Source organism: Quercus robur, chromosome 4, assembly GCF_932294415.1.
Source record: "Quercus robur chromosome 4, dhQueRobu3.1, whole genome shotgun sequence".
NCBI lineage: Eukaryota > Viridiplantae > Streptophyta > Magnoliopsida > Fagales > Fagaceae > Quercus > Quercus robur.
Genome location: NC_065537.1, coordinates 26,456,095 through 26,528,183, shown reverse-complemented (window position 1 = coordinate 26,528,183; position 72,089 = coordinate 26,456,095). Strand labels below are relative to the sequence as shown.

Sequence of the window (72,089 nt, the reverse complement as noted above, 5' to 3'; positions counted from 1 at the left end):
ACCAAATTTGAGTCCTTAGCCCAAAAGATGGATTGACCTAGGCCTAAAAAGTCCAAAACAATGAATTTGTAGAGAGTGAGTTGGAAAACTGGGTTAAAATGAGTTGGACAACAAATAAAGTGGGCTCAAATGACAAGAACAAGAAGATAGATTGATTTAAACTAAGAAAAATTATCATCGGCACAATCCGAGGAGATCAGTTCTTATATATTTCTTACAAGTTTGATTACAAGTTTGGTTCTTGATTGCTACAATGTTTCCCTCTTCTTTTCTCGATTCCCCTATCTCATTGCTTCCTTCTCCTTTTATACTCTCTTCCCCTTTTATCTTTACCCTCCACATGCAGACCAGATGGTTGGTGTTTGATACTTGTCCCATCAGCACCTTCCTGAAGTCTTTACGTAATAGGTGTAAGGCTGAAAACCAATGTTCAGATATCACCTCCACATTAATGCGGTCAAAGAGTTAGCTACAAAGCATTTAATGCGGTGGTAGCAACTTTCTCCTTAGATATTTTAGGACTCCCCTTTGTCCTTTGTTTCTTCAATGCTTACCCGTACCAACAGAACTTCCTGAAACATTCCCCTGGACAGCAGACCACCTCTACGAACCTCAGCTTTGGTTAGCCAATGAGGCATTCATCCTCGGCCCAACCTCCTGGGCCATTATGATCAAAACTAACTTCTTTATTTACTAATACAGGCTCCCTTGACAATGTTTACTCCTCCTCGGACGACTCCTCGTCCTTGTCTTGAGCCTCAGGCCCAATATATACATAGATAATGAGCTCCTGGGCCCAATACCCCTATAGTAAATATTAGCAAATTTGACTAAAATATCTTTAAAAATTGAAACAAACTTTCAAATAAAAGATTATTACTTATTCTTATTATACCTAAATGATATAAATTAATTAATTACCTATAACGTTCTAAAAAATTCAAATAAGAATAGAGATGATGAGATTTAAAAATAAAAATAAAAAGAAGGAAAAAAAGAGTAAAAACTCAAGACTTTTAGTAAATTAAGTAGTACTACTAGTGTACTAGTACAATGGGGTAATTGACATTCATCAAAAAATCCATGGGGTATTTGACTATTTGCATTTTGCAAAACCTGAGAAGAGGGTCCATTTTCAATTTTAATCTCACTATTACATTTTGACTCCCACCTACCCACCCACCCACCCACCCACGTCATTTCAGATTTATCCCTTCACATTATTACTTTCCTTTTGTGATGCTTTACTTCCTTTACACAGTTTCCCAGCACCAGCTCCTAATCCCCTCTCCTTCTTCCTCCTCATGTGTACGACTCATCTCATCTTCTTCTTTTTTTCTTTTTTCTTTTCTTTTTTCTTCTTTTTTAAATCTCACCCTACCATCAATGCTTCTTATATTTTTTGCTTCATTTTCAGATCTTCTTCATCATTTTCTCTTTTTATTTTTTTTTTCTCACTTCAAATCCATAGAATTTTAGATCGAAAAGCAAATTTCTTCACAGACTTATGGTTAAACCGACTTACGGTTTGAACGGTTTTCCAAGTTAGACCTCAATTCAAGCGGTTCTCTCATATTATTTACATACCCGGTTCTTGTATATAAAAAACTATTTTCATGAACGGTTCACGGTTAACTCGGTCGGACCGTATGGTCCAGTCCGGGTTTCCAATTCATAGGAAGCAATGGTGGAATACTTTTTTTTTTTTTTTGAGAGGAATACTTTGATTCAGGGGGCAACATCAAATTAGTATGTGATATAATTAATTTAAAACAAGAGTAATTAATTCTAAAAAGACAACATTTTCAAAAAAATTAAAATTAAAAGACAATGTATATAAAAAAAAAATTAAATTAAATATATTGCTTAGTATTTGTTGTTCCTTTGAACAATAATTGATAAATAAATTGAATTTCATTACATTCAACATATCATATAAATGATTAAAATTCACATAAATTAGATTTTAAAATTAGAGAATAGTGGAGAGATGTTCCCTTGATGATACTTTACAGTAATCTCATAACAAGAAGTAATTTACCATTAATTCATATACATTTTTAGATGGCGGGGATGAGGTGTGGACCAAGTCACTATCTTGAGATGATACACGTGTTTACAGGGTTTCTGGTATAGTAGACTAACATTGTGCATGCTGCCCCGGGATACAATAGCTCAGCCACCTTCGCTAATTATCCTTCAAGCTTACACCACTTATAGGATAGAAAATTCTCAATAGTACTTTTCTTTTACCCCAGAAATATATTGTATAGAAAGTATGGTTGTATACATTTAAAAAAAAAAAAAAAAAAGTGTTGATCATTACATTTATGTAATATATATTAGGCAAGCTCTCAAATAAAGTTGGCTGACCAAGTGAGATGGCTAGAGAGAAATTTCTTTTTCTTTTTCTTTTTTTTTGGTTTAGAGGGATATGCATTAAACTAGGAAGCCATAAAAAGCGAAGTTGTGGTAGTGAGCCTTAAGGAATTCAAACCAGCAACGTCAAAGCTTAAAATATTACATAAAACATCATTAGGTGGCTAGAGAGAAATTTATATATTTATATTTCGGATTCAGATCTTCTAGATTTCCTAGAGTACTCTACCAATAGATTTCCTTAAATCTTAACTACTTTTTACTGATTTAATGGTCTAAATTTTGCCATATCAACATTTCATTAATAATATTCTTAAAATAATAAAATAATTTTGGAAACAAAACAATTAAGATTATTGTTAGTGGAATGCTAACATGGCAAAATCTAGACCAATAAATCATTAAAGAATGGTTAGGATTTAAGGAAATCTATTGGTAGAATACCCTAGGAAATCTAGAGGATCTGAATCCTTATATTTCACCTCGGTTGACCACGACCCAAAAAAAAAAAAAAATTTAGTTAAGTTGGAAACTTTATAGCATTGCGTGGTCCGAATAAGTTCAATGACATTAATGCCATAGCTTCTTTTCATATATCATAATCATATGACTAAACGTATATGGCAAATTGACATTTGAAAGGAAACGTACGTTTTAATGTATTTGGTAAAGAAATATTGCCATATACATTAAGCCACTAACACTCATTTAGTCAATAGTATTTATATCAGCCAACTCATAATAGAAGGTTTTTATTTTCAAAAATAAAGTTTATCATAAAGAGAATGAAACTGACAATTATTTGAATTTATTAGCATTATATTTAAATTTCAATTGTGTAACAAAGAAACTCATGATATAGCCATCAACGAAACAGTTATGGTAAAAGAAAATTTAATAAAATTTAATATTTTTATCAAAATAATCCAACAGTATTTGTTTTTGATTGTTTAGGCTAAATTGCAAATTACACCCCAAAAATTTGGGGGTGACTGGATTTTACCCCCTGAAGTTTGGATGTTTTGATTTTACACCCAAACGTTTCAGAAATTAGATTTTACCCCCTAAAGTTTAGGGGTGTTGGGATTTTACACCCCCAATTTCTGAAACTTTAGAATATAAAATTCAAACCCTCCAAGACTTTAGGAAGTAAAATCCAAACACTCCTAAACAATAGGGGGTAAAATCCAAATTTTAAAACGTCAGGATGTAAAATCCAAACATCACCAAACTTGAGGGAGTAAAATCCAAATTTTGAAACTTCAGGTTGTAAAATCCAATCACTCCCAAACTTTAAGGGCGTAATTTGCAATTTATCCGATTGTTTATATCAACCATTCAATGTTTGGTTTCAAAATCAGAAAAAGTTGAAGAACTGCAAAATCGCAGTTTTGCAAATATTCATTCACTTTGAATTTGATTCAATACATACTTATTTTTTGGTAAGAAGCTAGAACTAAATAAACAATGCTTTCTTAATGATTTTTTTTAAGACATTGTTTTAAACATATCAGAACTGTATTGGAAGTTGACCTAATTAAAGAATTGGTTCATTGTTTGAATTGTTGTAGGTTTAGTAATTAATTAAATTATAAATTATATTATAAAAAGAAACTAAAATAAAATAAAATACTCCATTTAGGTAAATTAATAAATTATAACAAAAAAAATTACATCATATGACATAAAGTTAGAGAATATAAAAAAATAAACACATCATTCACATAAATCATCCAATAATCAAGTTATATAGTCCAAAAGTCTTAAAAGAACATGTCTCTGAGAAATTCATAATAAATTTTGATAATGGGTCATCACAACAAAATGGGTTCAGAGATCGGTGGCATGGGGAGAGGAAGAGAGACCAGCGGCATGTGGAGAGGCAGAGAGATCGATTGTTTGCTGAAAATTTTTAGCAATAGTAACCTGGGTAAACCAAGTTTTTTATGCTTTCAGATCTAAAATTTAATGCTCTAATACTACACAAAATGGCATTGTCCAAACCTTGTGATGAAATAACTACCATCTCCTTTTAGCTTTTTCCATCAAGCGGCTTCTAAATAGTAAATACCAAAAGTTCGTTGCGAAATATATGTTCCATGGGGATAACTTGAAAGTTGAAACTTCATTGGCATTCCAAACTAGATATCCAAATTGACAAAGTTCTTTATTTTATGAGAGAAAATTTACAAAGTTTAACCATAAGGATTTAAAAGAGGAACACTAAATGCATTATACCACTATTTAATTTGGATTTCAAGGTGTTACAATCAAAAGGAAACCATTAATTTTATGAATTGTGCAAAGCCTATTGATATCTTCAGGTATGGTTGATATACAACTTTTTTTTTTAATTCAATAATTCGGGGAGGAATTCGAACCTTGGATGTCTCCATTGCAATTGGAAAATACATAAACTCTTTGTCAGTGTTTTCTCTTCTCTTGACTCCTAAGGAGAAACACAAGCAACAAAAAAAGAAAAAAACAACTGTCTTGACTCTTGAGGAGGAAAAAAAAGGTTATCAGTTATGGGCTTGGACACCAAGCTCATCACCCTAATACAAATGTAGCCTGCTTCCCAAGCTCATCACCAAGAAATGGGCTTAGACACCAAAAATGGCCTTTTAAGTCGTGCCACTACACCATACACGTAGTCACGTACAGCACGATTTCACTGTGCGCCGCTACCTTAGGTCACTTTCAAGTAACCGTTAACCTTTATATGCTCACTTTCTTTCAGCTCTCACCAACCCTAACCTCTATACTCTCACCGCTCTACAGTCACTTCCAGTGATGTCTAATCTTCCTTTAGATATAATCACCGATATACTCTCCCGATTACCTGTGAAAGCCTCCATCGCTCTATTGAGTTCAACACAGATCGCACTCTCATTGTCCAGGAACAAAACGCTTGTATTCCCTTTGATTACTTCTCTGTCAGTTTCCATGACGAGAATCGCTTCAGCAAGCCTTTGGAAATTTACCAGCCACTACACTGTTCAAATATGTCCACCGACATCTTGAGTTGTTGCAATGGTTTGGCTTGCATTTATAATCAATGGGGCGAAGAGATCGCGATTTGGAATCCATTGATAAGGAAGTATAGAAAATTGCCTAGCGAGCCAATTGAGAAACCTTCTGGTTTTTCAAATTCTTGGCCTATTAGTTTAGCATTCGGGTATGATAAGCATAATGATGACTATAAGGTTTTGAGGGTTGTAAGATTTTTTAATATGGACAAGCCTGGAAAGGAGTTTGAAGTTAAGGTATGTAGTCTTAGGTTACAGTGTTGGAAAAAAATTGAAGATCAATGGCCAAACAAGGAATGGTCGATATGTTCTGACTCGGTGTTCTCGAATGGAGCTTTGCATTGACTAGTGGCTGAGGAAGGGCAGAGTCCGGAGAATATTGTTTCTTTCGATCTTGCAACGGAGAAATTCCGGGTCATTAGAACGCCACTTAAAGCACCCACTTCTTGTGTGACATGCTTGGAAGTATTAGGACAGCTCTGTTTTATTGTGATCGTTGATGAGATGTATAATGATGTTTGGTTGATGAAAGAATATGGGGAAGAGAGTTCTTGGACTTGGATTTATAAAATTGAGCAAGGTGTTGTGGGTTCAACTTTTGAGTATTGCAAGCCTCTAATGTGTTCCAAGAATAATAGGAAGAAGATTCTGATGGAGGAGTCCCATAGGTATCGCACATATCTTATTTGGTATGACATAGAAAAGAAAATACGCAAGAGGGTTAAGATTTCTAAGCTTCCCGAGGTGTTTCAGACGGTGACTTGTGTTGGGAGTCTACTTTTGCTTGATGGTGATAATGTGATTGATCCACGCTTGATGGTCATAATGTGATTGATCCGGCACAGAAGAACAATAGGTAAAACAATGACAGTATAATGAAATTTTTTTTGTTTGCTTAATTGTCTTAGTCATGGTGTCATCATTTTTAGTTGCATAATTCTCTTTTAGTTAAGTGGTGTCTGTGAATGATAGGGGAGAATTCTGTGAAATTTTGTGTAGGACCTGAGATCGTTTGGATTTTATTGGCTCCTTCTCTTCCAATATAATTTTTTGATCATTTAATTTGTTAGGATAATTTTTTTTTAACTCATGAAAAAATTTCATGTAGCAGATGCGACTTTGTCTATGCCAGGAATGAAAGCCCATCAGAACATTTTAATCCATTGGTGAAAGGAGTGATTTATTGATATATGGAAAGCAAGAAGGATAAATAGATGATTGTGGCCTCTACTGTATCTCTCAAAGGTAATAAATACTGCTCTTTGATTTTGATTTGTCGTGTTAAATAGTCAAGTATGATCATTTCTACCTACATATAAGAGAAGCTAGATCATTCTTCATGTCGTCTAGAAAATTTAGTTGTTTTATCATCTTGCCAATGTTGTTATGAAACTTATGCAGTTAAATCTCCTAGTAGTGTTGCATATCTAATATGGCAATTTTTTTTTGGTGGAGGAATATGAGTGGGTCTTATTGTGCCTAGATGCTTAGTGATCGAATATAGTTACTTATTAATTGTGGTAGTTATTCATGACTGCACGCATACTAGAGTTTTCAAATTTAATGCTGATAGTTTCTTTTGATTAAGGGTGTAAGTACTAATTATAATCAGGAAACAACTATCAGCCTTCAGGCTACCATCTTTTTGGAAATGAGTTTGTAGTTGATGCCTTGAGATTTATGATTGGTTTGCTTTCTTAAAATCCTACTGTATCTGTTTTCTAAATTGGGGAAGTGAATGGCTTTTATTCAAAGAGAAACATCTCAAGTCTCAATCCTGTACACAGGGAGTGTACTTAGGTTGCTTTAAATATTGAGAATTGAACTTTCAAAGACCTGTGGAAGATTGGGAGTTGGATTCTTTGTTGTCTTTTATGGAATTAATTTATTCTAACCCAAGAATGGGAGTGGTGGGTGATGTCATTGGTTTGAGTCCATATGCGTATGAGTTGCTTACCAAATAAAATCAATTAAAGGTGGCATCTTACAGAATTTCTTCCTAGTTTGTCTTTCTCCTTTAAAGGTGGTGTCTTATTTCAACTTTGATTTTTTGTCTCTAAGTTGATAAGAACACAGTTGTGGTTTGCTGTTCTTAAAGGGATTTCAAGTTATTATTATTATTATTATTTTGGGGATAAGTAGGATTTCAAGTTAGTCTTGATAAGGAAAGATGGGAAAATTAAGCTTTTGAGATCAATTCAATGCATCAAAATTTTTTATTAATTCTTTTGTACATTTATTGTCAGAGTTATTAGCTTGTACATATGCTCTGTTCTTTTCTGACAATTTGATTATATATTTTTCTGTATGCATATGAGGACCCTAGCAATGAATGATAAAAATTGTATCCACACTTTCATAAAATTTTCAGGCTAAACAAGTAAGAGGAGCTATTAATGTGTTTTGTTGCATTTTTTCACCATTGTTCTTGTAGTGCCTTCTTATTACGGCATGGTTCTTATGCTTCTATGGGTGGATGTTCATTAATTTGCTTCTTTTCTTTTCTTTTTTTTGGTATTTCATTCTCATACTCTCTCTTATAATTTTTACAACATGCTGGATAAAAGCTTTGGTTTTATATTTATAAAGAACTTGCCAGAGAGTATGCTGGTGGAGGAATGAGAATGGCTATCAATTGTATTCCTATATTATGGCATGTATCTACAAGTCTTTACTCTTTATTGTCTTTTTTTCTGTTTGATGGAGTTTTTTGTTCCCTGTCACCAAATCTGACTCTTAAACATCTAGTGGAGTTCTTAGTGTACATGAGATTAATTCCCAATTATCCGGTGACTTCACGGCATGGGAGATTCATACAGCCTTCAAGCAAATGGCACCGATGAAAGCCCCAAGCCTTGATGGTAGCTTGAAACAACCCAAAGCAAATGTTGGTATTGCCTAAATCACCGCTTTGATTAAAACCTCCCTACCCGCTTGGGAACAAAGTTTGTCTTCCCACCCTTGCAACTTCCTCCATACCCTTTCTTTGATGTGGTTAAAGCTTGCTTTTTTACCCCTACCAACCAAAGTTAGAAGCCCCAAGTATTTCTCATAAAACTTTATTTCTTGAACCCCCAAGACCCTCTTTATTTCCTGCCTAGCATCCTCTTGTGTGGATTTGCTGAATAAGAGTGTTACTTTGCTCTATTAATCTTTTGGCCAAAAGAAGCTTCATACTCCGAAAGAAGTTTGAGAAAATTTCCAAACTCTTGTGAATTAGCCCTACAAAAAAGAAGGCTATCGTTTGCAAAAAACAAATGGGTTAACTTGGACCCTCTTTTGCAAAGAGAAAAATCATTTATCTCCTTTGACCTTGCTGCTTTTTTAATTAATCTATGTAAACATTCTATACATAGTAAGAAAAGGAAGGGGGATAGGGGATTCCCTTGGCTTATTCCTCTAGATGGATTAATCCTACCCTTCAACTCCCCATTCACAAGAATTGAATATGAAATTGTGCACACACATTCCATGATTAAACCAATCCACCTGGAACAAAACCCTATTCTCTCCATAAGCTTCTCTAAGGAAACCCACTCCACCATATTGTAAGCTTTACTCATGTCCAACTTAAGTGCCATAAACCCAATTTTTCTTGAATTGTGATTCTTCATAAAATGTAAAGTCTCAAAAGCTACTAAAATATTATCTATAATAAGACGGTTTTTTGCAAAAGCAGATTGGTGCTCAGTTATAAGGTTTAGCAAAATCTTTTTTTAATCCGTTTGCTAAAACCATAGAAAAAATCTTATACTAGACATTACATCGGCTTATACTAGACATTACATCGGCTAATTGATCGATATTCAAAAACAAGTTTAGTGTTCTTTACTTTCGGGATAAGAGTGATGAATGTATGATTTATAGGGTGAGGCAATTTACTTATATTTAACCAAGAAAGGATGGTTGTTACATCCTAATCCACCATCCCCCAAATGTGTTGTTAAAATAGTGGGGGCATACCATCAAGGCCTAGGGCTTTCGTCGGCGCCATTTGCTTGAGGGCTGTATAAATCTCCCATGCCATGAAGTCACCTGCTAACTAGGAGTTAATCTCATTAGAAACCAACTGAGGATATGGGATAGTGACTCGGGTTGCAAGTCTAGCCTACAAGTAGTAGATAAATCCTCATAAAAATCAATCAAAGTGCCATTGGCCAAATTTATCTCAGACACTTCCATTGGGGCTTTGCCATGATATAGAAGCAATGATCAAAAAAACAATTTGGGGGCAACGAGGTGACAAAAGAAAGATCCATTGGATTAAGTGGGCAAATTTGACTAAGTCTAAATTGGTTGGTGGGATGGGTTTTAGAGACCTTACATTGTTTAATGATTCTCTTTTTACCAAACAAGCTTGGCGTCTCATGCGTAGTACAAACTCACTTCTCCATTGAATCTTTAAGGCCCTTTTTTTTCCAAATTACTCTTTAATGGAAGCCAAAGACTCAACATCAAGATTGTATGCTTGGAAGAGTATACTTAAAGGCAGAAAGGTTATCCAAAGAGGTTCTTGCTTCCACATTGGCAATGGAAAAAAAGATTAAAATCTGGCAGCAACATTGCCCTACTAAACATTCAACTTTGGTTACTGTTAAGGACAAAATTTTCACGCTACATGGCTTTATTTTATTGGCAACCCACACCACATCAATATTATCATGGATTTTAGGAAAATCTCTTTTAAAGCCCAAAAGAGCCCTTGCTTACACAAAACGATGCAAAAGCCCATGGTCCAAAACCCATGGCAAAATTATCTCATCAAAGCCCACGGTTCAATCTCATGGCACATAATCTCATTTTCAGCGCATGATCCAACCTCATGACTCTCATCGGGAGAATTTTGAGAGTCGTGGTTTGGAGAGCCAAAAAATATGTTCAGTAAAGCTCCAACGATTCAAAATTGATAAAGGAAACATGTTGCTTGGCATGTTTTCACCAATTTCCTGAACTCTGATGGGTCAGTGTGTAATAGGTAATATCTGGTATGCCACTCATATCACATAACACTTAAAATGATAAAACTCATCATTACTCTTTACATAAAACTTACTATTCATCATATAATTTAATTATATGATCTCACATAAATTATATTACTATTTTCATCTAAATCTGTAGACACTCGATTTCACTCGATTTTGTACCCATGATTTAATCAAGGAATATGACTAGAGTGACCATCCATGTACCCAAAAAAAAAAACAAAAGTCATTCTTGCATCATTTTGTCTTTGCATCACATGCATTAATTCATTCATTGCATATCATAAAAATGATCTTGAGATTCTAACGGTCGCAACGATATTTCCGGTTTCTGAATCGAACCATCGAATCAAAAGATATCGCATGATCAAGTTTACACAATCAACATGTATTGTGTCTAGGTAGAATCGACCACACATGATCAATTTAAATTAATTCTGATTGGTTAAATAATTAAAATTAATTAAATAATTTTGTGATTGGTTGATAATTAGTGTTTAAAATAGGGATGTATGCATGGGAATAAAAGGGATGACTGGATAACAATAAAACTGTGGATAATCTAAACTTTATCAAGATTTATTTTAAGGTATTTATCTTCAAGATAATTAATCTTAAAAAAGCTTGAATTATCCAGAAAAGAGACCAAAATATCATAAACAGAGGTTGAAAACACGTCTAGGTACAAGGATCCACCAAAAAACCCTAGAAGGAGAGACCAAATGGCACCCGAACACGAAAGTGCGTTCGGCCTCCAAGAGCCAATTAGGCACTTTTGGAGTGCCGAACGGCACTCTAAAAGTGCCGAATTGCCATCATGTGGACTTTGGCCCAACAACCTTCAGGTGGCGATAATGCACACCATTTTCGATCTTTTCGCAAAAGGATGCAACCGATTTCAAACCCTAATCATCCGTACCTATTTTTTAGAGTCTTCTGGCCTCTATAAATAAAGACTGAACCTCATAATTTAGCACCTTTTTTTTACGCTTTGAGAGGCATACGTTTTTAACTCTCAAACCACACATATTTTCTGATGATCTCTCTGAGTGTTGCTGCAAAATTAGGGTTTTTAGGTTTCAATGAGAATTGAACAAAATTCTTTAAACCCTAAAACATCCTCTCAAGAACAAAGTGTGCTTATGCAAGAGGTTGTTTCCTTCACCCTTCTCTTGTGATGTGATGATACATATTATATATCTTTCTTTTTCAAATATCTATGACTTGTTAATTGTCCTTTTGTTTAAAGCATGATATTTTCTATATGATTATTATAATATTTTTCTTGAATGTCAATAAATTTGCATGTGGACAATTTTTTTTTTTTTTAAACAAAACAAATCTGTATCTTTATAAGATATAGATCTGAATTTTTTCTTAAAACAAAACAGATCTACATCTTTATAAGATGTAGATCTAAAAATTGTCTTAAAACAAAACAAATCTGCATCTTTATAAGATGTAGATCTGAATTTTTTCTTAATACAAAAACTGATTTGCATCTTTCTTAAGATATAGATCTGAATTTTTCTCAAACAAAAAAAGAGATCTGCATCTTTATGAGATGCAGATCTAAATTTTTCTTAAATATGATTTTCTTAATACATGCAAATTGTTGAAATAAAGAAAGAGATTATGTATTGTTGTGTTTGTGTTTATTTTAATTCATGATTGCATAATTTTAGATTATGAGTGAAGTTTTCTTCTTAGAAATCTTTTTTTTTTTAAATATATAGCAAAACAGACCTGAATTTTTGTCATCAAAAAATCGTTCTTTTAAATATAATAAAACAGATCTGAATTTTTATCATCAAAAACCATTTTTTTTACATCCCACAAAGCAAATCTGATATTTTGACAAATCAAAATCATTTTTTTAACAATAAAAACATATCTGATTTTTTTAACAAAAAGAAGAGATTTCATCCATACATAAATTTGTGTGATTTAATTTTTCATTTACATGTTCAACATATCATGCATGACAAGCATAGCATAGTACATTGGTCACAAGAGTCTAGAAGACCAGACTTTGTCTGGGTGGAATGGGTGCCTAACACCTTCCCATTCCGTAACCTAGCCTCCGGATTTAGGTTTTTGGTTTAGTAGGTCTAGCCTTGTCTTCATTTGTTTTGGGTAGAATGTAACTAGGACGACATGTAAATATTGGTAGATTGTAACTAGGACCCAAAGCTATGTAACTTTTCAATTTTCCAGATATGTAATTTTTATTCAATCAATGAATAGAACTATTCAGTCCTGTATTTTGTAATTAGTATTTTTTCTTATTTTTTTGTATAAAGAAAAATAAGTGGCGACTCCATACCACTTACCCAAAAAGAGAGGTGCCTTAAAAAGGTACCCGAATCTCTTTTTTTGTGGGACACGTCTCTCACAAAATCAATCCCAAGCAAACGACTAAATCTATATTAATATCTCATATCTATCATTAAATGCTCTCCTTACTCTCCAAGATTTGGTCAAAACACAAAAGACCAAAATTACATCTCTAAAACTTCATCAAATATCAAACAACTAGTTTATTACATACTAAAAACGTATTGTATAAAACCATAGACTAAACATATAAATTTCCAAAGGAGGAAATTTAGCCAAAAGTACTAGCAGCAGCTCCAGCAGAAGCCATCTTAACTCTAGCAGAAGTTGCAACAGCTGCAACAATTGACACATGTCCAAAAATGGCATCATCAACCCATTAATGCCCAATCTCAGCAGCTTGCTACGATACACAAGGAAGAAAGGATCATGTAAAAGAAATCATACCATTTTAAGCTAAGATATTTAGCCTCCAGCTGCAGTACTAGAAATAAGAAGATCCCATAAAAGATATCTTACAATTTTTAGCCAAACCCATGAATTTAGTACAGATTTTTTTCCAGCAGAAGACCTCACACAGCTAACATCACCCAGTTGTGTCAGGACAACTACTACTGTGCAGCTGTCAGCTATTGCTGTACTGCTGTGTCAGCTACTGTACAGCTGCAATAGTAGACTTAAAGTTTCAGATTTCTTCTTTTGGCTAAAAACAAAAAACCCACTAAGGAAATCATTCATTTTGCTAAAAATCTTTCCTTATTTGCTGATTGTTCCTTCAACCAAATCCCATCTAGTTACATACTTAGCTCTATATAAAGAGGACCAAGACACAATACAACACACCATTACCCATCATATTCTTACTCTCTCATCCTCAATATTCTGAAACTTCATTCATTTTGCTACCCATAAACGCATCTCCATCTCTTTCTCCATTTCTCTTGCAAAATCTCTCTTCTTAGATAACAATACACAACACAACACACCACTACCCATCTCTCCCACACTTTATTATTCTGAAATATCATCATCTTGCTGCCCATATCTCTAAACATCTATCTTCATTTCTCTTACAAAATATTTCTTCTTAGAAAGCAACATAACCCATGACATAACACAAAAAACCACTCCAACAGCAACTATAAGCTCATGTATTTACTATATCTAACCTTCAAATTATCTATCTCATACTTCCACATATTTTACAAACACATTCCTCACAAACTATCCATACATACTTCCCACATATATTTTCTAATGTATCTTACAAACATCATATCTGACAAAACATGTATATTTTTTACCATCTTCATACATCCTAAAAAATATCAAACACTCTTCCAGAAACATGTTACAAAACCTTTCTCATGGAAGGCATATAATTATAATGCTAAAAGCCCTTCTTATGAAAGGCACGAACTTATAATACTAAAAACTTGTCTTATGAAAGGCATTATCACTCATATTTGACTAAAAACTAAAAGAGTATTACAAAAGGAAAAATCATTTAAGTGCATGATAAAAAGGATAGACTTAACTAACCTATGCATATGGCTGGATATATTCTCTCTCTCTCTATCTCTCTCTCTCCTGTTGCACCCATTTTCCCCTTCAATCATGAAGTCACCATGAACAGATTTATAATATCATACTGTACCGTTGGACTCAGATTATCATGCCGCGCAAATGTTGTCCACTAATGTTATATAGCTGGAGCCATAAACTATACAAAGATAAGTCATTATGTCTTTATCTCTGAATTTACATTATTGAATATATTTTAATTCATTATCATTGTGCTACTGCACTAATATTATTATACCGCTGGAATATTATCAGCTCACTAATGCTGTAAGGCCGGAGCCACAAATCGTATAAAACGATGTTATGCGGCAGGAGTCAGAAACATACAAAATAAGTCAATGTTTCTCTATCTTCAAGATTACATTATTAAGAATACATTAGCTCATCATTATTGTACTGTTGGATGAAAACTATTTTAATATTATCTCACTATTTAATAAACATGGATTCACTAATGCTTCAAAAATAAACATATGTATTAATAAATTGAATCCATATCATTATCGGATACATATTATTTGGACACAAACCATCTCTGGACATATATCATTAGGACAGGAACAACTGCTAGACATATATTATTCGGACATAAACCATCGTTGGACATATATCATTTGGACATGAACCACAGTTAGACATAAATTACTTGACATACATTACTTGGACATAGACCATAGCTGGACATACCTTATTATGTTGAGCATGGACCATAAACCACAACTGGATATGGACTATTTTGGATTCATCCTATCACTAGACATATGACACTTAATTAATTATTATCTAATATTGGAAATCACTTAATATACATCATTAAGATATTTAACTAATGACTTAATCAAAGCTATTATGCTAAACATATTATTTATTTATTTTAACCATTATCACGATTCTTAGACTTTGGACTTTATCTATATTGTAAGCTTAAAAATGCACTAGAAGCCATTGGTCTATGCGGCCCAATGTCGAGTTCCGGATTGAACTCCCCAAAACAAATCCGGGTCTAGTAAAGTCACCTCTTCAGCAGAAGACATATGGCTATGCGTAAAAACGGCCCCCGTCAGTTACTTCTCCCATAATTAAGTCCATGGAGGATGAAACAGTGGACTGTATAATTGATGAAGGTACAAGACAGCGGAATGTCGAGATAGTTAATGGGATCTTCATCCCTGAAGAGGCTGAGTTGATCAAGAGGATTTCTTTAGCTTGTATGCCATCTAATGACATTCTGTTCTAGCCACTTTCTGCTGATGGTCACTATATCTGCAAGTCTGGGTATAGATTTTTAAAAGAAGAGGAAGTTGAATGTGTATTGGAGGTGCCACCGGAAATGACAAGCATCTATGGAAAGGGTTTTTTGGTCTATAGAGATCCTAAATAAGTATAAAAACTTGATTTGGAGGGCGTGCAGAAATTCCCTACCTACTAAAGGGAATTTAGTTCGAAGAATTATTATTACGGATCCAATAGGTGACTACTGTGCAGCTGATGTGAAGGATCCTTTCCATGCTCTCTAGAGTTGCAGTGGACTAAATGGTGTTTGGGGAGATGGAGAATTATGGGGATTTCGTTCCGGAGAGAATTTTACAGAGTTTAAAAGTCTTGTCAAGTGGATTTTGAGAAGCTGTAAAGCTCCTGAACTATTTTTTATATTGATATGGTCGATATGGAAACAAAGAAACCAGATTCGCCTTAATCAGGTTAGCTGCCCACAGACCAGCTTGCATAGATTGCCAAAGACCGATGGAAGGAGTATAAATCAGTTAGACCCATGCCAAACCCACGAAGGTAGAAGCAGAAAACAAGATGGATTCCATCTCCAATGGATGTCTATAAAAATAACATTTACGCTGCTGTTTTTCCTAAAGCTAAAGGTTAGGTATAGGCGTGGTGATCTGTAACAGCTGTGGACTTGTAGTGGTAGCGTTAGTTCAACAATTAACTCAACTCTACCAACTAGTAGAGGTGGAAGCCACAATAGCATGTAGAGTTTTGGAGTTTGGCAGAGAGATTGGCATAGACGGAGGAGGGAGATTCAGACACGGTAGTGAAGGCCATGGGGAGTTTTGACAAAGGACTATCCTCTTATGGTCTACTGGTACATGATGCTTTATTGTTCGTTGATTTTTTTTTTTTTTTTTTTTTTTTTTTCAGAATTGTCCTACTCTCATATTAGAAGAAATGACAGTAAAATTGCTCATAATTTAGCTAGACTAGCTACGACTATGTCTAAGTGTACTGTATGGATAAAGGATGTTTCATTCGATACTTTGCCTTTTGTTCAGGCTGATTTAGCTGTTTTTTCTTAATAAAGTAAATGTCTTTTTTCTATAAAAAAAAATTCCCAACCCTCATTTATAAATGGAAACTTTGTTTTCCTTTTCCATAAACTTTGTCACAATTTATTTAACAAGGAGGGTTACAAGGAATACACAATGGGAGATTTGAACAAGTAGAATAAGACCAAAATGATGCTTAAACAAAGATGTAACTTGCATAAGAAATGTATCACTCAAGAACAAGCCTACAAACACTCTCTAGTCTCTTACTTCTACTTCTCTCTATTTTTCTGTGTATCCCTTTCTCTTGTGCCTCCTACTTCTTTTTATACTCACTCCTCTTTGCCTTCTCTGGAATGTGCTGTCCTCATACAGCTAGCGGGTTGCTTATCCCATCAAACACCGACACTACCATTTTCATGATGAAGATAAACCTTTGGAGCTTCAAGCATTGTTCAGGCCAGTCATTTAACAATAAATGCTACTGTGCCAAATAAGTGAATGTAATTAATGTGGATGTGACTATTACTTTATCAAGAAGCTTTATTATAACTCCTCGAACGTTTCTATATCTCTCTATGCCCTTCATCAGACGCGGAAGAAGTATTCCGTCCTCAACTGCTGATGATGGGACTGTCTCCAATACTCCTCAGCAAAAAAAGGCATCACACTATCTTCCGAGGTTCGAGGACTATTTTCCTTTCAATGGGCTGGCAATCTCATCTTTTGAGAACCCCCAATAATGTTGAACAGTGACAAGAATACTAATGTACACTGATAAAATTCACAAAGTAACTGCATTTACCATCATAGAAAGGCACTGAAGAGAATTGTGTCAAGGAAGAAAATAAAGTGTGTGGGTGAGGAATGCTAACACAGGACAGAGACAATCAAAGATTTGGATATTGAGTGATCTAAAGTGATTCTGATGTGTTTCTCAAATCCCAAATTATTCTACTTGCTTGCCTTTTGCTTGGTGGGTCAATAAATGATCTGTTTGTATGAAAGGGTTCACGTAAAACTGAACATCTTATGTTTAAGTAACGTAACTCGTGTTACGATATGAAAAGGGCTATGTTTTACTCAGTCAAACATTGTGAAACATTAGGTTGTGTTTAAGGTGCCCATCAAAAAAATAAAAAAGGTGCCAATCAAGGCTCCAGTCCATTGACTGTGGTGCTAATGATGTAACCTTTTACCTTCAATCCAAGAAGTAAAAGTTTTTTGGGTGACTAACTCTGAATTTGAAATTGGCTTGCTCACTTGTTTCGCAAAAAGACCATTTTCCCCTCAAAATTGACCTTCAAAGCATTTTTTCCACCTAAAATTCCTACATTTTCTCAAGGAGCCAATAATCAACAATATGAATATGTTTCTATATATACAAAAGCAATACCAAATACAATTCTATAGAAATCCAAAGTAATCAAAGCGCTCATACGTGACAACAGTGTGATACTACAATATAAATGAATATGTTGCAGATTAGAAAGCTGGGATGCACAATTCGCAATTGTACATTAATGCTCAGGATGAACAATCCAAAACTTGGATAATTTAAAAATGTTACATGACTAACGAAAATCTCTTTCACATGTACTCTGAACATTTATAGAAGATCAAAATCTCCAACAAGGTCTAGTGATCATCAGTAATGCCACTAAGTTATATGGGAAATAATATGATGGAAGTATAATTACCAAAGCTTTTTCCAACTACTCCTCATACAGCATAAGATGCGAAGGCTATCGATCTCAAAGTTGTTAAGATAACCACCCTTCCTAAAAATGGGCTCAACTCTATATTCTTGTACGGTACAAAAATTTGCAGCAACTCCGTCTATCCTATTTTTTCTTCCATTACCAATTAATATTTCTAACTAGGAAGGAAACGTAACATTACAGCCTAAATGTAACTTCCATTGCTCACAATTCATCGTGAGCCTTGGACTCTTGGTCAACTTTTTCATTTGATGAGTGAGCCTTGGACTCTGGGTCAACTTTTTCATTTGATGAGCCATCTGAATCCTTGGATGATTCGTCACTTTGGTTGAGGTTCTCCTCAGAAGTCGAGTTGGGATTAGTCACATTGTCCCCACTGCTCTCAGTCTCATTCTTTGTAGGCTTCTCAATTTTAGGCTTTGGCTTGGGAATTCTATTAATGCTTGAAACCTACACAAATATCAATTAAATGTCAATTGAAGAGTATTAAAAACATATAGATAAAGTTGTAGGCTATATACGTATTTACTTTTCATAAGAAAGGGAATGGGAATAATACCTTATCTTGCAGAGTGAAAACCTTCATATATACTTCTTCTGATGTGAATACTGGAGTACTGAATCCAGAAATCCTTTGGGAAAAAAAGAAAAGAAAGAAAGGTCAGAAAGAAAGAAGAAAACAGAAAAAACAGTTGGGCAATGTGAAGAAGAACATAAAGAAGAGGCAGGACATCAATAGCGAGAATCATATTTGCAAACAAATCAATAATTGAATTTATGAAAGGAGGGCTTGGCCCATTCTTGAAAATCAATTATTGTCCTTTTCAACCATGATATTATCCATTACAGCCAGTAATGCTTTATATTTTTCCATGAGATGGGAAATAAAGATTATCAACCACATGAGGTTTGTGAATAAGTCATTGACTGGTAATGAGCAAGAAATATTCGTCTATATGCTAAACATGATGCGTTGAACTCTTTAAGTCATTAGATACTTTTTATGAATGTCAACTAAATATTGTAAGTAAATTGCTCCCGGTTGTTCAATCATTTGATAATCAGTCATTCTTTGATAAATGATCACTATGACTCAAACTCAATGGAATTTGATCAATCCTGGCTCAAGACCCAGGATTCTATTTGATCATCAATCCAATCATTGTTCACATTTTTTCTTTTTCTTATCTATTCATGTTACTTAGTGCAAGATTTTTACAAAAAGATAACTTTATGACATAAAGATTAACCATTTAATTCTCATCTTAAGACTACAAATTTTCTAAATGGTTGCAAATGATTCTGCACTGTAAATAAAAAAGGAATCAGTAGTTCAATTGGATAACATAATGGACTCAGCAATAACTTTGGTGCAGCGGATCACTTGACCAAAACATAACATATTATAAGTCCAGTCCAGGTTGTATTTTGGTTTTGACATGACAATTATCTAGAGACAAATAATATTAAAACAAGGTCCATTATATTTTTAGTAAACTTTTCTCTGCCATTTCGTTGAAAGTATTTGGAAAAACCCCAGAAATTATTTAAACCACTGATGTGCACTCAAGCCAACATATCTGTCTTGAACTGTCAGCAGGAATACCGTATAAAGGAGCACAGAAACTAAAAAGGTTCAGAAGTTGCATTCAGAATATACTAGCAAATTCTTGCTATGGTATACATCAAAAATGCCTTTTTTTACGCAAAAGAGTGTGTTTTGAAGCAGTAAACCTTGATACTCATTTTCTAGTCAATCAAACATCTCAAACACAATTTCCAGCATCATTCTGAGAAGCTCCATTTACAAAGCCACTTCTCTAAAACCATACACAACTAATTCATAGACGCAAACACTTCCTGATGCTATGGGGCTTAAAATGGTATTACATACAAGTAATCATTTTTTTTTTTTTTTGAGAGAGATAATTACAACATGCTGCTAACCCCGTAGTTCAAGCCTTTCCCCCTAAAAGCAACTCTAATTAGTTGGTGCGTGGTTGACAAGTTAATAGTTATGCTAACCCTCATATTACCCCTTAGGTACTCATAATGATCAATCCTTGCCAAACAGTGTCAACATATAGATGATGTAGAACATATGGGTCTTGCTTGTCCCATTTAGATCTAAAGGCATTAATTTGTTCAAATTATTAATTTAAAAAAAAAAAAACTAGTCATTTACATCGATTTGAAATCCTGTGTCCTTAAAAGATGATTACCATCTTATGTCTATCCAAGCTCCCTCCCCCCTCCACAAACAAAAAGAAAATTTTAGGGCCAGTTTGGTTGGAGAGGTGGAAAAGTGGAAAGATAGAAAATGGTAGGAGATGAAAAAGTGGGAGGATAGAAAAATTTTTATTCTCTCCCTTTTGTTTGGTTGGAAGTGGAAGGATGAAAAAAATGAGTTTAAATAAATTTACTCATATACCGTTATTAAAAAATGATGCTCAATTAAAACAAAAAAAGTGACAAATAACCACAAAAAAAGAGCAATCACCCAAATTTATTAAAAAAAAAAAAAATCACGTCTAGTAAAATAAATAAATAAATAAAATAAAATAAAACCCACTATCACACCCAGGCCCTAGAAAAAAAAAAAAAAAAAAATGAGGCAGCGTTACTACCTAGAAAGCACGGACGCGGCTGGGAGGGTGGCGCACCCGAGTCCGACGCGGCGCGACGCGGGACGCGGCGTCCGACGCGGTTGACCGCGAGTCCGGCCGCGTCTGAGTTTTTTTTTTTTTTTTTTTTCTCGGATTCGAGCCGAATCGGCTGGATTCGCGCCGACGCGGCTCGATTCGCGCCGAATCGGCTTCGATTCGCGCCGAATCGGGCTGATTCGGCCAGAATCGGCCCGTATCGGCCATATCGGGTCGTATCGGCCGGCGACCGATACGGCCGATACGGCCGAAACAGGCCGGAAACGGCCGAAATCGGCCGAAAACGGCCGAAATTGGCCTTAAAACTCGTCGGAGCAGCCGAAATTCTGACCTCTCAGATGTGTTTTTTGCCTTCTTCTTTCTTTGTTTTATGAATAAAGTATATTAATGTGTTTTTTAAGAATATTTTTATAGTAAAAATATATAGAAAATATAAATAAAAATATTTTTAATAATTTTTTAATCGCCGAGTCCCGCCGCACCCGCACCCTACTTTTTCAAAAATTGCCGAGTCCCGCACCCGCACCCGCACCCGCACCCGAGTCTCGAAACGCACCCGTGCTTCATAGGTTACTACCTAGAAGAAGAAGAAAAAAAAAAGGCACGTCCAAGCCTAGAAAATCAAAAGAATAGAAAAAAATAATAATAAAAAGAAGAGGCAACCTTACCTAGGAAAAAAAAAACAAGACTAAAAAAAGGCAACGTCTGCACAGGGGAGAAAAAAATAAATAAAGGCAACTTGAAGAAGCCCATGTGCACATGCACATGGGTATTTTTGTCAATTAAGAAAAAATTCATCCCCACTTAGTTTTCTCTCCATTTTGGAGAGAGAACATTTTAGTGGGCCGGGGAGAAAACACCTGGGCATTTATTTTCCTTCCTTCCTATCCAACTAAACACACTCCAAAAAAGTTTTCCTTCCTATTTTCTTTCCAAAATTTTCCATCCACCCTGGTTCACCTCCAAATAAACACACCCTCAAGGGAATAAAGAAAATGAAAAGAAGTAAATATATGATGGTTATCAAATGGAAGTTACAACAGGTGGTCTTCAACCAAAATTTGATGTTATCATGGTTAACTGCCAGCAGCCTCCAAAATTTAAACAAAGCTTATAAGTTAACCCAAACTGGATTAGACTGAAAATTAAACTCGACTATCACTACCAATGAAGTGACCAAGGAAGTAACGTTCTAATAGTTTTGGATATTTTCTTGGGGGGAAAACATTTTTCAAGGAAAATGAGTAAATGACTCATTTTTCCTGTGTTTGGTTGCAACCTTGAAAATAATCTTAAAAATATTTTTGGTATTTGGTTTGCATGAATTGTTAATATTTATATAGGCACAATGGTGAGTGGTAATTCTAGAGGTGGTGGTGGTGGTGGCACAAAGGAATGGAGGGGGAGTACAAATGAGGGCACTAACAAATGGCAGAAAACATTTTCTGCCTCTTTTGGGTTATTTGCCATTGACCATGGTCTTCACCACACCAAACACCAAAAAATGCAGAAATCATTTTTGAGAAAATATTTTTTTGCTGAAACAAGTGGAGCATAATTGGCATTGAATTTTGCAACATTTGTTCTTTCAAAGGAACAATCAGCCATTTACTCATTGGTCCCGTTCCTCTTTTATAGAACCAAATGAGGTTTTTTTTTTTGGATCTCATAAATGAGGTATTTGTTGGTCATTATATAGACACATACACACATTTATACACTAATGATGCAGCCATAGCACAGTCCTATTGTACACACAGTTATGCATTCAGCCAGAAAGTTATAAGAACAGCTTACCTCTTCTGCTCAGCCTCTTTTTCATCCAACCAAGTCTTGAATTTGTCAGCATCGCTTATAACCTGTATTTACAAGAAATCAATTCCCATACCAATGCTCAATAGACGATAACTCAAAATCATTCCAACAAATTTTAGACAAATTTTAAAAGAAGATAAATGTTCAAACACCTCATCTATTTTATCTTTTGGAAGCCAAGGTTTTTTTTTCTCCCAGCCTTGTACAATCTGCAGATTCTCAGAAGAGGAAATCATTAATGCACTTGTAAATAAAGCAAATTAAAGATACATAGGAAAAAAAAAAGGAAAGACAATGATTTACCATATAAAACTGAACATTTTTGTATTTATTGAAATATTTCCAAAAAAGAAAAAATATATATCATGTGTCATATATCCCTCTCACTCTACACTCTCCCACTCATTCTGTGGTTTTCATGTAACTTATAAAAAAATGCCCAAATTCTCAATCAAAATTAGTAATTTAAAGTTTAAACAATTTTTCAAAAAATGTAAATATTCAAGATTACTCGAGAAATTTTAGCCAGAATTTCCACCACTATGCTACTAAATGTACAGATTGTAGTGGTATATCGAACAGGAACAACGGGTAACTGTTTGCCTCAAAACATGGCAAAATGTAGATAGGTATATGTAACTCCAATTAAATTCCTAAATGCAAGTCATAATGGAGGGGAAAAAAAAAAGAGTTTCAATAGGCATGAAATTATTTACTTCATATTTAACAAGACATGGTTTTCATTTTTGCCATTTGATATGTTGAGATCATCCTGCCCTTTGTCCCCAAAGAAGGCCTCATATATTATTTTTGACAATAATTAACAACAATAAAGGCAAAAGAAGTAAAGAAAAGACTCCTTTCCAGGTGAACCTAAATTTCTTTGTCTATTATGCTTTTCTTATCTCTCATGGTTTCACTCTCAGTCTCTCACTATCATCTCTCTTTTCATAAGTTACACATGTACCCAATGGATTTTGCGCCAACAACCTCACTGTTATCTTTTTCTAGATCCCCTAAACCATTGAAAATGTAACAAAAGCCAAATACATAGTGTATGTGATGCGGGAGGCACAAAGAGATATCTATTTTTACTTGATTTTGGAAGTCAATTACATTTTTATAGGTATTATTTAGATTATTAGTATTTTATTGAATTTTCTAGAGTCAGGGTTATTTTGTAATTCAATAAGGGTGTGTTTGAATATTGTTTATTGCTGAAAACTGAAAACACTGAAGCAAATAATTTTTAAATGTGTGAATAGTACCATGAGACCCAGTTTTAATGAAAATTTTGCTGAAAAAAGTACTTCCAGGTCTTGTGAACAGTGCATAGGACCCGCCATCCAAAAACGCACTGCTAGGAAACTCGCAAAATGCGCTTCCCAAACGGGCACTAAGTAGAAATTCCCAAGTAAATTAGAATTATGTTTTTCTATGTTAGTTAGAATTAGGTTTTAGTAGTCTACATAAGCCCAATAATGTACTCTAATGGAGATTTCTGTTTTGATGATGAATAAATTTCACTTGAAATTCTCCAAATGGTGCTATCGCCAGCCAATCCTAGGTGCTGACCCCTAGTTGGGTCCTCTCTTGCTTGGTGCTGACTCCTAGGTCACCTATCCTTTAATTCTTTAATTTTACTTTTGCATGGTTTTGGTTTTTTCCTACTTTAAATACATATAATCACTATCAACGACAAGAACTCCCTCCAAGTCATTAGTGAGAAATAGCTTTTAATAGTCTAAGCTTCCATTTCAGAATTGCAAATTGCATGACTTAGCAGACATGGGTAACTCTCACTTTCAAACATGCAAGTCTAGGAGAAACATATTACAACAGTAGCCTGGGAAATTTTTTGTGGGCTAACTGAAAAATATTTAGTTGAGAAACTCTTTCAAACACAGAAATCAGACTTAGAACTGAAAGGCATCAGAAGAATATTTTGCATATTCATTCTTCATTTAAGACCATTGATATCTATCCAATGAAACACATTTTTCCTATAATATCAGTGACCTATCAAGCTGCACCTGTTGGTTCAGTTTAAAGATGTATCAGCATATACCAAGGTCAGAGAAAGAGGATAGAAAATGCATTTAGCCAATACAATACTGGTATCCCAAATTTTGTCAATAAAGTACTGGAATGTCAAGAATCATCTAGTCAACTAATTGCAGTAATGAATTGATTTACCCTTCATTTTTCAGGATTAGAGAACTATTCCTCTTCCCCTCCTTTTTCTCAAGATAAAAAATGCAAGTGTTTATAGTGAAAAAAGAATCTGATGAGATGAAAAACTAAGAGAAACGAAATAATCAAAACAACATTCTCAGTCCATTCTCCTGCATCAATTGTTTTTTTTTTTTTCTAAGATGATTTGAAATTTGATTCTGTGAATTAAGCAACAGCAGCTTTGTTGTACTTTTTTTTCCCCCTGGAAGTAAGTTTTGGCCCAAAGAGGAGCACTGAGAGAATTAAACTACTGACCTCCGTTGTATGAATTGTGGTCCATCATACAAAAGTAATTAAGCCTTTTGTTTTAGAAAATATAAATAAATTAGAACACCATCAAAATAATCTAATATTCTAGTCTATAGTACGAGTCTAAATTACAACTAAAAGTATGGTTATTTTTTGTGCCAATCAGCCAACCATCATATATACTATATACTTGCTGATAAACTGTTTCCATTTCTTAAGAGCCTAGGTTTGTTTCCAAAATTAAACTTTTATCTTGTATAGTTCCACCTTACTGACTTCCAAGTACTCATGCAATTCTGTAGGGTTAAATGTTCAACACATACATTTTCTTCCTACTTTATACTAAATTATCTCACTAATATATCTTTTCCCTGGCTTCAACAGTTTGAAAAACACAAACTGGTTTTATAAAATAAAAAAAAAAAAAAAACACTAACTGGTTCAACCACCATACTGATTTCCTCCTGAAGCACGTGCAAAAATATATATGGATTTTTTCTCAATTGAAATTTGTTATAACTACACTGTCACCATTTGAAGTACCTGTTGCAGTTCAACAAGATATTTCCGAGCATGTTCAGCTGCTGCCGGCCGTGCAGTAAGCTCTTTCAATCTACAACCAAAAGTTCACTAGGTCAAACAGCATGTTTAGCCTCTCTAAATTCACAATATTAGAAGCAGACATACTCAATTCAGTTCAACTCAAGATAGCCCTAATTTCAACAACAATTTTATTACAAGATATACCTGAAGAACATGGGATCACCAAAATCTTTTAACATATCTAAGCGTTTCTGAAACTCTGCAGCTGTAGCATCTTCACCGTCTGTATACAGCCAATCTTGCACCTGAGGTAATTCAAGTTTCTTAAGTTAAAAAATATCTAGTGGCAGCTATGCGACCACAAGCATTCTGATTTGGTAAAAAAAAAAAAAAAAAAAAAAAAAAAATCCAAACCTCATCAAGCTTTTCCTTAAAAGATTCGCGTTCCTCAGCAGTAGAAATTTGTTCAAACTCCTCAGATGTTTCAAGCTGGAATAAAAAAAATGGCATCAATTGAGGAAGCCTCTTTATATGTCCAGTAGACAACAACAATAACAATAACAACAAAGCCTTAGTCTCAAAACTTTGGGATCGGCTATGGATCCTTAAAAGATTAATTGGTGTCGGCCAAATGTATTTTTCTCCAGTAGGTAAGGTATATTAGAACGTCTTTATGGATTTAGGGTTTGTTTGGTTGAGAGGATGGAAAATGGGAGATGGAAAATGGAGGGAAGATTGAAAAGTGGGATGAAAGAAAAGATTTTTGTTTCCCCTTATGTGTGTTTGGTAAGAGGGATGGAAAAGTGGAAGGAGATCAATTAAATTAATATTGTGCCCTTATTGTAGTTTGAAATGATGGGGATAGTGTGTGTGTAATTTCATAATTTCATTGCCTAAGGTCATTTTCTCCCCTACTTGGAAGGAACCAAATTGGTGGGCGTGGATGAAAAATCCCAATCCCCAACATTTTCTTTCTAGCCAAACTGTAAAAAATCTTAGTCTCTTCCCCCTTTTTCTTCCCCCTATTTCCATCCTCTCCCTTTTCACCCCAACCAAACTCACACATAAGGAAAGAGAGTAAAACCATAATAGGGCTTTATATGGAGGAATTAAAAGTAAACTTTGAACTTCAAAGTCATCATGAGTAATGCAAATGGAAAAAATCTAATATGTTAAATGAAATAAATGGTTGAATTAGTAAAAAATTTCAAACCTTTTCTTTAGTAGCATAAATATATCCTTCCAAGTTATTTTTTAACTCTGCAGTTCTTCTTCGCTCTGCATCCTTTTTGTCCAATGCTTCTAATCTACGTTTAGCTTCAACAAATGATTCTTTCGAAAGAGACATTCCAGGCCCCAATGTCTTCTCAACAATCTATAATTAATAAATGAGGGAAGTAAGCAAGGATAGTGTGGAAAATGGATATTTAATATCAGAAAATGTTTTAGACAACTGTTAATACACCTTAAGAAAATTCACTTTTTTTTTTTTTTTACCTTAAGTGGAACCTTAAATGTCTTCTTTTTCAGCTTTCTCTCTGTACCAAGATCTGGGGTATTATGTTCTTCTACATTAGAGTTAGATGAGTTACTAATCCCACCATCCACATGCAAGTCGTCATTAATTTCTTCTGAAGCATTATTTGCACCAGCTTCAATTGATATGTTGGGGGAAGCAGTAGTTGAATTCTCCAGGGTCAAATTCTTTTTAGGAACTTCTACCCATTCTGATATTTCAATAACTGCATCTGCCCTATCCAAAGAAAGAATTCCACTTCTACTGAGAGAGAAATGCAAATTTGCCTTAATGGGGGACGACAAGTTCCGGGATGAATATCTGAAAAACATAAAGACAACATGACATAAATCCAAATTAGAATGTCTGAAACTTCTGTGTGGAGAGAGGGTTGCGATTGCTTGAAGAATCAAAGCAAAATGCACATGAACATAAGATTTAGGAATTTGCTAATCTTACTTTTCACTCGCATCTGTTAAACCAGACACATCATACTGAGCAAATATGGGAGAGGTAACACCAGGTGGTAAAAGATCTTTATCGTAAGAAAGTGAAACTTCAAAATCTTTCTTATGGATAATGGACCTGAACATCTGTTATACAAGCAACCCCAAACATAAATAGTAGAATTAGAGAGGAAGACTAATGCATTCAAAGTATTTTTCCAACCAACCTTTCTCTTACAGAAAAAGAAAAAAGAAAAAAAAGATTCATATTGCCTTGTTGTTTACCTTGCTCGGAAGTTTCTTCATTCGTTGTACAAGTAACTGCCTAGTGCTCTCATCTTTCAAAAGTTCAGGGCCGTCTAACTCAAAAACAAGCCCATAGGAAGAACCATCAACCATTCCCAGCTTACGGTTCAATTTGATTCCATCACTTAGATTTGCGGCATGTAGTGCTGCACCGAGAACTATAGCTTCATCAGCATCCAGATGTTTGTCCAGCTCTTTCCTTCCAAGAAATTCCTGGAGCTTAGCCTGTTATTAGGGAAAAATAAGTTTTTTCTTTTTTTGGATTCATTGACTGTCAACCATGAAAGCTCAGACATAAATTTCAAAAGCTAGTACTGTACAATAAAATTAAATCAATTTCAATATATTTTTTTAATTGGTACAATACACATCTGGTGGGTTTTGAACCCACAACCTAACATTCCAACCCATTCTTATGGAAGCAAAAGTGTCATTTGAACCATAACTCATTGGTTAATAATTTGAAGTAATTGAGACGCCGATATATAACAAATCATAATGGTGACAGGTAACACTAAAAATAAAAATAAAATAAAAAACTAATTGCACATTGGCATGCTAAACATTACCATGCACCTTGACATTGACAGTTTAACCTGTATCATGAAGCCCGCACAAAATGACATGCAATTGCATGCACATTAATATGTAGTTAAACCATATTTATGATTAATATCTAGTTGAATCTCATGCAAAGCTGTGAGTTATGCATTTTTCTTTTGATTTGTGCACAGGATGAATACACATTTTGCATTCACCTCTTCATTGAAACAAACAAATAAATTGAGTATTCTATGCAGCACTTTTTACATATATGCCAAAATTTCATAAACCCTTAAACCTGCCAACCATACACAAATCATTCATATTGGACCCTGAGGAATCAATAAGAATTTTGCCAGAGCTTCAAAGGATTGGTCATAGGTTTATTATTGTTGCACATATAATTCAGAAATATGTCTAGAAGACAAATTCTAACTGACACACAGAAGTAAAAAAATGGAGAATGAATCTTAAAAACTACCTCCAGAGAGTATCTTTAAAAAAAAGTTGGAGCATATCTTTTAATAGCGCCACAAGGGCAAGAAATAAACTTTTAAACTAAGCAAGTAAGGTCAAGATAATTCTCTCATAGAATTGAGCTCAGAAACCCATCTTCAATTGAGTATAATATGCAACTAGCCTCATGCGATTAATGTTTCACTACTTGAATTCGAGATAAGATTCTTGCTCAAGAGCAAATTCATCAAGAAGATGACATTACAAACCTGCAACTTTGGGACTCTGGTACTACCACCTATCAACTCCACTGCATATATCTCATCCAACTTCAAACCAGAATGCTGAAGCACTTCTTTCACAGGTATAAGAGATTTCTCCCACAGATCTTGACAGAGCTCTTCAAACTTCTCACGGGTTATGGTGCTCCTGGGGTATGGGAGAAAATTCATTATAAGTATTAATAATTGATCAGTTCATTACCTAAGGGCCAACCATCAGTATGCATAACTTGTAAGATAAAGGGGACAAGATAATTATGTTTAGAAATATAATGTAAACTGTTGTCTATAGAAAAATATAATTATTTTTTTTTGATAGGTTCTCTTCATTTTAGTTGGGACTTTCTTGCATGCTTCCCTAATGCTTGGATTAAGCCTCTTCCCTCATACTTTTTTTTTTGATAAGTAAGAAAGATATATATTCAAGAAGCTACCTCATGAAAAACATAAGGTAGAACAAAGAGTACAGAGAAAAACAAACAGATAGGAAAAAAAAACAAGAAGTCAAACGGAAACCAACAAAGAACTAATTACAAAGGAGAGAACTAAGGAACAAAGGGAGAGAGTCACTAGAGGTGAGTCCCCAAGCCCTAGACCAATCAAAAAGAGAACCACTAAAATAAGCGAGCAACTGGTCATCAAATTTGTCCCTGTCCTCAAAAGTTCGCCAATTTCGCTCCCTCCAAATACACCACATTAGGCACAACGGAGCTAAATTCCAAATGTTAGAAGAGTGCTTTCCAAACCAATTCCACCAACCGAAAAGCGTATCTGCAACCGATCTTGGCAAGACCCAAGAAATTCCAAAAGATCTAAAAACCAAGCTCCACAACTGATAAGCTTTTTCACAATGGAGTAGCAAATGATTCACCGTCTCCCCATTACAACGACACATAATGCACCAATCAACAAAATTAAAGCCTCCACCCCGCAGAATGTCCCCTGTAAGAATCTTCTCCCAAGTTGCAGTCCAAACAAAAAAAAAGACGTGCGTAGGAGCCTTAACCTTCCAAATACCTTTCCAAGGAAAGATAATAGGCAAGGGACTTCGAAGCTTATCGTAGAACGAGCGGATGTCAAAATCCCCCTTCTTCGACAACTTCCATCTCATACGGTCTCCGTGCTCAGATTGAGGTAAATTAGAACCCAAGGTATGAAGGAATTCATCCACATCTCCCATCTCCCAATCATTTGGATCCCTAAATAAAAGAACATTCCAGCTTCTCCGAGCCTCAGTCCCCAACCGTTCGAGAGACGAGGCCACAGATGCCTCTCTATTAGTAGCAATCCCATACACTACCAAGAAGGATAAATGGAGTGGTAAGTCCCCACACCAATTCAAAACTTCACTCTATCCCCCACCCCTACCTCAAACCGAATATATTTGCTAAAAACCTCCCAACCTTTTCAGATACTTCTCCATAAACCACACCCATGAACACCCCTACCCAGCTTGGAAGACCATCCCCCCCACTCTTCCCCAAACTTCAAAGCTACAACCCTCCTCCAAAGACGAGTCTCCTCAACCCCAAACCGCCATAACCATTTTCCTAGTGAGGCTTTATTAAAAGTAGTTAATTTCCTTATTCCCAAACCACTATTAGCCTTAGGAGCACACACCTTATCCCACCCCACCAAATGAACCTTCGAATCCCCCCACAAGAAGTCCCTTTGCATCTTCTCAATCTTATTAGCCACAAATGAACCTTCGAATCCCCTCTTCCCTCATACTTAAAACAGCCAACACTAAAAATAAAAAGCAGAAAGAAAAGAAAAGGAAAGAGGATCTATAGCATTCTATTAGGTTATTTACGAGTCAACCCTTCACATGTTTCGGTGACCAAAATAGTTTAAATTCATGAAAAAAACAATGTCATCAAAGCTTCATGCATGGCAGAAAGAAGTGACGTGACATACTAGGTTTCATGTTGCTGAGGATTGAAGCCATTAAATCATGTTATAACCTACAGTCAATCAACAATTGACAGAGCATGCATAGTCGATACTAACAATAGTGTTTCTAAGAGCAGAGCAATCTAGCCTCATTGAAAATAAAATAAAAAAGGCTCAAAGTCTCACGAGAATCCAGAGTTTGTATGTAAATGGCCTGGTTAATTTCAGTTCATTCTACTGGTTCTTTGGTGAAAATGGACTCTTTAAAATGCTATATCAAAGAATAAGGATTCACAGTGGTAAACAAGCTTTCTTCACTAGTTCAACAGTAACGTCACTTTTTCTTTATGTAAATAAAAGCTTATAAACAAAAAATAAAAAATAAGTTATAACAAATTTTTTTTTGATAGGTAAAAAGATTTATGTGTGTTATAATATTTCACTAGGAATGGATAATGTGCTTGAATATCCACCTACCTGAAGTCCCGATCATCATAGAGGGATTCAACTGATATTGGGGCCGCTGTGTTTGCACTTAGAATTTCTTTTGTACGCTTAACCTGTTTCTTCAATTTAGCCATCGCCTTGGCAGACTTCCGCACATCAACCCCATTTCCAACTTGTTTATTGAACTCATCTGCAAAGTATTCCACCAGCCGTAATTCCAAATTCTGACCCCCAAGCTCGGGGTCCCATCTAACTTCCTTAACCTGCACAAAATTTTTGAGCTTAATGGCAAGCTAAAACCACTAAAATATGCCAGTGTAAGAAACGAAACAAGAAACAGCATAGAGAACAAAGCAAAAGGCAACAAAACACAAATGCTACAAAGGTTTAAAATATAACAACTACAAGTACAAGCTATGTCATAATAAAGTTTAATAAAAATTGGCACAACAAATTGCCTATACTTTAAGGAAGAGAGTGACTACAAGCTGATAAAGAAGTAAAGAATGGTTGAAATTGGCATCTTTTTTTTATTGGTGGTAAATTACACACAAACCAAGTGGGTTTTGCTCACAACCTCTCCCTCCAGCCATTCTTATGGGGGGAGGCAATGCCATTTGAGCGAGAGTTCATTGACACTAACATCTATTTCACATCAAATCAAAGTAGCCAACATAATCAAAATCATTAAAATAGTCTATCAATGTGAGGAGTTTGTGTCATCAATGAAACTTTCCAACGAATCTGGTATTGTTACCCATCCGCAACATGAATGGGGAACAAATATCAAAATCCTGACCTCCACGTGTTCGTCTATATAGAAAAAATGGATACTTAAATTTTTTTTTTTTTTTTTGATTCTCAATAAATTCAACAACTGCAAGGAAATAAATTACTAATAAAATATTTGCTAAGAAATGAATCACAAATTGGAGTTCCTTCTTGTATATACTTTTATCAACTTAGATGACTTTCAATCATATACAACTTCAAAAGAATACGAATTTAGGGTCAAGCTTAACAATTGCAATTTGCAATAAATATTTATATCCTATTCCTAACTCCTACGAAAGTTGCAATGTATCGAAGCTCAACTGAAATTGGTTTACTAACAAAGTCTTCCCACACTCTTTAGCAAAAATGGATACCTTCCAAAAAAATTTAAAAAACCCATAAATGGATTCTCATGGAACTACTAAACTAAGCATGGTAATGAATTATTCATTCACAGTTTAATCTATACAGCTACCAATCATTCACAACCTCACAAGAATACGAATCAAGTTTCAAACTTAAAACAATTGCAATTCACAACAAATATTTCCTACCCTATTCCCAAACCCAACCAAAGTAGCAATGTATCGAAGCTCACCTGAAATTGGTTGACTGACACGGTTTTCCCAAACTCTTTAGCATTATAAGCCGAGTAATACACGAGCGCGGCATAAGTACTGCTCGATCCCATATCGTAGAAGATAACATGCCTCGATTCATTTGAGAAATCCTTATCGATTCCATACTGCAATGCCGCCCCGGAATACTCATTTATCAACGAAAGCACATTAATTCCGGCCAACTGCGCCGCCTGAATCAACCCTCTCCGCTCGGCTTGCCCGAAATACGGCGGCACAGCAATCACAGCATCCTTCACCGGCACCTTCGAATGAAACTCGGCCAAATCCGCCGCGTAACCCAAAATCATCGCCAGTATCTCCTCGACCGAATAAACAGCGACGCCGTCGTCGCCGCCGTCGACTTTGAAACTCACAGCGCCTCGAGAATCCTCCACAATGTCGAACGGCAAGTACATTGAATCGAGAACCTTCTTAACGTAACCGTAGGGCTTCCCAAGCATGTCACGGACTTGCGAATAGACTTTCTCCGGGTACCGCGCGACGATTCCGGCGGCCTCTTCGCCGAGAAGACGAGTGCCGGAGTGGAACGCGACTAGCGCCGGCGATTTCCGCTTCGACATCTCGTTGATCGCGATCGAGATCGGACTCTGGCCGGGCTTCAGATTCACCACCGCTACTTTCCCCCATTCGGAGCCGAGATCTACGCTCGAAACCGCGGATTCGGATCGATCGAATACAAAGCAGAGCACAAATAAAACCAAACCTAGCTTGATAAAGAACTTGGATTCCATTCTGGATTGTTCGAGAGCCTCTGTAAAAATATAGCAAAAATATAAACACAAAACCACAAAAACTCAGCTCGAATCAGAATCGAATTATGCAAAAGAGTGTTGAAATTTTTTTTTTAATAGTAATGGAAAGTGAGAAAAAGCTAAGCTCGAATCGAATAGAGTGTATAAACATCAATTCGAGTTTCAACGTTTCACTTACGTCGAACCAACAAAAAAAAAAAAATTAAATCTGATTTTCGATTTTGTGGAAAGCTCAAGCTCAAGCTCGAATCGAATAGAGTTTATAAATTTCAATTCGAGTTAGGAAAGAGAGAGAGACCAGTGGGGTGTAGATCGCATTCTCTGGAGAGAGTGAATGAAATGGTGACTTATCGAACGGTTGATGAGAGGAGAAGGGGGAGCTTTGCTTTTCTTTGTATTGTTTTGTTTTGTTTTGTTTTTTCGGTTGTGTTTTTTTAGTTTTTGGAGTGGTGCGGGGGTTGTGTGGAATAATCAATATAACGGGTGGGTAAATTGCTTTTTCACTTATTTTGGGGAAGTCTACGTGGCAGTTGGAGTTATGGACGTGACCAATGACGTAAAGCCACATGTTAAAATGTACACGTGGTGGATTTTGATATGGTTTGTGGTGTTGTGTGCATTGTTGTCATAGATGATCCCTTGTGGAAAATTTTGAATCAAGTCAAGTCAACTCCACTCCGTCTTGCTCATGCTGCGTGTGGTGTGGGCCTTCCAGCTCTCCCAAGTTCTAATGAAATTATTACCAATATTCTAGTTTTTTAACCCAAAAAAAAATATTACCAATATTCTAACCTTTTTTTTTGGGGTCAAAAATTAAAGTACTATCTAAATTTTTATAAAAATTTGTTTTCATCGTCAAACCTTAAACTATAAAAAAAAAATTTAATCCTAAATTATTGAAAATTTCCATCCACATATTTTTTTTTCTAAATTATTAGAGAAAAAAAAGCTCTTTACAAAATTTAAAGATAAAAAAATAATTTTTTTTAAGTTTAGTTATGAAAAATAAATTTTTGGTAAAATTTAAGAACCAAAATAGTATTTTACCATTTTTTGTTGTTGATAAATAGTACGATAGAGTTTCAACTTATGACATATGTTCTATAAAGATTTATTTTTTAATTATCAAACCAAAATTATAATAAAAACTTAACAATTATTTAAAATAAAATAAAATAACTTACCAACTGGATTAACTAAAATAATTGTCAATTTCTTTAAGACTTTTTTCTTTTCTTCCCATGTGTATATTAAAATAAAAACAGCTCAAAACATTTTTCAGTATTTTAACACCGAGGTGAGTGAAAACTAAAAAATAAAAATAGCTCAAGACCAGTTTTCAGTTTCCTTCACAATATGGAAACTGAAAATAGTTTTTGATTTTTGCCTAAAATAAGTTACCAAACAAGTTTTTTGCCTTAAGAAATAGAAAATTGTTTTTTAAAACATAAAACTAAGAGAAAAAACGGTTACCAAATATAGTCTTAGTATTCTTAAAAGAAAAAACAGTGAATTAATCTTATATTGAAAAATGAGTGTGAGTTAAAGAGGTTTAAACTTGTGTTGTGTATCTAAGAATTAGACTCTTTCTGAAGATACACTACTATCAATTTCTTTAAGACATTTTCTCCATCTCCCGTGTATATATGTTAAAATACTTAGTATTCTAAAAAAAAAAAAAATAAAACCCACAATATTTTAAGTTTTTATAAGCAACTAGTCTTATCACATGCGCTTTGTGCGTGCGATGAAACTTTTTTTGTTTTTATTTTTTGGTCTAGTGTCATAATTTCTCTTTAAAAAAAAATGGATAAATTTGTTTTAAAGACATGGATTAGTAAGAGATTGTTTTATTTTGCAGGCATTTTAAGTAGAGTTGGAGATTTATTTTTACCAGGTTGTCTTCAAGTTTTTTCCCGATTAAACGTAAGGTTTAAGGATATTTATGAACTACATAAAAGTCCAATTAAAAAAAAAAAATCTTATAAATAGTACTAGCTTCTGAGCACGCGCTTATACACATGCTCAGATGCTCTTTTTTTTTTTTTTATAAAGGTTAATAATTTGCATTTATTATAATTTAGAAATATATATTTTTATTTTTCAAACAAATAAAAAGAATAAACTTTAAAAATAAGCAGTAACTATAATTTTTTTTTTTTTAACATGAAGGGATTTTTTTTAGGAATTTTCTTTTTGAATTCAAAAAAATATTTGTTATTTGACATTTATGACTCTATTTATAAATAAAGTTATCATTTAGTAATAAGGATATTTTCGAACCACATAAAAGTCCCGTTAAAAAAATGGGAATCTTCTTATATATAGTATAGATGACTTATAGAATTTACTTTATATAAAACTCTATTATTTAACGCTCAGTTTGTTTTAGCATTAACATTTTTTAGAAAATTGTTCATCTTCCAAAGAGCATATTTTAGAAAACTGTCTCATTTTTCAGTGTTTGGTAATGACCTTGAAAATGAGCTTGAAAATGGTTTTCTGGTGTTTGGTATGCAATTTAAAAAAAAATATTTCTTCTATAATTTAAAATATATATATATATATATTATCTAAATCAACTAATGTAATCAGTATAAATAAAAAACCCATAATGAATTTGGTTTTCATATTAAAATTTTGACAATAAATACAATCAAAATTAATTAGCTGTCAAATTTTCATGATCTCTACCACCCATCTTACTCGTATATATGGACAATAATGTACATACGTATGTACGTACACACACACATATATATCAACCAATTCTCTCTCTCTCTCTATATATATATATATATATATATATATTTATATTTAACAAGAGAGTACATTTTCAATAAGTATAAATAAAAATAATTTTTAATTGTCTACTCTTTTTGTTGGTATACTAATTATCTACTATAGTCAACCACAAATCTTCAATATTACTACTTTACATTATGTATTTACATAATGTATCTGCATAATATATCATCATTGCATAGTATTTGCATAAAGTATCTGCCAACAAATGCAATTCTCCTAAACAATTATCATTCATTATATAACAATATTATTAGTCCATGGTAAAGATTGTCCCATGTAAAAGCAATTTAGAACAATATAGGTACTATGTTTAAAATTTCATCTTTCACTTCATTCATTCTTTTTTCTACTTGGAATCCATCAAACCAAAAATTTCTTAGAGAAAAAAAAATCAAGTTTGAAATTCAAAGCTAAGAATTGGGATTTGGTAGAGAGGAATGAAATAATTATCACTGCAATTTGTTCTCCTTTGCAAGTCGGAACTATTAATCGATTGGTGAGGGAAAAAATATATAATCAGAGAGTTGTGTTACAGAGAGGAAAAGAGACGTGAAGAAAAGAGAGAAGAGAGACAGTTAAAGAGAGAGAGAGAGAGAGAGGGAGAAAGAAAGAGATCTATGAGAAGAGGAGAGACCAGAGTTGGTGACAGTGAGGGTGTGAGGAGAGAAAAAACAAAGAGAAGAGAAAAAAAGTGAGAAAGCTTACCATGAGAGAGAGAAGGCACTACAACTACAGACAAATATAATATTTATAAGAGATGCAGCACGTGAGAGTGAGATTGTTTTCCAATATTTTTTTTATTAGGATTTTCCATTGACCAAATTTTTTTTTTTTTGCTACCAAACACTGAAAAATGTGGAAAACTATCTTTATAAAAGGTTTTCAGCGAAACAAACAAAATTTAAATTCAAAGAAATTTAAAACTCTATTACTAAAACTTTCAACTTATATACATAAAACTCTATTATGATATTTCAATAAATTAAAATTCTACTTATAAAAGTTTCAAGTAAATTAAAATAAATTTAATTTTATTGAATTATATATCATAATTTTATTTTTAAATACAATAAAATTTAAACATCTTTAATTATTAATATATTTTTATCATGTGACTTACTAATTATTAAGTAAAAACAAATGATATTTGTAGTAGATTCATGAAAACCACAATAAATTTACCAACATAATTGTTGTGAAAAATATTATGCTTGGAGCATTACTACCAATGAAAACATAAAAATTCATATTTTGTAGTCAATAAAATTCATACTTTCCTTTAAAAAAAAAACCATACAGATGATAAGATTGAGATTATTACTCTAAAGCATCTTTTATTTTGTTTTTAAAAGATGCTTTATAAGTAATAATCTCAATCTTATAATTTGTATTTTTTTTTTTGTGTGTTCATATTAAATTATTTCCACAACCATCTCAACTTTTTAGTAAAAAATAATTTTTTTGATAGAAACTTTTTAGTCAAAATTGATTACAAATTAAGTTTTAAAAAATGTGATTAAAAGATACATTAGAATGATCAAAGAATAATAGATAACTTCAAACTTTATATTTTATCCATAATTTAAATGCTAATAATTTTTATTTATATAAAATTATAATTACCATTTCCAAAAAAAAAAAAAAATTATAAAACTCTTGGCGACATATATTTTATTTTAACAAAAATATTTTTATATCAAAATACATTTTTCTTCCAACTCATTTATTATTAATTTTATTTTTTTAAAATATAAATATTTTTCACCGTGAGTTTAGTAGTAAAAACATCTAAAATTCAAATCATTATTATAACCATGAAATTAAAAAAGAAAAAAAGAAAAAGCATTTCCATGTTTGGAATTGGAATTATTAGGATAATTATTAGCAATTAGCAATTAGCGATTAGCAGTCACCCACCCACCCTTCTTCGTTTCAAACCAGTCGAAGTCGCCGAGGCAAAGAGAGACTACCACGAGGGTGTTCTGTTCTCATCGTCACATTACTCCAAAACTTTATATTATAATATTACAATACACATCCTCCGAACGGCGATAAATCCGACCTTCTTCAAATCCCAAAACCCTAACTCCATTTGGTTTCTCTTTTCTGCGATTCATTCCTCACCAGGTTCGTATTTTCTTTTTCTTTTATACTTCACATTTGCAATCCAATTTTGATATCTTGACCAATTCTACTATTTTTAGTATATATATAGATCTTCCTGTACGGGTCGATCAAAAACCAACCAAATTGTTTATACAAGAGAAATTCATGATTTTTTTTTATTATATATTTATTTTATATTAATTCCACAAATTCAAACAAGCACAAACAAATGAGAAAAATCTTGAGCTGATTCAAAAAAAAAAAAAAATGATGGAGTTTAATTTTGAATGTTGGGGCACAGAAAAGGAGAGATGCGTATGAAGCAAGCTATAAGGAGCATCGATGCGTTTCCTCGCGCAGAGGATCACTTGCTTCAGAAAACTCAATCTGGAGCACTTGGTAATCCATCTCTCTGTTTGTATTTTTTTTTCTTAGATTTTAATTTCATGGCTGCTAATTGAATTTTTGTTTTTTGGGTAGTTTCTGTTGTGGGTTTAGTGATAATGTCGTTGTTGTTCCTGCACGAGCTGAGATATTATCTTACCACATATACGGTTCATCAGGTTCGTGCTTTATTTGTTTACTTTGCTGCCTATATTTGGTTTCTTTCTTGTTCTCAATGTTTCAATTCGTTACGGTTTTGGACTACTTGCCATTAGGGGAGCATAGCTGTGAAGTCTGAGAGGGGTTATTGGTAGACATTCTTAGAGAGATTGATTCGTGGACTTGAACCTGCGATGCACTTGCCATCCCAACCTATAGATATGCATAATGTGGATTTTTATTCTTTTATTTAAAAAAAAAAATTGATGAAATTAAGTTGATCACTGGTTATGGTCAGTCTAAATTTGCAATTCAAAGAATTTGGAGGAAATTACAGCAAAAAGCAATTAGAATTTGTTAATTATTGGATGCAAAACTGAAATATAAGACTATGTAGACATTTTGACTCAAGGAATGCTCTTATCTATGTATTTTTTACAAACCCGATTGACCAAGTAATTAGATAACGGGTGATCCATTTGGTGTGACCATTAATATTTTATTAGCTTATGTTCATCTGGACTAATATTCTATGTATTTGGCAGATGTCCGTTGATTTGAAACGTGGAGAAACTCTTCCAATCCACATAAATATGACATTTCCTTCGTTACCCTGTGACGGTTAGCATATTTCTTTCTTCTATGTTCTTAAGTAAATGCCAGTTTGTTTGCATATTTTTTTGTTTTTCCATCTCTGAGTGCTGGCTTGTGTGCAGTTTTAAGTGTTGACGCGATTGATATGTCTGGCAAGCATGAAGTGGATCTCGATACAAACATATGGAAGGTAAGACCTTTTCCTACCTCCAAAAGTTTATTCTTCTCATGTTATAGACTTGTATTTATCATATAATTTAAAGCAGTACTTGTGTATTGAGGTTGTGCTTGTGCCCTTTTTTTGCACTCTTTGATGAACCTATTATTTTATGTTTGAAAAAAAATCTTATGCAGTACACATTTGTGACATTGATAAACCATGCTAGCTTAATGGTAATGCATAAAGGTTTGAAGGTCAGTGTTCTTTAGATTAGTGTGGTCAAAGGCAAGAGGCAACCTTAAGGCGCCAAGTCCTTGTATTGTTCGAGGCACAAGGCGCTAAAAAGACATCCATTCTAAATATACTTATTTTGTAAATAATGAACTCAAATCATATGCATCTATTGCTTTTTAGGCATGGTTTGAAAATTTCAAATTTGTTGGAGGTTCTATTAATTAACTAAGAACAGGCTTTACAACATGCCTTTATACACACACACATATGTAGAACAACTATCAAATCTGTTGTGGACAACGTGGAGCCTCACCAAGGCTGGGTGCATTAGACCCCGCCTATGGGGAGTAAACCACTGATACACGACTCCACCCACCAGATTTGTGTATCAGGCAATACAAGGGAACTCCTAGTGGGGATCAAGCCTAGGATGTCTTGGTCTACAACTCATCCCAAGCCTCCAACCACTATGTTGCACCCTAATGTGTTAACAACCATCAAATCTAAAAGTCTATATGATTGAAATTTAAAAATGAAATCCTTTCCTAAATTGATCAGGAGTGAGAGAGAGACACACACTCATTGACTTGAATTAAAGTACAAAACAACATTTTCATTGGCCAAATTATAGAAATTCCCTCAAAAAAAATTTTTTTTGGCTGAATTTCATTGAGGCTCTTGCCTCAAGCCTCCACACTTTGTTTGAGGCACTTGCCTTTGGAGCCTAAACAAGTGCCTCACTAAAGGGTCAAGTGCTTGGCTCACCTTTGACTACATTGCTTTAGATCAAGGGAAATTCTCTCCACAAATAAGGGTGGAGGCACCAATGAAAGATAAATAAATAGGGGTGGAGAGTCAAGTCATGGGTTTAATCCAAGTTGGTAAGATTTATTTGCCTATTAAAAAAGAATAGATGTTTGGAGATATATTATATATTGAACTGCTTTTTTGATAAATAATGAAAAAATTATTATATAAGATTTTTATTGAAGGACAAAGTCTTTATCATTCTCTTCCCATAGTTGTTTAGATTTGGAATGGTTTCCTTATTTTCCTAAAAATTGTGAGCAACATGATTTCATAACATGGTCCTTTCTAATTTAAGCATGGCAAAATCAACTTCCACTGTATAAAAGAAATGGGAATTATGTAAACACCAAGTGCACAGCAAACACGCCTCTGAATTTGTTTAACTTATCAAAAATAGAACTTACAAAAAAAAATCTGTAGGTTAAGGTATTGAAAAATGAATTGATCAATGAAATTCTATTGGCTCCTACAAAAACTATAAACACAAATGGAATTACAGACTTTTGTCTCTAATTTCAGAGAATTTTAACCTCAATAAGTGGTTACCTGTGTGTGTTTCTTGTTTTAGCCTCTCTCTCTCTCTTGATGCGGACACAAGATATAGGCCTCCAATTATGCAAACTTATGGATGTAGATGCAAAATAGAATATGGTCCAACTTGTTTAGGATTTTAATTCCTTTTCTTAACCGGGTAGTGAAGTTACTTCCTATTCCTACTAGGATAACATGTTTATAACTCTATTTAAGGAACCCAAGTTTCAGTTTTGTTTTACAGTTTGATTGATTAGTAAAGTTTCTCTTGGAATTTTTCCAATTGTCTGGTGTGGACACCAACGAACCCTAAGTGATGACTCCTAGGTTTGCTCTCTCTTGCTTGGTGTTGACTCCAAGCAAGCCTAGGTGTTGGCTCCTAGGTTATTATTACTTTTTTGTTTTTAAATTTTATGTTCTTCAATTTTGTTGCTGTGTCAATTTTGGTTGTCCTGCATCTCTCTCTCTCTCTCTCTCTCTCTCTCCCCCCTCTGCTAACAAATTTAGATTGTATGCAGTTGCGCTTGAACAGTGATGGTCATATCATCGGCACTGAATATTTGTCTGATCTAGTAGAAAAGGAACATGCAGAGCATAAGGGTAACTGCCTTGGTGCCCATAGATTTTTTTTGGTCTAAAAGATGTTTATCATGTAACAGAGATCATAACAAGTTTATATTTGTACTTAGAGATATATGGTGCTTAGTCGTTGCAATGTTCAATATTTAATAAACAACTTTGATCAGATGGTAATAAAGATGAGCATGAGGATTCGGACCAGAAATTTCAATTCTTTGATCATGCTGCAGAAAATATGATCAAGAAAGTGAAGCAAGCAATAGCACATGGAGAAGGATGCCGGGTAGTTGTCCTTTGGAATTCTCAATGTTTATGATTTCAGCTTGTCCATTAGCTTGGATATCATGCTTACCAAAGAAGCCCTTAATATCTTGTTTTACTTTCTTTTTCAGGTTTATGGGGTCTTAGATGTCCAAAGAGTTGCTGGAAACTTTCACATATCAGTTCATGGGCTAAACATTTATGTTGCCCAAATGGTGAGTGCACATTGAACTCTATTCTCTGTGGGAATGTGATTCCATATAATGTCTCAGAATCTGCAAAGTGGAGCATCTAACATTTTACAGCACTAAATTTTGTTTCCATCTTCAAAATTTGTATTTCCTATTAATCAGCGGGGCTTTGAAATTCTTTGCTTTGTTTAAAATTTAGGGTTTTTATTGTTCGATTATAATGAAGGATAACGACTTATTTTCTGACATTTGCTTACAATGATGTCTGCTACAGAATAAAAAGGGTATGAATATTGAAGGTAACAATTAGCGTTGAGGTTCAGAGTAAGGGAATATTGGCTTTGGTGTGACTTAGTCATAGAACATGTGTAAAATGGTTACAAATTTTTTTTAGTTTGAAACTCTGTACAGGTAACAAATATGTGGCATCTAAAACTACCTCAAAAAGATTGATCAGTCATTTTTAGTAGTATTGTTTGCACAAAATATCTTAGTAGTAGAACAAGTTTGCATAAGATGGTTACATCTCATTTATTTATTTAGCAGCTATACTTATATTTCTTTGGGTATCTCACTTTACTAGATGATAGGTATAGTTTAATTCTCACTGACAATATCTTCTTTTTGTGGGAGTAATTACACATCCCTAACAATATCTTCTTTGGTTTCAATAAAATTTTTCTTTAAGAAAGTAGTTTTATGTCCACTATTCTTTCTATTTTTTACCGATGAAGACACTGAAAGTAATATATTGTAAGTTTTTGTCCTCTGCTGTCAGTGTCTCCTAAATAGAAAATAATGAGAAGTGATGTGCTTCATGTGACTATTTACGTAATTGTTGTGGCTGATTCGTCCACATTGTTGCATTGGGACATGTTTGCTTTGAAAAACCTTTTGTACAAAGTTGATTTTGCATACTGTAACAGAGCTTAGGTTTTTATACTTGAAAAAAAAAAGAGTTAAGTTTTTGTAAAAGCTTAATTGTTATATCATCCCTATTAATGGTGCAATAATCATGAAGAATCTAAAACTTGAAAGTGCATCTAATTATTTTCTATTTGATTTCCTCATTATAGATGGGAGCAAAGTGCTACTGCTTGAAACTATAGGATTCTTTTGTAGGGGGTAAAACATTGGTTGGATAGTAAAGTTAGCCAAAATTAAAAGAGAAGAGGGATGGGTTTATGTTATTCGTTTCACTAACATTTGGAAATTTGGGAAACACAGCCAAAGAAAGGTGCCAGATGGTGATGAGAAATTTTTGCTGACAACAAGTTATCAAAATGTTAAATACAGCCTCAAACCTTTTCTTTTTCTTTTAAAAAAAATTATTGTATTATTGGATATATATTATCATCAACATTGCAACATATCTGTCAAAATTTTTGTTTAGAAAAACCTTTGGTTATAGCTTATCCAAAAAAAAGAAAAAACCCTTTGGTTATATATTTATTGAGACTTTCAATAGTTATAATCGTTAGTAATAGTACTACCTATCAAAAAGAAAGTCATTAGTGATTGTAACATTAGATATCTGGGGTTCAAGGGATGCACAGTGGTTTCAGCACCTCTTGTGGTGTGTGGGCACTGGGGTTTGAACCCCACCAGTGCCCTTCCCGGTATTTTTCTCTAATAGGTCTTGACATGACATCTTCAGGGTTAGTTTTATGTTAGGTTGCTTTTTCTAAAGTAACTTATTTTAATTTTCTGCTCAAGGTCACATTGGATTGTTCCTACCTTAATTGGTCTTTGTCTTCTACACACCAGGTACCCATTCTTTTCTTTTTATTTTTGACAGATTTTTGAAGGATCTAGTCATGTGAACATCAGTCACATCATCCATGATTTGTCATTTGGCCCAAAATATCCTGGAATTCACAATCCACTTGATGGGACAGAACGTATATTGCATGGCACAAGTGGGACATTCAAATATTACATAAAGGTATGAATCCACTGGCTTTCTTTTTTGATTGACCTGTAAATCTGTGGTCTAGAATTCAATCTCAGCCTTCACCAAGTGCGCTTGGGTTTAGTTTGTTTTTATTTGATATTTGTTTAGTTTACTTTGGATTTAGGTTGCTCTATTAAGTTTCAACAATGACATGGTTTGGGATGTAAAAATTAAATTAACAAAAAAGAAAAAGAAAAAGAAATACTGGTTTACTTATCCCAAAACAGTACACCAATACATTCTGGTACTTAAATATTCCGTTCTAGTAGTCAATCCAGAACGGTATTCAAAACTTTGTGGGGAGATGCTGAGATGTGTTTTGGATGTTTGGGATTTATTAGGTAATGCCAGGGATTGTTGCAACTTTATTATTTGGTTGGAGAAATTGGTTTGGGAAGCATGTCTCAGATGTTTTGAATGTGATGTGGTTGTATTGAAGGAGTGGAATAGTCATATGTTTGAGGATATTGGAAGTTACCTGGATCAATTGAAATACTTGCTCCTTCTGTCATGTTTTTATTGGTCCTTAGTTTGGGGTTTAATTCACTGATCTTCCATTTCAAAGATCCAAGATTCTCTTAGATTTTCCATTAGAAATTTCTGTATATATATATATTTACTTGTGTTCATCATCATGAACATATAGTATTATTCAATATCAATAAAATTTGCATTACTTATCAAAAAAATTGAAGAAGGGGCTCCACTGTCTCTCACATCCATAGATGTGATCCCAACCACTTTTTCCTCCTTTTATCATCTGCACTAGCCTCCTTTTAGCCTTTTGCATGACAGATTTGAAAGAACCCCAAAAAAATTCTTATTCTGAGTTCCTCTAATGATTTTGCCTTCTCCTTTTGAGTCTATATGACCAATGTTTTTCCTTGTGATGCAGATTGTACCGACCGAATATAGATATATCTCAAAAGAAGTTTTACCAACTAATCAATTCTCCGTCACGGAATACTTTTCCCCCATGAAAGATTCTGATAGGACATGGCCAGGTTGGTTTATGTAATTTATTCAACTTTCTCCTTTTTTTGGAAAGGGGGAGGGGGGTTGGGGGATGATTTTTGATACTGAATATCAGCACATTTCTTTTGTTATATGCAGCTGTCTACTTCTTGTATGACCTGTCACCGATTACTGTGACAATCAGAGAAGAACGTCACAGTTTTCTGCACTTCATCACCCGGCTGTGTGCAGTATTAGGTGGTACCTTTGCATTAACAGGTTTGCTTCCTTATCTCTATTTTGTTTGATTTGCACAACTCATTATTGGAAAATAGAAGCCACTTTCATTCAAAATGAGAAGTTTGGGTAGAAACTATTTTTAGACATGCCAAAGGATAGAAAGTTAGGGAAATTTCAGAGGATTTCAATGTAACCTAGTAAGCATTTGTCAGATATTTGTAACCTTGTTCCCTTATGTTTGATGTGGATTGTATGGAGGGAACGCAATCGGCGCACTTTCATAGATGTGAAAAGGACTTCATAGATGTGAAAAGGACGGGGGTTAAGTTGTTAGCAACTGTCACTGGTTCCCTACATGAGTGGTCACACGCTTGGGGTTTTACGGTTTGTAATTCAATTGTGTTGTTTATAGTGTGCTTTTGGGATTAGCTTATTTAGCTTTTTTCTGATTATTTTTTGTTGAAAGTGTGTTAAAGTATTCTTGTACTTTAAAAAAGTGAGAAAAATGTGAGGTTTTTAAAAGCTGTATATAAAAGTTAAAAGCTGAAAACTAGCAAAGTTTGCTAAAGTTCGAGCATATAACAAAAATTTGTTAAAAATGTGCTAAAGTTACTTGTTGTAATTCGTATGCTTCTTCATGTCCTTTGCGCATGAAATAGACCTGTTTTGAATTTTTTTTTTTTCTTACCTATTAAAAAAAAAAAAAAAGAAGCAACCTGGCCTTCTAATTTTTTTTAAAATATTTTTTTATCAGTACGGTTATTTACATTCTTTTTTTTTTTTTTTTCGCAATTGGGAAGTCTGAAGTTGGGCCAAATAATTAGGATATTGTGGTGGTCAATATATGGAATTTTAAGCAAGATCAAGGAGACTCGTTCCCTATATTGCAAGTTTGAAAAATGATGTTTACCACTCATTGAACTTCCAATAAGTTGATCTTTTGGAGTCTAGGTTGTTTGATGTTGAAATGTCCTCCTGCAATTCTCACAGCATTTCCTTGCTCATGGAAGGGCCCTTCTCGCATTCATTTAATTTCCTCATTTTGGTGTGTAATGTGTCATTTTTATCGTTTTGGTCTGTACAAGTTTCTTTTATTGTTTGCGCCAACAGGAATGCTGGACCGTTGGATGTTCAGGCTTGTTGAGGCTCTGACCAAACCTAAAGCTAGAAGTGCATACCGTTAGAGTTGGGGTTTACAATAACCATCAACTTCAGATGGCATCTCCAAGGAAATTCTTGATGCAAGCTAGATGATAAGGTTCCTGACTTCCAGCATTTGACCTTGGATATATAATGCAGAGGCAAGAGTCAAAGACATTGCTTGTTGTATTTATTTATTTTCCTTGGCTTCTCCCCTCTTGTAATGAACAATTTGTGAAATGACATTGTCATCTTTTCTGTATCTCTAATTATTTTTAGGTTGACACAGTGTCATAGGTACTCATGGTTCTTTTGGGACCCTAAAATTTTGGTGATTGTGATATATATTTATGGACTTCACAATTTGGTAAGATCTGCATGCGAGTATCTCAGCTCTTGCAGCTATTTGCTGGATCTTTGACAGTATTTAGGAATGAGAATGTTGCATGAAGAATGCTAGGTGAAAAAATAGAAGAAACTAATGCAATCCTTTATAGCCATTTTTATGGGAATTTGCTGAAATTGTCTTGAACAGTGAATAGAGAATAGGTAGTGTTTGAAAAATTTCCCGTATGGTTTTGGGGTGGTTTCATGTTGAAGCCTAGATTTTAAGAAGTTTTCATTAAAATCTTGATCCCTAAGTGAGTTATTATTAACAAAAATTCAGTAAACTATTTTTTGTTTTTTAAAACACCCAAACGGGCCCATCTAAGTTGTCATGGTTAGAAAGTATGATTCACAAGTTATCAAGGGATTAATGTGATTGGAGCCATGAAGTAATGTGAATGGAGTTCAGTTTTGTCATATCACTTTAGCTAATAGTTTCAATGTAGTTCAGTTCTGTCAAGTTAAGTGACAAGGTAACTTTGCTGCTCATAACAGTGCTAAACATGCTAGACATGTTAGGAAGTTTACGGTGTGGATGGAGGATGTTTTTCCACACCTTTCAGCTGTAATCTTAGCCGATTTGGCTGATTTTCATTAAATAAAATTATGGTCTCCTTCTCAAAAAAAATTATATTGATATGAAATTTAAATTCAAAATATACTTAGCTTAAACTGACAGTTGGGTATTTTCAAAATTTGCAAATCTCATTAAGCATTTTATTGTAAATTGTAATGTATTATCTATGAATTGAATAGAAAATTTAACTATTTGGCTTTTGGTATAACGGACTATTTGCAAATTACTTTATCTATTCTCTATTCTTTTTTTCCCATAATATCTCTAAAGGAAAATTACACTAATCTCCTTTATGATATTAAAAAAATGGCAGTGACCTCTAAATTTTTTTGTTAAGTCCTTTTGCCTAGGGATTTTTTTTGCTAAGGGTTAGCAATTACTTAATGTCATTTTTCAAAATCCCTTTACAAGTATGCTCCAATGTCTATTAGAACTCTAAATCTTTCATCTATTTGTATAAAAAATTATGCAACATATTGAATGTTAATTAATCATGGATCTATCTTGATTTGTGATCTGTTTTCTAGGAAATCGTGGGCAATTTGGTGCCCAATAATCACATTTTTTAGTCAAACGAGTACTCATGGGTAAAATGATTATTCCACATGCTTTGAAAATTATATAATTTACTCGACTCTAAAATCTTAATCACATAAAGTCATCATATGGTATTTGCAGGCATATATCTTTTTTTCCCCCTAAGTTGAAATCAAGGGTTTGACCAAAAAATAATATAAAAGAAAAAAAATTCACAATGGTTAAAACATTGTATCAAAGCAAAACCAGTGAAAGAGAGAAGTGAACATTGTCAAAACATTGCTATGAGGATTTTACAAAGTTACTTATTTTTTTTTACCCTAATTCAATCTATTTAGATAGGGTATTAAAAAAAAAAGGTTTAGTTGAAGAATTTAATTTGGGATTTCAATTTTGAGATTTTTAGTGGTTATAAAAAATTGTCCATTTCTTGAAGGTAAACTGTCAAGTTCTACGCAATGACGCTAATTCAAATATGTAAGCACGCTTTTCCCCCACGATATAATGCTTTTCCAATTATATAATTTTTATGTGCATCTTAGCTCTAGTATTGTTGGTCTTTGTCTACATGTTTGTAGTGGTCTCTACTCTAGTGTGCTGCTCACTGTTTAAGCTCCAATGAGTGGTTGGTTTGCGACAATCATTGGATCATTGGTGTTACTATCTTTCCCCTTAAAATTACAATCACCCTAGTAATTTTCTATTTTGTGAAAGGATATGAACCTCTTTGAATTGTGCTTTCTCCGGTTTTGATCTCTTTCTCTTTTATGAGCTATTACTTTCATTGGGAATTTTGGAATTGGCCATATTTGCACTTTGATCCATCTTGTTTTTCTTCACCAGAAGCCAGAGCTTGATATCTCATTTAGCCAATATACTCCACCGTCACAGGATCTTGCTGTTTAGTTTCTGTCGGAGGGAGGATAGATCTGTGTTGAGAGATTATGGGGATAGAGAGTCATGGAAAGTGAAACTGTGAAAGAAGAAAAGAGAAAGATGAAGAGGGAAGAGGAAAGAGTGGTCAGTGGGGATACGTTGGTTCTAATGTTTTATTGAAGAAAGGGTGATATAACATATAGGAGGGTTGGAATTTATTTTTTGCATTTAGCATCATTTTTGTAACATTTTAGTCAGCTTGTCAAATTTGCAAAACTATTTAGCAAACTATCGAGTTTTTAAAACTCGAGTTCAAAGATGGAACTCGAGTTTCTAAAACTCGAGTTGCAAGTGGTGGCAATTTGACATGGAATAAAAATTCAAATGGGACTCAATTTTTTAAGACTTGAGTTTCACCATTTTCCAAATTTGCGTATCTTCTTCTTCTTCCTCTGTTCTTCCTCTTCTCCAGATTGTGCTTTGTTCTTCTTCCTCCTTCAGATCTGGTTTTTCTTCTTTTTTCTAGTTCTTCTTCTTTTTCTTCTTCTTCTTAAGATCTACTTCTATAGAACTCGAGACTAAGAAACTTGAGTTCCAAGTGAATAAATTTTTCCACCTCATCATTAGAACTCAAGTTTTAAAGGCTCGAGTTTGTTATCAAACTAGAACTTTAAAGACTCAAGATTCTAGTTTCTTAAATAGTTTAAAAAACATGCTTACTAACGAAATAGTCTTTGAAAATATACCCGAGAGGATTTTTTGCAAATAGTATTTAAAAAAAAAAAAATTAAATAAGATGAGGTATGATAAGTGGCTTACTGTAGACTTTTTTGGTTGTAGACGTTTTTGGTTGTTTCTCTTTTTCATTTGAAATTTAAAGTTTAAATTTGAAGGGGTTAAAAAGTGATGGACTGATTTTGGGGTATAATTGATGGGGAAAGACAAGTATAACTCGTCCTTGAGTGGTCGTCCATAGAATGTATAGCTCGTCCTTGAGTGGTCGTCCATAGAATGTAAGATACCATGACAATTGGGCCTGCTCCTCGCCCATTGTATTATTCATGGGTGCGTCAAGGGAAGCACGTCTAGACTAAGGAAGGTCATCCAAATATGGACAACCTTCCAATACTTAGGAATATTTCTAAGTACAAGGTTTATCTACAAGAGCTTACGAATCGGATCACGAGTAACCATTTTAGTACATGAGTGAAATCCTAATTCATCGCTATAACTTCCTGCCAAGCACTTAACTTCCAATGATAGTTATAGAAGATAAGAGTAAATATGATAACTTCTATAGCGGTTATAAGAAGTTGAGTGTAAACCCTCTAACCTCCACAAATATGGGAGAAGTTACAAGACAAGTAACCACTTCAAGAGTACACTATATAAACACTCATTCACAACAAGTAAAGGTAAGTTGTGACAATTCCCAATAAAGTTGGAACTCTAGAAATTCAGAGAGAAACTAACTTAAGCATCAGAGGGTTCTTGGCAAGTCACCCCCAGTCTCCTTTGATTGTTTGTTTTCCTTTTCAGGCCTTCCAGATCATTGAAACTCGAAGCATTCAACCTACTGATTTTCTGTGCATCATTAGTTGGCTCCGTTTGTGGGAAAGATCATTTTTGTGTTTTGTAGTATCTTTCTTCGACAAAAGGTTGCATGGTTCGGACAAGATCAAGGGCCACTAGCCCAGGCCACTAGAAGAGTAGGGATGCTTCTAGCAATCCCAACCGTGATCGTCAGTCAACGCTTGTTACGCAACCGTCTCCCATCCAACACATATAGTCCATGGTAGCCGCCATGACAGAGTTAACTCGTTAGAACCAAGAGTTGACTAGGGAGATTAATCTAAGGAGGCAACGTCATGAAGGATACGCTGAAGGACAAGCCTAGAGTCAGAAGATAGAGGAGGAAATTCTAAGCTCGAGAGCCAGTCAAAGGGTACCACTTCAAGAAGGGTGTCACACTTGGAGAAAGAGATGGATCAGATGAGGAAGGTCATGGATGAGATGAGGGAGAACATGAGAAGGGCGAATCTTGTAGAGGATTTAGTTCATCAAATAGACTCCCCTTTCACGGCCTCTATCAATGGTCACTCGTTGCCTCTGAAGTTCAAGATGCCTTCCTTGGACTCGTATGATGCAATACGTGACCCTTTCGATCATATTGCTACTTTCAAGACTACGATGCACCTTCAAGGGGTTCCAGATGAGATTATGTGTAGGGCCTTCTCTACTATCCTCAAAGGGTCAGCATGGGTATGGTTCAGCAAGATACCTTCGAATACTATGAGTTCTTTCGAAGAATTGAGTAAACTGTTTGCCAACAATTTTATTGGAGGACAAAGGCATAAACGTTCCTCGTCTAGCTTGTTAACCATAGAGCAAGGGGAAAATGAAAGCTTGTGGTCCTTCATTACACGCTTCAACAAGGAAGCCCTAACAGTGGACGAGATGGACGACAAATTGTTATTGGCGGCCTTCCACAATGGAGTAAATTCCGATTTATTTATCCATAAGCTTTATGAACAAGAACCTCAAACCATGGCTGAACTCGTCTACTCGGCCCAAAACTTCATGAATGCAAATGATGCAATTATAGCTAAGAAGAGGAAGAGAGTTGAACGAATGGAAGCAGATCTCTCGCGCCATCCTGAGCAGGGTCCTCGTCCAAAGAAGACACAGACAGGAGAGAAGAACAATCAAGATAATAAGAAGGCAAGCTCTTCGGCATGGAGTCAGTAATATATGCCCTTAAACATGCTGCTTGAATAAGTTCTCATGCAGATCAAGGATGATCCTTCCTTGAAGTGGCTGGAAAAAATGAAGGGAGATCCCAACAAGCACAATAGGAACAAGTATTGCCACTTTCACAGAGACCATGGGCATGACACAGACGAGTGTTTTGATTTGAAGCAACAGATAGAAAATCTCATCAGGCAAGGAAAATTGAGAAATTTCCTTGGACGAGATCACAAAGACGAGAAGATGAAGGCAAAGCTAGAAAAGCCATCAAGACCTCCACTTGGAGAAATAAGAGTCATCATAGGGGGGACCTCAACAAGACAATCTTCCAAGTCAAGGAAGATGTACCTAAAGGTAGTGCAAAATGTCTAACTTTCAGGACAATCCCCGAGGATGAGGACCACGGACGAGCAAACCATTAAATTCACGGACAAAGATGCTAAAAGGGTCCACCACCCACATGACGATGCGATCGTCATTACTTTGCCTATTGCTGATTATACGACCAGAAGGATATTGGTAGACATTGGGAGCTCAGCGGACATCCTATATTACCCTGCTTTCCAACAAATGAGGCTTGGATGAGATCAACTTCATCCAATGCATTCCCCCTTGGTAGGATTTGGAGGGATGAAAGTGCAATCCGTGGGTACCATTACGTTACCTATGGTGGTGGAAGCATATCCGCAGCAAATAACCAAAGAAGTAAACTTTCTTGTCGTGGACTGTTCATCGTCATACAATGCCATCATTGGAAGACCAACTTTAAATAGTTGGAAGGCAGTAACATTTACCTATCACCTATCAGTCAAATTCCCTATGGAGTATGGAGTAGGGCAAGTGCAAGAAAATCAGTTAGCAGTAAGAGAGTGTTATTTGGCCATGCTAGCTATGGACGAACATGTTTAGACAATGAGCATTGAAGAGAGGAGAGTTGTGGCAGAGCCCACCGAAGCACTGGAAGACATTCCTTTGGACGAAAATAACCTTAAGAAATATACAAAGGTTGGAGCAGGTATGGAAAGAAAGACGAAGCAAGACCTTGTCCAATCCTTGAAGAAGAGCATTGATGTATTTGCATGGAGTCATGAAGACATGTCAGGTATCGACCCTAGTGTCATCACCCATCGTCTAAATGTATATCCTTCCTCTAAGCCCATCCGTAAAAAAAAAAAAAAAGTCTTTGCTCCTGAACGAGATAATGCAATTAAGGAAGAAGTCCAGAAATTGACCATGGCGAAATTTATCTAGGAAGTTTATTACCCAAACTGTTTGGCTAATGTGGTGATGGTTAGGAAGGCTAATGGCAAGTGGAGAATGTGCATGGACTTCATCGATTTAAACAAGGCTTGCCCCAAGGATAGCTATCCATTGCCATGCATTGACCAGCTGGTAGACTCAACTGTGGGTCATAAATTGCTAAGTTTCATGGATGCTTTCTCGGGATACAATCAAATAAGGATGGACGAGGTGGATCAAGAGAAGACATCCTTTATTACCAGCCAAGGTTTGTTTTGCTACAAGGTGATGTCCTTCGGTTTGAAGAACGCGGGGGCAACTTATTAGAGGTTGGTTAACCATATGTTTCATCCACAGATTGGGCAAAATGTAGAAGTCTATGTGGATGACATGTTGGTAAAAAGTTTGGACGGGGAAAAGCATCTAGATGACCTTAAGGAAACCTTTGACACGCTTAGATAGTACAACATGAAGTTAAATCTGAGCAAGTGTGCTTTTGGAGTCTCGCTTAGTAAATTTCTCGGGTTCATGGTTTCTCATAGAGGAATTGAGGCAAATCCCGATAAAATCCAGGCAATACTGAATATGGAGCCACCAAAGAACATCAAGGAAGTCCAGTCCCTCACCGGATGAGTTGTTGCCCTTAACAAGTTTGTCTCTAAAGCTACTGATAAGTGCTTGCCATTTTTTAAGGTTCTTAAGAAGGCATTTGAATGGACGGACGAGTGTCAAAAGGCCTTTCAAGACCTTAGGGCCTACCTTAAAATAGCTCCTTTGCTAAACCCGTTTATACCAGGTGAGGAATTATACTTGTATTTAGCGGTGTCCCTGCATGCAGTAAGCTCAGCATTGATTAGAGAAGAAGGGAAGATTCAGAAGCTGGTTTATTACGCAAGCCGAGCGCTAAGAGGGGCAGAAGGACAATACCCCATGATGGAAAAGCTGGCCTTCGCTTTGGTCACGGCTTCTAGAAAGTTAAGGCATTACTTTTAGGCACATGTCATCAATGTCTTAATAGATCATCCATTGAAGAAGGCAATGAACAAGTTGGAAGCCGCAGGAAGGCTAATCCAATGGGCCATAGAACTCAGCGAGTTTGATGTCATGTACTAATCAAGAAACGTGATAAAGGCACAAGTATTGGCAGACTTCATTGCAGAGCTCAATCCTAATCAAGGTGAGCTAGATGAGGTGGATGAAGTACAGAGGTGGGTCATCAATGTGGATGGCTCGTCCACATTATATGCAGGAGGAATTGGAGTTACACTTAAATCCACGGAAGGAGACAAGTTGAAATACACAGCCCGTTTACAATACTAAACCACCAACAACGAAGTTGAATATGAAACTCTTCTTAAAGGATTAGAATTGGCTAAGTCCTTAGGGGCGGAGTCAGTAATCGTCCAAGGGGATTCTCAATTAATCATTAATCAAGTGAATGGAATGTGTGAAGCTAAAGAAGATTGGATGAAGAATTATCTAAACAAGGTAAGGTAGTTTGTCAAGAAATTTAAAGAGGCCAGTTTTGTTCAACTCCCGAGGGAGGAAAACATGGAAGCAGATGCTTTGGCGAAAGCAGCTTTGACAGGGGGAACCATGGATGAGTATGACAAAGTCCAATATATGTCGAGCATAGATCTTCCGGAGATACAACAAATTGGAGGAGAAGAAAATTGGATGACTCCAATAGTCATTAATCTCAAGGATGGAAGGCTTCTAGAGGACAAGGACGAGGCCAGGAAGTTGAGGATTAGAGCTGCCAAGTATATCCTCATAGACGGGGTGTTGTATAAACGAGGTTTCTCTCAGCCCTACTTAAGGTGTTTAGTCCCAGATGAGTTGAACTATGTTCTGAGAGAGGTTCATGAAGGAGCATGCAAAAACCACTTAGGAGCAAGAGCACTAGTCCATAAGGTCGTCCGTGCAGGTTACTACTAGCCAACTATTCAAGCAGATGCTAAGGCTTATGTTAAGGTGTGTGACCAGTGCCAATGCTTTAGCAATGTCCCTAGACAACCGTCGGAGTATCTCACCCCAATAATGGCCCCATGGCCCTTTGTGCAATGGGGAATGGATATCTTAGGTCCTTTTTCACTCGGAACCAGGCAGATGAAGTTTTTGGTTATAGGGATCGATTACTTCACTAAATTGGTGGAAGCTGAACGCTTAGCGAAAATCACACAACAAAATGTTAAGAACTTTGTTTGGAAAAACATTGTGTGTAGGTTTGGGGTGCCTAGAGTATTGATATCAGACAATGGACGACAATTTGACAATACGCCTTTCAGAGACTTCTGCGAACACTTTGGAATCAAGAATCATTATTCCTTACCCTCCCACCCGTAAGCAAATGGTCAAGCAGAAGTGGCAAACCGATCCTTGTTAAAAATCATCAAGACTCGGCTTGAGGGGACAAATGGAGTATGGCCAGACAAATTACCAGGTATTCTATAGGCTTACAGGATGATTGTGAGGACCCCCACAGGGGAAGCCCCTTTCAAATTAGCCTATGGAAGCGAAACAATCATACCTACAGAGGTGCACATGGCTAATCACAGGGTAATGAAGTATCAGCACAAGGAAAATGAAGAACAACTTCGTCTTAACCTCGATCTCATTGATGAGGTAAGGATGGATGCAGAGCAAAAGTGATAGAAATGATTACTGAGTGTTGCACCATATGCTAGTACTAACGAAAAAAAAAAAAAAAAAAAAAAAAAATCTTAATTCCTAACTTTTGAAAGCAGCAAGTATCTAAATAAGTTTGAGAAATTCTATCTCACAGGATAAGATAGAGAGAAGATTTCTATATCTTATATAAACTCAATTACCATATGTTTGTGGTCCATCTTATGGACTTGCATAGGATGGCTACAATCAAGTAAATATACAACAAATATGGAATTATGCATCTTAGCTTTCCTAGAATAGATAGAGTGATATGTGCCTCTATTTAATAATGCTAGAGTAATGGAGAAGCCTTTTCGACTATAGCTGCAATCACAGTGCATGATTTGTTGGTCTGCTCATTGCTAGAATTATAGTTAGGATCATGCTCTATGGGTGTAATTCTAGGGAAATTATTGTGTACTCCCAAAGTACCATAAATGCGTATTCCCTTCTCTCACATTAATGGTGGGTCTTACTAATTAAATTCATGGTAAGACTCACTATTCATGCGAGAGGAAATACTACGCATTTATGGTATTCCGGGAGTACCTAATAATTTTTTGTAATTCTATCAGTATCCTATACAATACTGTCTCAAATTACAATTACCAAAAAAGCATTATTTTATTTAAAATCCAATGAGTCTTTCAAGTTTATGTTTAATATGTTAATAAATAACAATTATTATGTTTATATTCACCAAATTCAGTTAATATGAGGTTTTCAACAGATCAATAATAATAACCATAATTGTTGCAGTTATTATTATTATTATTATTTTCTTCAAAAACATAACAAAAAAAATTTCGTACTCTTATTATTATTGTTATAACAACAACAACTTATTATTAATTATTATTATCTCTCTCTCTCAAAATAAGAAAATTTACTATCAAAATAACAAGTGATTAAACAATACTTGGAACATTAGCATTTTAGCTAAAGCCCTTAGGTTTAATGCAACTCTTGACATAAAAAGAGATTAGCATTCAAACTTGCAATATTTTAAATCTTCAATACAACAATCATACCAATGGTAACCCGAAAAGAGAAAAAAAAATGTAACATCTCTGTATGTATATCATATTAATAGATTTCTCTTTTGTGTCTCTTTTGTAAGTATTCCCTTCTAAGTTTGGTGTTTTAAAAAAAATTGTAACATACCTCTTGTTCCTATATAGAACTGCCCATATACAAACAAGAAATATGGAGATTATGGAAACTACAGAAAGGATTGTCTAAAGCAATATTTCCAATGCAAGAACTTCTATAGCAATATGTTCCTATGCTACAGCTTGAACAATTTTTGATCAATTCTTTCTTGTAGATTGCAGCCATAATAAGAACTTTAAAAATGAATGACCATATGAGAATTCTTAGTTTTAAAAGAGTACAGAGATTAGAAAAAAAAATCACTAATTTGATAATAATGAAGGCTAATTAAAGTTGGTTCCCCCTTGATGAAAGCCTGTGATGATAGAGGACCAAAAGATTAAACAAGTAGATTTTATTTGAAAATTGTTATAATGTAGTAAGAAATAATAAGAAAAATAATAAGGTTAATAATAAGGGAAAAACTATTATGTGGTTGATCAAGGGTTGGGGAATTTTTTTCAACCTAATGCCTTAAGCATTATTGAACACACTAACAATGGTGGTTTGGGGCCTAAAGAAGCAAAAACCTGTAATAAGTGATCATTGCCTAGCCAATTATTGAAATAAACAAAACTTTAATCACAGTTTGTGTTGTTTCTTCTGCCCTCTGCGGTGCAGCCATCGGTGGTATATTAAACAACAAGAGAAGTCCAAAATACACGCTTTTCGTCAATGATTTCTTCTACATTTTTGGGTTTTTCTTCTGTATATGCGAATCAATGCCCAGAATTCAGCTCGTTGGTCAAATGTTCCTCTCAATGGGCTTGAGAAAGTCACTAATGACAGTCCCTCATTTTATCAAAGAGGGGTCAGCCCCTCCATTGAAAGGAATGTTCTTGATCGTTGAATTTTCGATGAAGCTTCCCCCGTACATACACTTTTATATGAAAATGAGATCGACGCGGTTAGCAACTTCTTTTACTGTCATTCTCTGTCTCATTCATCTCAGGTTCCTTTCGTTTCTAAAAGATAGCCCCATTCAGCTTCTCGCTCAGGGAAACATGTGGGGGCACAACATCGGTAATGCTATGTTTAGAAGTTTTGAGAGAGGAGAGTAGAGGGGAGTAGAGGGAAGGAGAGTAGTGGAGAAGAGAGTAGGGGGGAATGATTAATCTCCACCTTGTTTGGATGTTTTTAAAATTAAGTAAGGGGGAAGGAAATAATTAGTCTTTTCATTTGTAATTTTGTTAATATGGTATGGGTAAATTTGATAATTTATTTGGTCAAGCATTTTTATACTCCACTCTCCCTCCAAATCTCTCCAATTTGGGGGATTTAAAAATGAGGGGTTAGAAGTAGTTTAAACTCCTCCAAACCCCTCCAAATTCCTCCCCCTCCTTCCTTAAAAAACATCCAAACAAAGTAATTAAATTACTCTCCCTCCCTCTACTTTACTCCTCCTCCTTTTTCCAACATCCAAACATAGCATTAAAGAAGTTATTTCTAGTTGAAGAAGAAGCAAAAGTGGAGCTTGTTGATCTTAAAGAATGGTTAAGGTCTAAGAGATTGATATCTTTTTATCATGTCTTGAAAAGGGCACCCTGTAGCAAATTATTTAGATGAAGGATTCTTGGAGGAATCTTTCTGGTCATAATTTCGCAACTTGTGGGTATACAGACTGTTAGAGATATATTAGACATATTAGCCCAATGTAATAGGTTTAAGCCCAGTCCTACTTGAACTAGTAGTGTAGGGTTTAGTTGCTTATATATACTCATGTTAGGGTTCATTGTAACACAGGTTTTGTACTACATTCTTATACAATAAAGATGTAGTCCTTAAAAGGATTCCTCCGTGGATGTAGGCCGACAAGGCTGAACCATATAACCTCATGTTCTTGGTGTTCCTATTACATTGAGTTAATATGTCTAATATATCTTTAATACAGACAATAACTTATAGTTAAAAGAAAGTGATTGATGAGGCAAATATTTCAAAGGAAATGGAAACCGTAATATCAATGATATCATTAATTACCAGCTTGCTGCTCAATGCTTTTTTTTTTTTTTGCTATTCGATGCATTTCTTCTCAAGAAGAAAAGTAAAAAGCATTCAATGTCTTTTTTGCTTCTAATCATTTGCCTTGACCTGTCAAAATTGATTTTCATTTATACAATGGAACCATCTAGGGAGTGCATTATCATAGAAATTATCCTTATTCAGGTTTACCTCATAACACATCAAGCCGGCATTGGTCCAATCCCTATTATACTTAATACAGAATTATATGAGAAGTTTCTTAGTCTTAGAGGCACTGCTGTTTCTGTTTTTACAAAATTGAGTAACACCTTTGCATTTTTGGTCTTTCCCCTTGGTGAAGAAAAAAAAAAAAAATGAACACACTAACGAGTGACACAAGAAACTTTAAAGAGTTTGAATTTAAGGATCCACACTCACTTATTTGGCCAAAGCTGTCGCAAGCCATTAATGTTGATTCGATGCTGATCATCATTGCAACAAAATGCCAACAAATGTGATGAAAGTGATATAATAAAAACAATAATAAGAATGATAATGATGATGATAATAATAACAATAACAATAACAATAAATAATTAGAACAACAACCTAAATTTTTTTAATAAATATAAAATTTTATTGTCTATTATCACTGTTAAACGTATTCTAACTAACTTTGGTGAGAATTAATATATAGAATAATTATTAAGAACAAACATATAAAATACAAACTTGCTGTATTTTGAAAGATTCAAAATGATACTATAATAAGAAAGAATAAACATATATAATAATTATTATGTACCCATTTGCATACAATTTTGATGTTGAATACACAAACATAATTAAAAAGCAAGGTATTACTGCAATTACTGTCATAGTAAACAAACATGAATGCAAGAAAAGTTTTAGAGCCTGAAAAAGAACACTTTGGGGTGAACTAGTGTTCTATAAGTGGATTTGAGGGGAGATTTTTGTTTGAAGCACTAAAAATGTAACATCCATAGGACAGAATGCTCCAATGCCCACCAAGGGATCCTTGCCAACTCGAAACAAGTGAATCGAAAAGAAAGAGGTGTACCTAAAAACCCCAAAATACCACAACACAAACTAACATGCAATAGACCTTCGCTCTTTCTAACACCCCATTCACACAAAAAACACGCCTTCACAGGACAAATCAACCAACAAACCTAGATGAGACACTAAAAAATAACATATCTAAATGAAAGGCAGTGGATTCATTAAATAAGATCTAGGATTAGTTGTTCTAACTTCTAAAAAACACAAAAGCATAGAAGCTCACCGTTCCCCTTCCCTCTCTCCTAATTCATCAACCAAAAAAAGAACACCTTCTCCTTTACTCATCCCTTTCCCTTCCTCCATGGAGCTACTGCTTACGATTACAACCATAATTATAGGCATATGCTTATCTTTTCTGAATAGTGAGTTCTTGCCCTTCTATTTAAATTTGTCATGCATTTATTTATTTTTATATAAGACTCTGCTCATTTTTATGTTATATTATGGAGGCTCCGTTTCAATCGCCAAGTTGTACCCCCAAAACGCGCGTATGAGTCACATGTCAAACTCCACTTTGGGCATCCTACTCAAGACATTAAAATTGAACACACTAACAAGTGACACAAGAAACTTTAAAGAGTTTGAATTTGAGGATCCACACTCACTTATTTGGCCAAAGCTGTCGCAAGCCATTGATGTTGATTCGATGCTGATCATCACTGCAACAAAATGCCGACAAATGTGATGAAAGTGATATAATAATAATAATAATAACAACCTAAAAAATTATAATAAATATAAAATTTTAATGTCTATTATTACTGTTAAACCTATTCTAACTGACCTTGGTGAGAATTAATATATAGGATAATTATTAAGAACAAACATATAAAATACAAACTTGCTGTATTTTGAAAGATTCAAAATGATACTATAATAAGAAAGATTAAACATATGTAATAATTATTATGTATATTTTGACATTTTCTGAACATGCCATGTTGTGATTTGCAACAATATTATAAAGAGTGTTGTATAGGCGCTGCTTATCTTTTTGTACATAATTAGGGATCAAAAAGATGCAAAAGACTTTTTCAAAATGAATCTATTGTCCTTGGGTGAAGCTTATGCTTTTCCCTAGCTAATACTTCCAACTTCAAATATTAGCCATCTAATAATAATCGGTGAATATATATGGTGTATTTTAATTTGTGCTTAGCCCAATTCGTATTGTAACAGATTGATTTATATATTTTACTGTAGTAATCAGTTTAGCAATCATTAGGTATTTATGCTTCATTGTTTAATGAGTTTCATTATAATATGTAAAAATAATTTATATTCTTTAAATTTCTATGGTTGCTTTGAATTATGTTTTTTTAATGATATATTTTCTTGCACTTTAAAACTAAATATTTCATGATTTAATTTTACTATTTGGAGGTGGCGGCTAATTAAAATGTTGAGTGAAGGAGGAAAAAGAGATGAATGTTTGGTTCTTAAATTGGACGTTATTAATTTATCTTAAATGAGTAAATTTCCATGGAAAAGAAATAGTACAATCAAGTCATATTGCTCAAAGGTTTTAAGATTACATGTTAAGTTTTATTGCTTGTTGGTTTCAAAGTGTCCTCTAAAAAATAGAAACAAAGCTATATTTATTGAGTAAAGAATTTGTTTAATATGTGTACTTTGAATCTAATTTTATTCATAAATTAAGTATAAACATTCCTAATTCCTTATATATATTTTTTGTGTAGGAATGACATTTACAGATAATTTTAACCATTAATAACCCAAACTAAATTTTTGATTATGGAATTTTTTATTGAAAAAAATTACAAATAAATGTTTATGTTTACTATTCATGTAAAACATACACAATTGTATATAATATTTGCATGAATAATGTATCGTTCAGGCAAATATGTACAATGTACAATGGCATAGAGGTTTTTTTTTTTTTTTTTTTAAAGAGTTTTAACTTATGACGTCCGCTCTTGATGATAGATTTTTATCATTAAATCAAAACACTAATCAGTTTTTGGTGTAGGCGGGGATTGAATCCCAAATCTCTTATTCAATATCAGAGATTTTACCAATTGAGTTAGTTGAAACCCACTACATTGGCATAGAGTTTAGGAATGAATTGTACCAGTGATAAGCTAAATGGAAAATGTCTAGGTCAGTAGAGTAATAGTCGGGATGTATTTAATTATAGTCTTATATGCTCGGAAAACTGAGAACTGTCAAATTCTATTAAGCAACTAGCAACTAAGAAAGCACTGTCTTATGTAAAGCTCTGGCATCCATTGTGTTTTAATTAAAATAGTAAAACGACGTGTGGGGTGCGAACCATAACCTGTCGCAGACGAATGCAGTAGAAGATGAAAACGACTTATCATTGATGCTATTTTCTTCAATCTTCCATTGCACTTTTTGATGTTCTTCAACTATGGATTCACTGGGGTATAAGTATAACATGGTTTTGTTGGAAAGGGATTCTTTAGTGCTCATTGTTGCTATTCAAAACCCTTTCCGGATGTTCCTTGGGGAAATATCCAACCAGACATAAGATTTTTCCTCCATATTGTTTAAGCATGATTGTTGGGTTTTTACTTTTTAGTTTTAAGTTTGGTCTATAATATAGCATCCTTGACTGATTTTCCTTTTTAGCCCGTGGGCATCGGCTACAAGACCTCCGAAGACTGTTCCGAGCATTGCAGTTGCTACGACTGAGCTTACGATGAGCTCAAAGACCATTTCATGGTCAAGCAAATTAAACTTGTCCTTGGTTGAAATTAAAGCTCCAGTAATCGCAGTTGAGAATATTCACATCAGTGTAGCTATTTTAGCTAAAGATTTAAAAGAACTCACGGTACTAAAAAAATTTAACATTCAACCCTAACTCACCACATCTAGCGAGAAACTATTCCTTGCTAACCCAAATATATAACCCTCTCTTCTCTCTCTCGCTAATCCTGACTCTCTGTTTTTCTACCTTTCTCTCTTCTCTCTCCATCTCTCTTTCATGCACCGATCAACATAAATGTTGTGGTGGTATTAGATCTCTCCCGATCTAGTTCTTGCAGCAATGGGTATATAGAACCAAACTGTGGCGAATGGATAATTAAAATAAAAAATTTTCCGTACTTTTATTGCTCTTGTTATTGATAATATTATTATCTATATATATATAAAACCGAAACTTTTGAAACTCCCACAATTTTCCACGTTAGCATTATTTAAAAAAAATAAATTTTGATTTTTAAAAACCCGATAATACATCAAACCCAATAATACAAAAAGAATAAATTCTGATTTTCTATCTCCCGTTCCCCTTCTCCTTCCCCGTTCCACTTCTCTGTCATCCAATACACGCCTCAAAGTCAAACCTTCGCTGTCGTCCAAAACATTCTCTGTCGTCCAAAACAGACCCTACGGCCAAAGCCCTTCTCCATCAACCAAAACCCAGACCCATATTAGTTCCAACAAAACCCGATCCCATTCCCCTTCTCTGCCGTCCAAAACGCCTCTGAAGTGATTCACTCCAATCGCAGATACAGGTCGGCCAAACCCCTTCTCCGTATCAGACCATTCTCTGTATTTCTCAATTAATCTATGAATAATATCTTTTCCTATTGTCTTTAATTAGATTTTTCTGTCAATTTAGGGATTTTGTCTTTAATTAGGGTTTTCTATCATTTTAGGGATTTTCACTTCCTAACCCTTGGGTGTGTTGGGTTTTGGCCTTCAACTGCAACTGAAGCCAGTCTCCTTTGTAAAGGAAGTCCAAACCCGAGGTAAGAATTCTGATTTGCTCTTCAATTGAAAACCTACCTGCCCAGTTATTCTTCCAATATACTGTTCTTTCTCCACTTCAATTGTTCATGGAATTTTGTTTGTGGTTGTGGGTGATCTACTTTGGTGTTTTGGGTTGCTATGGCTAAATGGTTGGCCTTTGGTTTGCCGGCATGAAAAAAGTTTTTTTTTTTTTTTTTTTTTTTTTTTGAGACGGATTTGCTGGGCGGGGTAACAGACTAACAGTGGTGTTCATGGGTTGCAATAAGGGTATCCTCATGCCCAATTCTTTTGTTTTATGTATTGAATATAAATTGGATTTTCTGGCTAAAGCCTGAAATTGGTGGTATATCAATTTTCTGTCAATAAGTTTTTAATTTCTAGATTAGATTATTCTAATTTTTTTTTCGAGTTCTTTTGTTTCAACGCCTATACACCTCCAAGAACCCAGTTTTGGTCTGTACAAAACACCTGTATCTTGAATGTGTTTGGCTTTTGATTAGGAAGCTTCTATACAAAAAAAAAAAATTTAGATGGTTCTAATGTGAAAAGAGTCCTCATCATGATATGTTAGATAGTTGATGCAAAATCTGTTTTATAACTTATATTTATGACAATGATGGTTAATATCTTAGACATTGTTACCTGATTGGGGTATAGTTATATGCAAAATGGGGTGCACTGACTTGACCTTTTTTGAAGGCTAGGTTATTTTTGTTAGCATGCTGGATAATTTTTATGTGTGTTTTTTCAAGTCCACCCTTTGGGAACTATGTAGGTATTTATGTGTGCTGTTATCTATATTTGTTAGTGGGAGTGAAACTGTGGAGCACTTTGGTTTACTAATCTCTTTAAATTGTGTTATTTTAATTCAAAACTTTTGAATAAGGTTCTAAATGATTTATTATAAATTTTTGGGTGTCAATGTCAGTTAGTTACTATTTTGTTATATTAGATGTTACCCATAAGATAATTTTAGACTAGCTATGAGTTTTCCGTGTTTGAAAAACTGAATCTTTATCCAAATATACGAAGGCTTAAAAAGTAAAATTCCATTTTAAATTTGGGGATTTAAAAGGATTTAGTTTTTGGTATTTTGATCAATTGGTTTTGAATTACGTGATTGAGTTAGATTTTGTTTTAATTAAGGTTTTGATTTAGACTTATTCTTCTTCATCTATTGTAATTTCAAAAGGTTGTTTATTCATTTGAATGAAATTGATACCTCTTTTTGGTTGTTTAATTGTTATGATAATGATTGATTTTGTTTATTTGTTTGGTGTTTTCAAGTTCCCAAAGCGGTTTATTTAGGCTATTATCGGATCGGCCTCAACCTCCGACTCATGGTTTGAATTTTTCACAAAGACAGTGCTCAATAAAGGCGTTACACGTTGAGCCAAAACGTAATGATTTGATGGCCCCTGGTGAGTGCAAAAGTTTGAGTTTGAATTTTTTTTACGAAGTCATTATCTTTTTCAATCATTTGTTATTATTTTAATGATTTAATTTAAAATAGATTTCTTTAAACAACTTCATTTCAAGCAGTATCATCCTTATTAGTTTATGTACTTTGATGACATGCTTTCTAATGCTCTGAAGAGTGAAGGAGGTTGTGTATGGGGCTTGCAAAAAATATGATGGGGATGTGCAGAGTGATGTGTTAGCGTAAGATTTGTGTCTATATGAGAATAATTTGTGCTTGACATATTGTTCATTGTAGCTTTTGCTACTTTTGTTGTAAATGAATGGACCTAAGGTTGTATTTAAAATTTTGTTATTTAAGATCCAAAAAAAGGTCTCCATATGTTTTTTTTTTTTTAAGGTATTGATATCTTGGATTAGTATAAAAATGTTTGCTTTCTTTGTAGGGTTTGGTGTTGTTGGCACACAAAAAGCTCATTAGGGAGAAGCTTCCAGAAGAGGCTGAACAAAACGTCAAGCAGGGGAGGCAAAGAGGGAATATTACTTGGTAACAAGTATTTCATATTGGACTGCATTGTTCAAGAGCTACTGCTGCATTAAGGTTGCATCAATTAAGTGCTATTGCATATTGAGACAAACAAATTTAATTCTATGCAACACTCAATCAAATTAAATCATTTTGAGTTCAAGCCTAAGGTAGACTTGGCAGTGTATGAAAATTGAGGAATAGATGTCTTGATTTGGTTGGATGAAAGTTTTTGAATTAGCGGAGTGAATGTATTTTTATATTGCTGATTTTTTTCCCATTTAGATTGGAGTCTCATGCATTCCTTTTTTCTTTTCTTTTTTAAAATGAAATCTCAAATTTCACATGCCTTTCTTTCAACTCTTTTAAATAATAATATTATTATTCTGCTCTTTTTTCTTTGTTTGGTAGATGGGATGTTATTCAAAATTTAAGTCAATTATTTTTTAAAATTGCACTTAATTTGGTTAGATGGTCCATACTCCTAAATTTCATATTTCTATTTTTTTCCTCTTTGCTTGGTTAGTGTGGAAGTCCAAGAAGGTTAAGGAATTAAGAAATGGGATTTTGGCAATTTTCTTTTGCTCAACGATTGGGATTTGCCAAATAGAAGCTAATGTTGAATTTGGCAAAATTAATTTTATTTTGGATTAGCACAAGACACCATTATTTGATTGGAATATTTTTAGACTTAAAGTAACATCTTAAACTACAAATGCAAAAATGCATTCAACAGAAGAAGAAAAATAAATCAAGATGATTTTGCATATATTATATACATTTCACATTTATGTAAAAATTTTCCGCGCATAGCACGAGTTAACGACTAGTTATTGTTAATATTATTATTATCTCTCCCTCAAAATTTGCCACATGTTTTGCAGTTTTTTTAATGACCCTAAACCACTTTCCCTTTCTAGACACACTGCAAGATAGGTCCTAGAGATCACAAAAGTAAGAAAATTATCTATCAAAAAGTGACTAAACAAGACTTCACACATTAGTGATTAGCCAATAGCCATTGATGTTGATTCAATGCTGATCATCATTGCCTCTAATATAATGCCGACAAATGTGACGGAAAAATAATAATAATAATAATAATAATAGTAGTAGTAGTAGTAGTAATAAAAATAAAAATAAAAATAAAATTTTGATATATAAATAACATTAACAATAACAATAAATAATTAGAAAAAAACCTCAAATATTATAATAAATATAAATTTTTAATGTTTATTTTCATTGTTAAACCCATTCTAAGTGAACTTGGTGAGAATTAATAGAATGGTGATTAAGTATAAACATAAAAAATATAAACTTTCAGAACTCAGAGAAAAGGAGATATAGAAAAGGTTGGCGTTAAAGCATAAAGGCTATTCGGAATGGGATTGGGCATTATGGTGGACAGTTGTAATAGACATGCATATAGATTTGGGCTTTAATGGTGGACAACATTTAATGTAATAGTGGGCTTTATGGTGAAGTATTTTCTTTTTTTTATAGTATTTTAAAATGTAGGAAAAGTATTTTAAAATTATAGAAGAAATTGAGGAAAAAAAATGATAATGACATGGTTGTTGATGTGGCTTAACGGAAGCGTAGCAATATTAAATACTACGCTTCAACTTTTAATATAAATAAATAAATAAATAAATAAATAAATATATATATATATATATATATATAGATTCCACGATAGAAAAGGAAAAAGAAAAGAAAAGGTGTTATGATTTTTTGTCTCGAAATTTGAATTATTATTATTTTTCATTTTTGGCAACAAAGGAAATAGAAATAGATAAACAACAAACAGTACGGGTACACATATGAATCGGAACAATGAAATCCGAGAGTCATGAACAGCCAGCTTTAAAAGGCGTATTTGCAAACCCATATTCTACTCTTTATAGTTGTGGAACCACTTCATCAGCCACCGCCATTCATCCAGGATTGGACTTAAAATAGCGTTAGTGGAGCCATTTGAAAGGACTAGCATTAATTTTACAAAGGAATCAGTTTCAATTTCTAAGTATTTCATAATTAATACCTAAGTCCAAGGTCGAGAGAGATAGAGGTTTTGGGAAAATGGAGGCAAACTTCAACAATATTTAGTGGTTGATAGTATAAAAAACAGATAGATTATTCCCTTAGAATAACAGTTTTGAGTGGTACATAAAATGAAAAAAGATCTCACGTATGAGTCACTTTACAGCTGTGGCAACGTTAAAACATGATTATTTTTTCCGAAAAACCCTGACTAAAGTAGACTAATCTGACTCAAAAACTAGACAAAAGAAGGCAAAAAAGTTCAGAGAAAGTTCATTAGAAAGAAGAGCCCAAATGGTCCAAAAGATCATAGGGAAGAGCCAAATTCAGATGAAATAAGGTACAATTTGTTAGGGTAAGAAGATAGGCTACATGGCGGAGACAGTAGTTTCCCCTCTTATCAATAGGCTGACTTCCTTGTTGACCCAAGAAATGACATTGTTTCAAGGCATCCATGGAGAAGTAGCTGACATCAAAGTTGAACCAGAGAGTATTCAGTCCTTTAAAGATGCAGATGCAAGGGCCGCAGTAGAGTTGGACATCAGTGAGAGTGTCAAAACTTGGGTGAAACAAGAGAAATGGCTTTCTGCATAGATGTTTTCATGGATGAGTACTTGCTTCAAATAACTCAACATCATCCTCATCGGCATCATGGATTTAATGATTTCCACCACAAATCTGTTCGCTTGATTACAATTGTTAAGTTATGGTTTTTCACATAACATTTATGTTGGTTTTATTTCATGACAAAAAGTATTGTATTTTTATTAATTTATTTCCTTGTATTTTGTGGGATTTTATTGTATTGGGTTTAGTATTAAGTTGGTAAAACTTGCTCAAGAAGTTGATCTCGCGACTTAGTTCGCAAGTGGTGCAGCTCATGAAAGTCACATGAGAAGCACATACTAGAAGCTAAAAAGTTGAGTGCCAGGCTGTATTTCACAAGTCACTTCGTGACGCAGGCCAAGTCGTGAATAACCCATGAAACTCTCTGCCTAGAGGATTTTAAGTGTGACCTATCATCTTCTTTAACCTACAATATATATCCTCATTACCCACAAAATTAAAAAGGAGGCTATTTAGAATAAAACCCTAGAAAGGTTTCTACAATACACCCACCCTTGTTTAGAGAGAGCTAGTCATCCTTAAGTGAGAATACCTTTATAGTCTCTTTTCCTTCCCCTCTCCCATTATTATACCTTGAGAGAAGATTTGTACCCAAAAACAACCCACACATATTCAAAGTGTAGAGTGTTTTGGAGCTTGAGAAGTATTTTGGATTTGTCAAAAGAAGCCAGTGAGGTTTGGTGGATGCAATTGGGCGATATTGCGGGATCCAGATAACTAGTGAAAACAAAACTCCGAGAAGTCCATTGGTAGCTGGAGCTTGGAAGGCTCAACTACATTAGATAGATTAGGCTTGGAGAGTCTTTTTGATATCTTTGTACTCTAACTTATTCATTAGTGGATTGATTTCAACTCGGAGGGTCGCGGAGAGGTTTTTCGCCGAGTTCTTCAGTTTTCTCTTCAATAACACATCATCGTGTTATCTTGTGTTTGCATATCTCTTCCCTTACTCTTTAAACTTTATATTTGTTAATTGCTTGCTTGTGGAAATGGCTTAGAGAGTAGTTCTGGTTATTGCGTATCATTTACTTTTGTTCCACACTTAGATAAGTTAGAGTAAAAATAATTAAGCTGTAATTTAAAATTAGGGGTCTAAACAAACTATAATGTTTCACACTATTTGAGCTTTCAACAATGTTAAAGCCTCAACACGAAATAGCCAATAAGGTTAAGAAGATCAAAGCATCACTCCAGAAAATCAAGAAAAGAAGTGAAAGATATGGCTTCCAATCTACTGGTCAATGATCAAGCAATGGTGTTCAGAATATTAAGTGGCATGACCCTTGAATGGCTTCTCTTTTTCTTGACGATGCTCATGTGTGGGTATTGAATCTCCCATAAATGAATTGATTGGCTAGCTGGTAGAAGGACTATCTCACTGTACTGTGGTTTCCGTGGTGGGAATGGGAGGATTGGGCAAGACCACTATTGCCAAGAAAGTCTACGATCACCTAATAGGGAGAAGACACTTTGATTGTCATGATTGGATCACAATGTCTCAAACATGCAACATGGTGGATCTAGTGAGGAGCATGATAAAGCAATTTTGTGAGGTAAGAAAGGAGTTTCCTCCTAAGGGAATCTACTCAATACACAAGATGCTAATAATTAGCAAAACAAGAGAATAATTTGAGAAAAACGGTATGTAGTTGTATTTGATGATGTTTGGGAATCAATTTTTGGGGGAAGATAGAACATGCTTTGCCTGATAATGAAAAAGGTGCTAGGATAATGATCACAATGTGAAAGTAGGAGGTTAGAATTTTTTCAAAAAAACTTCACATGCTCACGTTCATGCGTTGCAACCACTACTACCAAATAAGGCATGGGAACTCTTTTGCAAAAGGGCATTTCAATTTGAATTAGGAGGAAATTGTCCCTGAGAGTTGGAAAATTTGTCTCATAACATCGTTAAGAAGTGCAAGGGATTGCCACTTGCAATTGTTGCTATAGGTGGACTTTTGTCAACTAAAGACAAAACTATTTTTGAATGGCAAAACTTGTATGAGAGTCTAGGCTTTAAGCTGGGAAGAAATCCCCATCTTGCAAGTTTGAACAAGATTCTATCCTTAAGTTATGAAGACTTTCCTTGCAATAACTGCAAAAGATTGATTCGGCACTGGATAGTTGAAGGCTTTGAGAAGGAAATCATCACTAAGACATTAAAAGAGGTTGCACAAGAATACTTGACTAAGTTAATTTGTAGAAGTTTAGTGCAAGTATCATTGGTTGACTTTGTTGGAAAAGTCCAAAAATGTCGGCTCCATGATCTTTTCAATGAGATTGTCCTTCAAAAGATGAAGGATTTAAGTTTTTATCATGTTCTGTCAAAACAAGAGTCCAACTTCGAAGGACTAACTCGGCACATGTCAGTACATGGAGTTTCATATGATACATTAAAGGAATTTAAGGTCACTTACATTCATTCTCTTTTATTTTTCAATCTTGACGAATTGTCAAAGTCCTACATGAGTATGATTTTTGCTAATTTCAAGCTTTTGAAAGTAATGGATTTTGAAGATGCTTCATTGGATTGCATTCCTAAAGATGTGAGATGTTTATTTCCCTTAAGGTATTTAAGTTTGAGAAATACCAAAGTAAAAATGCTTCCAAAATCCACAAGAAAGTTGCAAAATTTGGAGACTCTAGATCTAAATCAGTCTTTGGTGTCTAATATACCAATAGAGATTAAGAAACTTCATAAGTTGTGACATATCATAGCCTACTATCGCAACAATCAAATAAATTTCAGTTTGGCTTGGGAAAAATGGGCAAAGATACAAAAAGGTTGTTTGAAATGCATTTCATCTCCACCTCAGTGTCTTCAACACCTCTACATAAAAGGGTGTTTAGAGAAGTTACCAGACTGGATTCCAAAACTTCAACATCTTGTCAGATTAAAGCTTTTTTCTTTTTTTTGTCAAGGTTGAATGAAAACCCTTGAAAGTCCCTCAAAATCTATGTAACTTATCTGACCTTTCAATCCCACATGGGGCATACAATGGAGAGAAATTGCAATTTGAGATAGGTTGGTTTCAAGAACTTAAGGTGCTATGCCTTGAAGAGTTAAATGCATTGCACTTTGTAAAGTTGTGATTTACAACTATGTTTTATGTTGGCTTTAATTTCATGTCAAATTTGATTGTAATTTTGTTCAATCATTTCTCAGTGCTTTTGTGGGATTTAATGTAAAGGTTATGTGTGAGAAATTAGTGAAAATTTTGTGAAGATGAAGATTTTGTGACTAACTCGCAACTAGCTAACGAGTGCCAACCCGTAAAAAGGCCACGTGAGAAGCACATTCTGGAATTTGAAGAGTTTTTGACAAGCTAGATTTCGTGATTCATTCGCTACTCTAGCCAAGTCGAGAGTGACCCGCGAAACTCTCTACCTGATTATTTTGAGTGAGTCTTTTCACATATCTTTACCAATACTGTATAAACCCTCATTACCCACGAAATTGTAAGAAGAAAAAGGAGTCTTTTCAAGAAACTTTTGAGAGAGAAAACCTTAGCCA

At 34.4% G+C, this 72,089-nt stretch overlaps 3 protein-coding genes across 4 annotated transcripts; 2 read left to right on the top strand and 1 right to left on the bottom strand.

Moving 5' to 3' along the window:
• Positions 1-18,126: 18,126 nt before the first annotated feature.
• On the bottom strand, positions 18,127-34,329 carry LOC126721026 (heat shock 70 kDa protein 17). 2 transcript variants are annotated; one of them, XM_050423976.1, is made up of 15 exons: positions 34,173-34,329; positions 33,080-33,873; positions 31,738-31,970; positions 29,356-29,515; positions 28,067-28,312; positions 27,795-27,928; positions 27,317-27,656; positions 27,033-27,194; positions 26,234-26,308; positions 26,024-26,124; positions 25,820-25,889; positions 22,945-23,001; positions 22,775-22,836; positions 18,874-18,946; positions 18,127-18,764 (listed from the first exon to the last, which is right to left on the bottom strand). In XM_050423976.1, the coding sequence occupies exons 2-15, from the start codon at positions 33,851-33,853 to the stop codon at positions 18,519-18,521; spliced, it is 2,733 nt and encodes a 910-aa protein (XP_050279933.1). In that variant the 5' UTR covers positions 33,854-33,873; positions 34,173-34,329; the 3' UTR covers positions 18,127-18,518. The 2 variants fall into 2 exon arrangements, with proteins under 2 accessions (XP_050279933.1, XP_050279935.1); XM_050423978.1 differs by having other exon boundaries at positions 34,053-34,320.
• A 4,245-nt stretch (positions 34,330-38,574) lies between these two features.
• LOC126721025 (uncharacterized) lies at positions 38,575-47,350 on the top strand. The gene is made up of 12 exons (XM_050423975.1): positions 38,575-38,809; positions 39,090-39,187; positions 39,269-39,351; positions 39,877-39,952; positions 40,048-40,115; positions 42,179-42,260; positions 42,407-42,522; positions 42,632-42,715; positions 44,490-44,636; positions 45,541-45,649; positions 45,759-45,878; positions 46,950-47,350. The coding sequence occupies exons 2-12, from the start codon at positions 39,100-39,102 to the stop codon at positions 47,021-47,023; spliced, it is 1,047 nt and encodes a 348-aa protein (XP_050279932.1). The 5' UTR covers positions 38,575-38,809; positions 39,090-39,099; the 3' UTR covers positions 47,024-47,350.
• Positions 47,351-51,339: 3,989 nt separating this feature from the next.
• LOC126721650 (uncharacterized) lies at positions 51,340-52,104 on the top strand. The gene has a single exon (XM_050424700.1). The coding sequence runs from the start codon at positions 51,340-51,342 to the stop codon at positions 52,102-52,104; it is 765 nt and encodes a 254-aa protein (XP_050280657.1).
• Positions 52,105-72,089: the final 19,985 nt, after the last annotated feature.

Coding starts and splice junctions, on each gene's coding strand:
- LOC126721026 (XM_050423976.1), bottom strand. CDS start 33,853: ATGGAATCCAAGTTCTTTATCAAGCTAGGTTTGGTTTTATTTGTGCTC. Junction 22,837..22,944: donor CAAAAGATAAAATAGATGAG/GTGTTTGAACAT, acceptor TTGTAAATACAG/GTTATAAGCGATGCTGACAA. Junction 18,947..22,774: donor AAAGAGGCTGAGCAGAAGAG/GTAAGCTGTTCT, acceptor TTTTTCCCAAAG/GATTTCTGGATTCAGTACTC.
- LOC126721025 (XM_050423975.1), top strand. CDS start 39,100: ATGCGTATGAAGCAAGCTATAAGGAGCATCGATGCGTTTCCTCGCGCA. Junction 39,953..40,047: donor TCCTTCGTTACCCTGTGACG/GTTAGCATATTT, acceptor GCTTGTGTGCAG/TTTTAAGTGTTGACGCGATT. Junction 42,716..44,489: donor ACATTTATGTTGCCCAAATG/GTGAGTGCACAT, acceptor TATTTTTGACAG/ATTTTTGAAGGATCTAGTCA.
- LOC126721650 (XM_050424700.1), top strand. CDS start 51,340: ATGGATCAGATGAGGAAGGTCATGGATGAGATGAGGGAGAACATGAGA.